Here is a 60,721-nt window from a genome sequence, read left to right on the forward strand (position 1 = left end):
TAAAAAATGTTGGGTTTCCCTGATTGCATCCTTTACTGCTTGGAGAATTTGAAAAGCTGAACTTTCATCTCTGAATTCCTTTCAGTTCTTAGGTTGCTACTCAGAGAAAGGAAAGAAAGTCAGTGGTTACAGCTACAGGGGAAGACGGAGACATGCAAAAAGATCTTGTGGCCGAGGTGCAGGCATTCTGACGGTGGTCCAGAAACGCTTCCTTAAGATGAATTTAATCTGTGTGAAATACCCTGGATCTGGTGCCTGCTTTATCTCTTTAGCTGGCTGTTTTGTTTGTGCACCTGTCTTCCTCTCACCCGTCTGCCTGTCTGCCTGGGTTATAACTGAGTCTCCAGCCTGCCCGTCTCACCGGCTCTCTCGTTTTGGCTGCGCGCCTGCCTCCCTCTGCTCAGCTCGTAGGAAGGCTCACATCTCTGGATTTATGCTGCATGTTGAATAGTAATGGCTCGCCGTGTTGTTTTAGCCCACAGCAATATGTCCAAAAAAAAGACTTCCTGTAGATTTGTTGGCATCCACGTCTCACTTATGTTGTGGAAGACCTAAATGTGTTTGCACAGTCACATTATGACTTCCCTCTTCTTGCTATAAATCTTTAAATTTGAAAGCTAATAGCTTTTTTTGTTAAAAGAAAGTTGTGGTGGGGGTTCAGGTGAGACTAGATCTCCAGGAAGTAAATGTCAGTGTGATATCCTCCGAAATCATGGATGCAACACTTTGTGAGTGAGTGTGTGTGTCCCGTAAATATTTTCCTCAGTAGCTCTCTGTCATGAATGTGTAAAAAGGTCAGAGTATGTTATGCCTCCTTTGCTCAGATGGAGTTAGTTTTCTTCCCAACAATAGCCCGAGGTGCTGCACTGACAGTAGCATCTATGTGTGGTACTAGTTTATTATCTGTATCCAATATTTATCCTGCTCTTTACCACACTGCCTTAGAGCAATGTGTGTGTGTGTGTGTGTGTGTGTGTGTGTGTGTGTGTGTGTGTGTGTGTGTGTCCCTCCATCCGCTCATCCATCCCTCCTTCCAGCCTGGTAAAGATGCTGAGCCTCTGCTGTGTCTATATTTAGCTCCTGGTTCAATCAATGACGGCAGAGCCACAGCGCCATGACTCTGCATGCTGATAGTACTCCTGCCTATCACCACCTCCGCTCACCTCCGAAGAACGAGATGGAGAAAGGCAGCAGGCGGAACGGAGGGAGACAAAAGCAGGAGGATCAGCGAATGAGAGAAAACGATGACAAGAAGATGAGAGCAAAACAGGCAAAAAGACCCCAAAAAACCCACAATCAAAGACAGATGAAGGCCTTCATCCTATCACACGGGAAAGAGTACGAGAAATATGAAGAAAAGGAGGTGACGGCGACATGCGAGGCAGGCAGGTGAAGGAGAGAGATGAAAGGAGAGAGCAGGTGTGGAAGCAAAAAAAAAAGAGGCAGAGGCATCGGGAGATGGAGACAGATGGAGCGAGGAGGGGGAAAAGAGAGAGCTGAAGCGGGAAGAGGAGGTGGGGAGTTCACACGAGCAGAGATGAAGACACACGAATCGAAGGGTGAGAGAGCAGGGGAGAATAGCTGTTGTGTCTGAGGAAGGAGAGAGCGTGGAAGAGGGAGTGAAAAGTAAAGGATAGTTCAATCAAAAATAAAAGTGCATGTACAGGAAGTGGAGGCTACAGGCTTTTCTGTAGCAAACAGAGGAGAGGCGCTCAGTTGATGTGAGTTTGGAGGGAAAATGAAAAGTAGCGAGGCAGGAACAGGTGCAGGAGGGAGAAAGAGGCAGAGGGAGTGTATTGACTCTGCAGAGGCTCCAGTGAGATCTGACAAAGAGAGAAAAGAGAGGAAAATTGAAGGATTTTCAACAGACATCATGCATCATGGACTAGAGAGAGAGAGAGAGTGAGGTCGGCACTGACTCACTGCTCGCTCCTGGTAATACCAAATTCAGAAGCTGTGACCTGATTAGGAATTTTAACTTCACAACACCGCTCTTTTTTTTCATGTTAATTATCTAAAGCTTCACGGCCAAAGCTAGCCACCCAAATCTGTAGAAAGTGTGAGAAACTGGAAGGAAATCAAAGCACTGCAGGTGAGTTCAGCTGAACAGCCTCACAGAACAGGCTCAGTGCAACCCAGCCTGACATCTGTACAGACCATGTGTTGATTCCTTGGACGATCACAGACTGTGTAAATGCTCCAACAGTCGAATGTGTGTGAATAATGCCAGATAAATATTTGCTTTGCTTGTGGGCGCTGAGGCCGGGGGGTAAATTTGCCGGGAAGATTGCGGCGTTTTCTTAACACTTGCTCCAGAACATCTGCTTTTATAGAGGTGCTCATACTTCCTGGTGATCAATCAGTCAAGTGCATTTGGTTATCAGCGCCTGCTGCTATTTATCCTCTTAATTCCAATGGAAGCAGTGAGGTCTTTACAGGACTGTGAAAATGTTTGAATCACACAGTTCCTAACTACCAAGCTTTTGTTTCACCTGGGAACGTAAACAGAATGTCATACATAGATTCCTACGACATTTATCAGCAGGAATCATTTGCTGCACAGGCTGTCCTTCAGTCCTTCAGTATGAGAAGACGATGTCTTTGTGTAAGAGCAAGAACTTCACTGTACAACACTCAAAGTTATTTTAACAGTGGTCACTTTGTCCACAGGAGTATTTTGTGCATATGATCCTGAGCACAAGAATATCATATTTGTGTCCGAGATGACATGTTTTAGAAGTGCCTGCTACTTTCAACCACACTTTAGAATTTAATGTTTCAGGATTAAAAAAGACTTAAAAATGGCTATGAATGAAAATTAAAAGTTGGTGCCAGATTTTTTTTTTTTTGATTATCAAAACACAACAAAACAACAGGCGCACCATAACAAGGCTGTAATAAAAAGAGGAGCTTCAGCAAATATTTTCTGCACGCAGAGACGCTCACACAGTGAAAAACCCACTATGGTTAATGAGAAGAACATGATTCAGGCCTTCAGCGTAAAATAAAACGGTTTCCTGTATGTTGTAGGAATCAAATGTTGTCTCAGGAGCCTGGTTGTCGCTATTGCACATACACACCTAAGAAATGGAAACATGAGCTCCTAATCTTTACTGTTCTCACACATGCAAACATTATCTCAGTGTCTTTATTGTCTCGCGGGGCATATACAAGGAAAACACATTCAGACAGAATACACACACACACACACACACACACACTCTAGGAAGCTGTGAAGACTGGAGAGTGCCTTGAGCACTTGGAAAGCACTTGCTGTAAATCCACACTATTGTTATGTTTGGCAGTGATCAGTGCTGGGATGGAATTACACGACAACACAGGCAAATCCCAGCAAGTCTCTGCTTTCCTTCTTTTTTTCCTTTATGTAACACAAAAATGCACACAAACACAATGCATAAGCATTCAAATTACACACACACACACACACTGATTTAACCTTCTTAGTGTGTGTGTGTGTGTGTGTGTGTGTGTGTGTGTGTGTGTGTGTGTGTGTGTGTGTGTGTGTGAACATGCAAACATCGTGCTCTGTATCGCTGACACTGGGAGGGTCAGAGTTCAGCACTGCCTCCCTCTTGTGTGTATTAAAGGCTGATATGTAACGAGGAGCTTCTTCACCACTTCCCTTACTTTGCTCGCGGCTTTAACACATCATGCGTGTTTTATTGTGTGCCTTTCAATGTGTGGCTTGTGGTTTTATGTTTCTTTGCCCCCCGCTGCAGTATTTTACGGCCAAACAATTGGACCAATCTGTGTTTAATCTCCGGCACAGGGCGGCCATGGTTCTCTGATACTCTGTTGTTTCAGCTCTCATAAGATGGTTTTCAGACACAGTCTGTAGTTGATCTCAGTGAAAAGCTCTATCAATACTTGCTCAGCGTCAAACGACACACAGACAAAGTTAGCGACTGAGCACTTCCTGCTAACAGAGGATTTCTGTCAGGAGGTAGTGAAGATGAAAACAGGTCTAAAAGCTGGAATTGTTATGGTCCCTGTGTCTGCCCAGCTATGCATCGCCTGAGCGGAGCTCGTTGCGGGCTCCCCGGCCCTGGCCCTCACACCTGTAAGTTATAATGCACCTGTGGTTCATTACCTCACCAGCATCCACTACTTAAGGCAGTGGCTGAGAACATCTCACCTCTGGACTATTGAGTTCCCTCGTTAGTAAAGCCACTCGTTCGCATGTTTCTAGTTTTCTCTTCGTGTTTCACTGGATTAACCTCTTGTTCTTGTGCATAGGTCTCCCGCTCCATGGAGCTCTGGGCGAGCAAAGTGACTTGTGTGTGGCGTTTGTTTTCTGTGAGTGGAGCTGTGTGAAGACCCCTTGTTCCTGTGCCCGCCTCTGGATTCCCCTCTCTCACCTGTACAAGCACCTGGTGTTGTGTGTTAATAAAAGGAACTGAATTGTGCTTTTCAGTCTGCGCTTGAGTCCATCCTGCCTCGTGACAGGAATAGTGGACGTACATTAAACAGATAAATGTGAGTCCAGTCCAAAATACCCACAGTGGCATGTAAAGTCTAAATAAAACAGAATGCAATGATTTACAAATCTCATACACAGTGAGGCACAGAATACATATCAGGTGTTTAGAACTTGATGGAGCCATCATGTTTCAAAAAAGGTTGGCACTATGGCATCAAAAGCCAGGAAACATTTTGCAACTACTTGTGTTAACTGGTAACAGGTCAGTAACATGACTGAATACTTAATATAAAAGAGCACCTCAGAGAGGTAGAGGTTCACCAATCTACATAAAACTTTATCCACAAAGTTGGAAAGAAATGTAAATGAAAACTGTGAAATTGTGAAGCCTTGAATATCTCGTTATCTACAGTAAAAAGCATCAAAATATTCAGAGAATCTGGAGAAACCTCTGTGTACAGGAGTCAGGGCGCTTCACCGTACCATCTACAAATGCACGTGAGAACAGGCCATATGTTAACATGATCCAGAAACACAACTGTTTACTTTGAGTCAAAGCTCATTTTAAATGGGCCGACGCAAAGTGCAAAACTGCTCCGTGGTCATTTTTTGTCATTCTTTTTGGAAAACATGGACATTGTGTCCTCTGGACCAGCGGTCCCCAACCTTTTTTGCACCACGGACCGGTTTATGCCCAACAATTTTTTCATGGACCGGCCTTTAAGGTGTCGCGGATAAATGCAACAATACAAATAAAACTAGTACCGATACCGAAAAAAAGAAAATTTATTCATAACACACGTGAAAAGACCCAGGAAAACCGAGTAAACGATAAAAACGATAACAAAATAACGCTGAAAACCGATAAAAACCCTGAAAACTATACATTTCACACCTGAGCCTCAACTCTCACGGACCGTACCGGTCCGAGGCCCGGGGGTTGGGGGCCACTGCTCTGGACTAAAGAGGAGAGAAAACATCCAGCTTGTTACCAGCGCTCGGTTTAAAAGTCTCTGATGGTACGGGGGTCCATCAGTGCCTGCAGAATTGGCAGTTTGCACATCTGGAAAGGCACCATAACTGGTATATTCAGGTTTTAGTGCAATATACAGGGAGTGCAGAATTATTAGGCAAATGAGTATTTTGTCCACATCATCCTCTTCATGCATGTTGTCTTACTCCAAGCTGTATAGGCTTGAAAGCCTACTACCAATTAAGCATATTAGGTGATGTGCATCTCTGTAATGAGAAGGGGTGTGGTCTAATGACATCAACACCCTATATCAGGTGTGCATAATTATTAGGCAACGTCCTTTCCTTTGGCAAAATGGGTCAAAAGAAGGACTTGACAGGCTCAGAAAAGTCAAAAATAGTGAGATATCTTGCAGAGGGATGCAGCAGTCTCAAAATTGCAAAGCTTCTGAAGCGTGATGATCAAACAATCAGGCGTTTCATTCAAAATAGTCAACAGGGTCGCAAGAAGCGTGTGGAAAAACCAAGGCGCAAAATAACTGCCCATGAACTGAGAAAAGTCAAGTGTGCAGCTGCCAAGATGCCACTTGCCACCAGTTTGGCCATATTTCAGAGCTGCAACATCACTGGAGTGCCCAAAAGCACAAGGTGTGCAATACTCAGAGACATGGCCAAGGTAAGAAAGGCTGAAAGACAACCACCACTGAACAAGACACACAAGCTGAAACGTCAAGACTGGGCCAAGAAATATCTCAAGACTGGTTTTTCTAAGGTTTTATGGACTGATGAAATGAGAGTGAGTCTTGATGGGCCAGATGGATGGGCCCGTGGCTGGATTGGTAAAGGGCAGAGAGCTCCAGTCCGACTCAGACGCCAGCAAGGTGGAGGTGGAGTACTGGTTTGGGCTGGTATCATCAAAGATGAGCTTGTGGGGCCTTTTCGGGTTGAGGATGGAGTCAAGCTCAACTCCCAGTCCTACTGCCAGTTTCTGGAAGACACCTTCTTCAAGCAGTGGTACAGGAAGAAGTCTGCATCCTTCAAGAAAAACATGATTTTCATGCAGGACAATGCTCCATCACACGCGTCCAAGTACTCCACAGCGTGGCTGGCAAGAAAGGGTATAAAAGAAGAAAAACTAATGACATGGCCACCTTGTTCACCTGATCTGGACCCCATTGAGAACCTGTGGTCCATCATCAAATGTGAGATTTACAAGGAGGGGAAACAGTACACCTCTCTGAACAGTGTCTGGGAGGCTGTGGTTGCTGCTGCACGCAATGTTGATGGTGAACAGATCAAAACACTGACAGAATCCATGGATGGCAGGCTTTTGAGTGTCCTTGCAAAGAAAGGTGGCTATATTGGTCGCTGATTTGTTTTTGTTTTGTTTTTGAATGTCAGAAATGTATATTTGTGAATGTGGAGATGTTATATTGGTTTCACTGGTAAAAATAAATGATTGAAATGGGTATATATTTGTTTTTTGTTAAGTTGCCTAATAATTATGCACAGTAATAGTCACCTGCACACAGATATCCCCCTAAAATAACTAAAACTAAAAACAAACTAAAAACTACTTCCAAAAACATTCAGCTTTGATATTAATGAGTTTTTTGGGTTCATTGAGAACATGGTTGTTGTTCAATAATAAAATTATTCCTCAAAAATACAACTTGCCTAATAATTCTGCACTCCCTGTACATCCAGATGAAGTCTTCTTCATTTTACAGCAAGATAGTGCTAAACTGCATCTATTACAGTGGCGTAGCTTCTTGTAGAAGACTGAACTAGGAGGTATATATCTCCCAAATGAGACTGGACTGTTCCCAGATGTTTACTGACTGTTGATGCTACACAGTGGTAAACTGCCATCACATTCACAATTTCATTTCATCGCCTCGCTTTACAACATTTGATATGTTTTCCATGTTCTATCGTGAATAAAATGTGGATTCAAATCACTGCTTTCTGTCTTTATTTCCATTTTACACAGCACAACAACTTTACTGGAATTCGAGTTGTAAGTAAAAATGCATTTCTTTCTTATCAGTTCAGGATATCAAACTAAGTATGATAGAGATTGTAATATTACTGCAAAGTTTGCAGCAGAACGATGCAGTTGAACATGGTTCCGGTACAGAGAGTCAAACTGATCTTATAGCTTTTGTTAATTCCCAGCCCTTGAGACTAGCCGCGTGTTTACATCCACAACACACAAAATGCAATTTTACAGGGTTCAGTCACATAAAGCACAGCAAACCACAGATACAAGCCTAAATAAACAGTAACTGTGGAGAAAAACATGGACGCAGAATAAAATATATACTGAATTGTTTCTCGACTAAACATAGATTGTGATGAAATTCAGAGGCGTCGTGCTTTCCAACCATGAATTATTCTTCAAGGTTAAATGAGCAGTCAGCTGGGTGCTGTCCTAAATAAATGAAAACAAGCAATGCTGACAAGCATTCGGGATCCACGTTGTAAATAAAGCAGCCAATTAATTTGACAGTAAACTGAAAGCCGGTTTTTAGCTCTCTTAAAAAAATGTATAACATGCTCATCTGTGATCGAGGTCATCCATCGAGGTGTGCCTTTGATTAGTCCGCTTGCCATTAGCACCTCTTACAATTAAGGTTGTGATTGGATTTGAATGAGAAAGTTTGATTTAGGGGATGAAGCCATTATCACTGCAATGAATAATATATTCCCTGTGGAGCATTTCTGTGCATGTAGCATCCATCCCCCCCCCCACCCTGCTGGCTCACCTACTCTCTAACGCACGCACACACCCACCAGTTTCCTGTGGGACCTTCATCAGGCTTGTGATCTCCTTTTAGTTTCTCCCCTGATGATCTACATATCTCTAATGACACTACTGTAGTAACAGAAAATCTTTTAAATCTATTGCTCACTAACCGTCCCACCTTTGTTACATTTCAGGGCGTCCGGAAGGGGAAAAAAAGCATCCGGGTCACCGGAAGCAGGAGAACGATGAGAAAAGGACATCTGTAACAATGTGGAGAAGAACAGGTCGATGTGAAAAGACAAGAAAGAGAGGAAATGAGCAAAAAAGTGAGTGACACTTACAAATGGGGGAAGGGAGGAAATTTCTTGCAAGGCCGAGAGGAGGAAAAAAAGTGGCAGTTTTAAGTAAAACATGGATAAAAGTCTGAAAAAACCTAAAAGGATGTGCCCGGTGAGGGATGGATGAACAGGCAGAGAGTGGCAGCGTGGCTGTTTAAAGGTCATGTGTATTACAGAGCCGTGTGCAGAGACACGGGGCTCCATCCTCTCCTCTTTTCTCTTTTTTATCCTTCATCTCCCTCCATCATTTTCTTTCTGCTGCCAGTTTCTCCTTTTGTAATATCTCTGTTCTAGCCCCTCGTCCTCGCTCGCTCGCTCCTGTCTGCCTGCCTACTCTTCACCCTCACACAAACCAGCCCCCCTCCCTCCATCTCCCATTCTTTCTCCCTCTATCTCCCTCCATCAGCTTCAAAGAGCTGTCTCTGTGGCAGACCTCGAGGGCACCTGCCTCTTGAGGTGGAATTAAATCATACGTGTGTGTGTGTGTGTGTGTGTGTGTGTGTGTGTGTGTGTGTGTGTGTGTGTGTGTGTGTGTGTGTGTGTGTGTGTGTGTGTGTGTAGCTAGTGCAGACTCCTCTGAAGTGCACTGAGGCCGCTGGGCAGCAGCGCTGCACCAAACAAGCAAAACTAATAAACAAGCAGGTGAAGCTCGGCCGCGGGGTCACTTCTGCCTCTGGGTTCATTCTCTAAATGAGATTACGTTACAGTTTCGCTGGTAACCCTCAGAGCCCAAATGAAATTTGAGTGCAATAGACATGTGGGTTTGTGCTGCACCGTTGCTCAGTGTGCCAGTCTGCCATTGTACATATGCGTGAATCAGTGTGTGTGTGTGTGTAGGCGTTTTGATGACAGCATTTGGGAAAATGCCACTCTGGAGGTTGGTGCCGGCTTCTCGGTGTCAAAGGATGACATTGGATTAGAGGTTCTGGCCCACACTGTGTGTGAAACGCACACAGGTGTTGGTTCCACAGAGTGTGTGACTGAATCTGACCTTCATTCGGAGAAGAGAAGAGCAACGTGGATAGACTGAGCCGTTTTCTGCAGGCTTACATCACAGGTAATTGACTTTTTGTGTAGTATAGTAGACACATTTAATTAAAGTAGACGCTCAATTCTATTTTATTTATATAGCAATAGATCAAAACAGCGGCATTTATATTGTAAGACAAAGAGCCTACAATAACCCAAATTGTAGAAACTTTACCAAAACAATGTCCTTTAACTGTCACATTAATCCACTGTCTAGTTCCAAAAGCTCACAGGGACTTGGGACTAGAAAAATCCATCATATTGCTCCTGTTTTAGCTTGTCTTTATTGACTCAAAGGCCTGAACGATCAGGCCTCATCATATCTTTCTGACTTATTTGTCATTCCTAGACTTTCTATAAAGTTTCTACAGGTCGTATGGGAGCCTTCAGCTCTCAGGCCACTCTCCTGTGGAACCAGCTCCCAGTTTGGATTCAGGAGACAGCATATTTCCGTTACTGACTACCTCCACCAAGACGGTGGCAGCGTTTTTGGCAGCGTGTGCATGTGTCATCATTCTGTCTATAAACACAATAGCTCAAAACTTTCTGAATCAATTGTGATCAAACTTTGTAGAGGTGTGGAGTGGGGTCAGGTTAACAATAAGCAAAAACCTCGTGACTGAGAAACTATGATTCTCATATGTGCGGTGTGTATTGTCAACATATTGAAAGTATCATATAAAGATTTAAAATATCATCCCACTTTTGAACACCGACTTCTCTTTCAAGATCAACAGACCAATCTGAAGGTCATTGATGATAATTCTACACAGAGCTATTTAAATCTTTCTTACTTCAGTTGTTTGTATCGACAACATATAGGCATACAGGGAACAATAAATAGGGATGTAAGTTACTCTAACCTCTTCAAGCTCAGATAAGGTCAAAATCTCAAAAAAAGTATTTTATCTTTAAAACAATGCATCAATTTCTGCTGCCTTTTTGTCCTGACATCATTTATTTTATTAAGACTTTTTTTTGTACAGAATAGTAACAGGTTATAACTGTTTAAATACATGCACAATGTTCATGAATACTTTTTTATACAAAATATGAAGTGATCTCAAAAACTCTTTACACTTGATATTTATTTCTACACATTTAAATTTTAATAAACAAAGAAATCAGTGCTACACATGTACTAAATCCACACAATTGTTTTAAAGTGATTGTACTCAAAATTATGTTAAGTATATTAAAATTGGTTCAACAGGGTAAATAACAAAAGGCTCCACTTTGTATGTTACGTCCCCACATGAAAGCTAGGCGAAGAGTGTGGGGGACAGTAACAGTTGGATCCAGGTTGAAATGAAAAGAACGCCAGGCAGAGATATTTAACACAAAATATATCTTTATTATAATCAATTAACTCAATATTCATATACACAGTAACAACAAAAAGAGACAGCAACGCTACTTTAATGATAAATCAGACAGGCCAACCCAAAAAGATGGTGACCACTTCAACAAAGAAAACAACATTAAGGCTTCAACAGAAAAAGACAGCAACGCTGCTTTTAGCAATAACCAGGCAGGCCAAACCAAATAATGGAGGCCGCCGTCACTTAGGCAAAACCACTGCTCAGTTAAGAGCTACTCACAAAGAGCCACGCACGGTGGGGCTGGTCACACACACAGCAGGCCTTTTCCACACCTAGACCAGACTCACACACTGACCAGCACAGAGGAACTCCACCAGAAGCCTCTTCCACTGCTCACATCGCAGGCCAATCGCAGGCCAATCGCAGGCCAATCGCAGGCCAATCGCAGGCCAATCGCAGGCCAATCGCAGGCCAATCGCAGGCCAATCGCAGGCCAATCGCTCAAAGCGGCTACACCAGAGAAAGCCACCCTCCCACATCCAGCCCATCCCCAGGTTATATAACCTCAGAGAGGTGATTGCTGACTGGGCCCAGGTGGTAAACGAGGCCAATGAGCAGCAGCTGTGTCCTGGGGAGAGAGAAGAGCAAGAGAGAGACAGAGGGGTGGAGCAAGAGAGGAGGAGGAGGAGAAAAACACCACGCCCACACAAGGGCAGTATCAGGAGGCCCAGCTAGGGCTGTAACACCCCCTCCCATAAATACAAACCAGTGGTTTGTCACAGAACGTCCTACCCAACTTTTAAACATATCACCTACCACGCACCATAATAACGGTTAGGCATACCCTGCCAAATCTGCCAAGACCTTTTTGATGGGTTGAAAACACTGCACGGGGTTGGCTCAAGTCCCTCAACATAGTGTCCCAAGTGACAGCCAGATGTTTTTTGAGCCATCACATATGGAGAACCCAGCGAATAGCTAGAAGGCCTTTCCGAAACACTTTTCAGACGCTTCTTCGCTAGGTCATGGCGACAGGTATGCTGGTTAGCCAGAGGTGCAGGTTTGAATGTTTGTGTCGTACACAATGTGTCACACTGCAGGTCTTCTGGACCTAAAAGACGGTCAACAGGTGGCGGACCACAATTAGTCGATCTCTGACAGTGACCAAATGACACCACCGAGCAATTATGCTCCAACTGTCGCCTAGGACTGGCAACTTTGTCCGTTTGTGAACCACAGTTCACTCTTTTGAAAGCAGATCGATTTTGCTTTGAGTTGTCTTTTGAACAGTGAGCAATCAGGTGGCCAGGTTTGTGGCAGAAGAAACAGAGCTTTGCTCTGGATCTTGAAACCATGCCTGCATTAGCATTGTTAGCTGGCACACTCCTAGCCCTTGAGACCGACTGTTTCTGTTTGTAGGCCTCACAATTTGCAATTAAATGGTCAGGCTTAAAACAGAAAAAACACTTTTGTTTTGCCTTGGAATGGGACACAAGTACCTCACTCTTTGGGTACTGTGCAGCTGGCACATCACTAACCTTCACTGAGGCGACGTGTTGTACTTTGTACATTGTACTTTCACTTTTACTTCAAACTACTTAATAGATGTTTAAAAAGAACCTGGATACAAACCACAATGCCTTTGTTTTAAATCCTGTCGAGAGAGTGAGCTGGCTTGGCGGAGGTTTGCATTCACTGAGTGCTTCTTGTTACTGGTAATTTTAGGTGCTCGTTGGCACACACCTCCACATTCATATGAAGTCTTCATAATGAAAATAATAAAGTCCAAGCACCAGACGTGAGCCGTGAACACAGTACGTACTCAGCATCATCATTAGTCAGCATACTGAGCAATCCAGTGGATACAGAGCAATAGTATGATAAAAGTGTAGTGTTAAAGTGGTGTGGGTTCGGTAAATAATTGCAATACTCACAATGTAACTGTGTTTTGGTCATGAGGCGAGCATGGTTTAGTGCTCCTCTGTTATTTCTGTGCCCAGGTAATGCAGGGAGCTCTTTAAAATTTCATTATGAAAAATTGTATAAGGTACTTTCTGCTGCTCCCCTACTTCCAAAGGTACCACAGCAGCTGGTCCCTCATGTTTAATTTGGTGCAGATTTTATACTTAATGCCCTTCCTGAAGCAACCTTCTTTATGGGGACTTTGAAGCCTGCACGAGGCGTGCATTAGTTCATAACTCCTTGGACTGGGGTTGCGTCTGCCCCTAGGTCTCAAACTGGAAATCTTTTTCATGTAAGGTGAAGGTGCTAACCACTCCATCATGGAGGATCATCATAAGGAATTTGATGCTGTGGGATGCTAAGGATAGTGGGTGCTGGACATGCCTGCGAGTCGTCCATCTAATAAAAGTCATTAGAGAGAAGCAGGAAAATCAGTCTAATAAAGGAAAGAGGTTGGTGCTGAGTCTTGAGTCTTGGATGAAGGCCAGAGACATAATTTAGTTAGTGGTATGTGTGTGTGCATAGGGGTGGGGTTGATACACAGGGGTGTATTGATTGGTGGGTGTGTTTAACAGGGACCTGAAGCACCACAGCACCTCCTCCCCCACTAACACAAACCCCTCTCTGAATGAGACTGTATCTTCAGGTACATTATGTATAAGTGCTACAAGCTGTTGTTGTGCTGCTCATCGATCGCCTCCTTTTCTGAAACCAAAATAAAAAGGACCTGTCTGATAGCGTGTCGGGACACATCAATAGTAAACCCTTCAGGTCAGTATTTCAGAATTCATGAGCACCGATCCTTTAAAAAAGAGAGAAAGAAAATGTGAGAAAACGTGGAGAGCAGCCAGCACAAGAACCATACAGGTTATCCTGGATAAATAAGTCTGCAGATTTCCCATTCAAATTCTGCACAGGTTACAATAGCACTACTGATCAGCCACAACATGGTCTGTGCTCTGACTCCAGCAGGGCCTGCTGTGATTTGACCCGGTGGGTGTGTTCTGTTCTTTCTCCAGGTGTAGCTGCTTCCCTTTTGTACGTCTGACTTGACTCAGCAATAAAGCCAGAGTACTTAATGCCAGAGAGAGGAGCACGCTGGTGCCAGAGAGCCGTTTTGATTTGCACTTTATGAGCTGTGTGTCTTCTGGTGATTTACCCTTCGTAACTTACTCTTTTGTTTGGTGGCCAATTTCTGGACTCTGTTATGTTTGTTTCTCTCTTTTTTTCAAGGTCGTAGCAGAATTCGCATCTTTTACATTTTTATTATTAATAAAACCCTTTACTTGGATTATTTTGCCTTTTAGGTTACTTTCCCACTTCCCCAGTTTAGGCAGGCAACACAGTGACCCAAGGTTTCCCAGCACAGCATTTCAGTGTAAGAAGAATGGGCCTTATTTACTTCACCTTGCCATGTGTGCTGTGGAAAATCAGGGTTTGTAGTCCTGACATTTTAAAATGTATTATGAAGTCCTTTTAAATAAGTAAGAGGCTCTTTTATAATGGAAGTCCCGCTCAGTTCAGCTCTTTGTGTTGCTCCATGTGGATGCTTGAGCGTCGCTGTGCAGCACTGATGGAAGTCCTGCTCTTTCATCTGCTGCAGGGGGAAAGCTGTGAGCTCACCCTAAACTGTACGTTACAAAGGTAACTCTGCTTCTGTGAATCACAGATCTTTCACAAACAGGACAACAAAATCCCACGTGGTAGCCTACAACCGGCCTCTCAAAATCCTTATGCCCTGAAAGATTCACAGAGACCAGTGCGGCTGTTTTGTTCCCTCGCAACTTAACAAGGTTGATGACTCATCCCAGCCAACGATCTTACAAAAACACAATTCCCACTCGCTGATCACCTTGTACTGGCTAATGACAGAACATCCAGAGCTAGCACAGACCCAGAGGCCACGCTGAGCAATTAACCTTAGAAAATGTTTAAGGTGCCTTGAGAAATACTCTGTGAGCTGCATTGACCTAAAGGATGAAAAACAGTTATAAGCTCACATCAGCAGCCTTCAGGTTTCTTTCAGGGACTCCAGTGACCTTCAAGTGGCTTGATCAATGATATAAACACTGCTCCAGTGGTGTCCATCTGAATGAGCCTTTCAGAACAGATAAGAGGTGCTTCATTGCCGAGGAGACTGTTTGAGACGTGTGCTGTTTTTCCCTCCAATGGTTTCCAAACTCACTGGACTGACCTCTTCTGTCATATCAGCCCTTCATCTGTGAGGTGAGGCATCTTTTTGATCACCACATGGACAAACTATGCAACAGAACCGCCAGGCATGAGTAAGGCACTTGTGTTCTAAAGTTAATGGGGGAAGCCTCTGACCCATCTTCAGTCTCCACATACACTCGGAAAAGACAGCTCAGGGGAAGGACCCTGCATGGGGCTCAATGCACCTTTGCTGGCATGAAACTGAGACATTAGGTCATGCTCTGTCTTAGTCCAAAACACAAATGGCCACTTTGACAGTTGCTACGGTCCTTCCGTGTCCTGCCTCTTGTGCTTCTCCTACTATTTGTTTGAAACACAGCTTCCATTAGTTACACAGATGGTGGAAATCCAACTCCAGTGTGCAGGTGTTCTATCAAATGCGGCATTTCCTCTCTTTGAGGCAGACAAAATCTTTATCTGATATACAAAGCAGACCAGGTTTCCCTGAGGTGATGCACACTTGAAAAATTAACTCACAACAGCGGCCAAGCTAAGAACTCCCATCCAGAGCTGTGACCAGGCCACTGAGCACAAATCAGTACCTCCAGGAGGCGCATACAACTATTTGCATCTGCAGTGCCAATTTCACACATGTGGGGCAAAACTGTAATCCTAACAAGGTACTAGCAGCACAGGTGCTGTAGCCAAAGTCAGGAAGGAAAGCTGGCAACAAAAGTAGGCTTCTGCAAGTGTGCAAGTTAATCTTTTAAGTCTTTACTCAATCAATAAGTTATAAAGGGCAGATCTCACTCTAATTAAATTTGTGCACACCATTTAACAAAAGTGTTGATTCAATTATGGTGTGCCTGACAAGTTTGTTCCTATTTTTTAACACATGTAGAGACGTAAACAGACAACCGGGAGTAACATTAAAAATATCTGAATAATGATTCATTCTAGATTTTAAAAAGTGAGGGAGGGTGAACAGATACAAATTTACACCAAAATAAATAAAAAATTAAGATGTTAATAAACATGAACGTATTATTCAGAGCAGATTACGATAAAATAGAAGAAATTAATTTATTTAGGAAATAATAATAATAATAATAATAATAATAATAATAATAATGTTTGTTGTTTGGTTTTATTGCTTTTGCCGCTCTCTAGTGGATTCACTTTAAAACTACATGACCTCCCATAATGCACTTTCTCCTTTTATTCCCATCATTCCTTGCAGCAAACCTTCTGCACCGGTCAAGATGGCGGACAGAGCAGGTACCGTAATGTGCCTTCTCCCAAAAAAATATTGTCCTGTTTTTGTTTTATATGTCATCATCTTGGCATATAACGAGGCTTTTGGGGACTGAGGGGTGTTTTCTATCAGACAAGCCGTGAATTCGTCACTTGAAGGTCTTTTTCGGACTGAAGGCCTCGCTAAACCCTTTGAGTCACGTCAAGGACTTTGCGTGTCATTGGCGGATTTACTGTGAAAATAAATCTGCAGGCCGCTTTTTTACATTTAACTGCACCTTTCAGAGTGACCTACAGCTTGGATGAAGCTCTAATAATCGTGCTGTTGATAAACGTGTCGATTATATAACGGTTTCTTTAGCTAGCTTGCTCGGTAGCACGCAAACACTGTGCGATTAGCACAAACTAGGATGGTCTCTTTGACCAACTTTAATTGTAAAAAAAACATAAAGAAGAACTTGGGTGCTTGGGTGCCTTGTTGTGTGCTTTATGGTGTTTTTGAAAAGCGGTCCAGCAAACTTTCATTCATTATGTCATCACAATCGGCTACACACACCTGGTAAATTTCAAACTAGCTCCTAGCGAGTCGGCTGCTGTGTTTTGAGTGTAATTGAATTACTGCGACGACTGAAAACATGTTAACAAGTTGTTAATTATTTTGCAGAATTAAGAGCTTCGGTTTTTAATTAGTCTCCGTAACTCTTAGCCTGATAATTATTTGAAAGGTTAATAGTTTATTGGATATTTTTTTTTAAAAAAAGTCAGAAAATATGTAGGGAAATTACAATTTTGTATCCTCGGTACACGATGTTGCCACTTTTTGTCTTCTTAGACAAGCGGTTTAAACGTGTTTTTAGATTGCTAATGTTTGTAATTCAGTGGCATGTTTTTATTCTTTGTTGACAGTGTGCATTTTCAGTGATGACGCTCTTTTTACGTGTTTTTAGTTTCCTTAGCTGAGAAGCGGCTGATGGACGTGAAACTCAACGAGCTGGGAGCCTGGCTTGGAGGTCGAGACTTTACTCCCAATGGCATCCTCTCAGCCATTCGCAGGGGTGAGTACATCTTGCTCCGACTACTTCTGGTGGGCAGGAAAAACGTTTTTCTTTTCTTTTTTTTATCTACTGGAACTTGGTTTTTAAACACTGACTGATTATTTATATACATTTTTTTCAGCTTGCACTCTCTTCCTCACCTCTCTTATGCACTGTCGGTTGCTTTGGATCTTTGACCCCCACATATTTAAACCCATCCACATTAACTACTTCAGCTTATTGCATCTTTATGGTTTCACCTGTAACGCATCTGTTATGTAAGGAATGTTATTTATGAGGGGCTCAGCTCTGCCTTTGGCTAGGCGCTTCCTTAGTACAGGGGTCCTGAACCTCTCCAGTGACTTTATCAGAAAATGGATATGTATATAAAAATAAACAGTGGCTTTGTGTGTGAATATTTCAGTTTTTGGCATTGATCAGATGTCCAACTCCAGGCCTCGGGGGGGCCAGTGAGGCTAAATTACCTCCTCAACATGTCTTGAAGCTCTCAAGAGGCCTGCCAATGAACTAATCATTTCATTCAGTGGTGTTGACCCAGGGTGTTATCTAAACTCAGCAGGACACCGGCATGGAGTTCGACACCCCTGATCTAAAACACTCTTTACATTTACCAGCAGTACAATTGTGTCCTTAAACACAGATTCTTAAAAAAATATTTTACGATGTGCATCATAGCTCATGTTTATCGCCTTGATTTTTGCTGAACCTCAGTAAAAATGGTCAGCATGGCTGTGTAGTTTTAACTCCCAGTTGGTATGGATTCCAGATCTAAAAACAAAAAAGTGTGAGGGGAAAATGGAATGATTTCTTCACTTTCACCACCAAGTATTTTTAATCTAAAGCTGGACTTTAGTTAAAATTATGTTGAAAATTGACTGTTTTAAAGTTTTTAGATTTCACTTTGATATATTGTCTGATTGGGGCCCCTTAAGATTGATTTGCACAGAAACCTGGGTTGAAAATTATACCTGCTCTGTCTCAAAGTGGATTTAAAAATGCTAGTTTAACTCCACTTCTCTTTTGTTAGTAATAAGTATAAAATAAAGTGAAAATCCAGAATTGAAGTACAAAATAATCAGAAATGGCCCACTGGAGAGTAAGAATCTACTCATTTAGGCTACTTTACACTTAATCTTAGTATCCTTCTTTACATGAGGCTCGTGCTTTGTGGTCTTTTATTTTTTTGAATCAAATTGCTGAAAAATGTCTCTTGACAGTAAAGGTTGCTGACCCCTGTGCTAGTAGCTTTACTTATACTTGGGACACTAATTTGAGAATCTGGCCTCAGTAGTAATTAAGGTCACAGAATGAGTGCTCCTCTTGCATGTATTGAATACTAAACAGGACACTTGACCATGCTGTTTTCTCTTCTAGGCCATGACAGATACTACAACAAGTACATCAATGTGAAGAAGGGGGGCATCGGTGGTGTAGCTATGCTGCTCGTGGGCTACGTGGCCATCAGCTACTTATGGGAATACGACCACATCAGTAAGAAACACACTCGCTTACAGAGCCTCTTTTCTTTCTTTGCACTCCTGTCACAGTTAACCTCACTGGTTAAAAAAAAAAGCTAATATGTTAAACGACTTCTGCTTCTTTTCTTGTAGAACACGATCGCTGGAGGAAGTACCACTGAGCCCCTTCAGGAACGCGTCAGCTCTTTCTATCCTCGGCTCTGTTCATATGCGATTGTTGTGACCAATAAAAAAATAAGGATAAGGATTTACTGTTGTGAGTGTACTGTGTAAATCTCAGAAGTGGCTATGAGAAGATCAGAAGTGAGGGGTAAAAAAAATTAATAAAATCTGAAACAAGAACATTTATTTGTACAGACAGAATATGTTCAGACTGTCAACAAAGCGTCTCTTCCAGCTGCTCTGCACTACCGTACCTGCCACACACGGCTGCTAAACAGAGGCTGAAATGTCCAGAATGAGACCATTGTAGCTAGTGTGGATTTGGGCACTGAGTACAAGCTAAATTACATTCCTAAGATGTTTATCACATTTGTTCAATTTTTTTTTTTTTTCCACGGTCAGACTTGGAACATAGCAGTTGCAGTCACATGACCTGAGGAACAACAGCACCTGTATTGGTGTTTGCAGCAGTCTGGACCCTGGGAGTGACTCTTCAAAGTCACCTGTACTGTACAAACCCAGCAAATCAGGCCGGATGACCTTTTTTCTTGTCACTTTCATGTGTCCACAGGCCCCCCTCCCACTGTCCGTGTCTGTCGGGCAGCAGTTAGTCTTTAAGAAACACCAGCATGTAGAGCAGTCTTCCCCATTCTCTCTTCTGCTCACATCAGGGGTGGTGCGCTACAGCACTGAGGTGCTCGGCTGAAGGTTACTGACCACTCAGGAAGGCGAGATGGCCTTTAGTGCATTTGTTGGCATAGTGGCCCTTCTCGCCACACTGCAGACAAGAGGAAGACGGAAATGAAGCAATTAACGACATTTACTGCATGTTCCAGTTGTTCCCAGTAGCGAGGAAAAAAAAAAAATCCTCTAATTTTAAAGGAGATTGTTTTAGGGGTGTTTTCCCTTCATTATTTACAGTCATATGTGCTGTGAGATTGGTGGCTCTGTTAAAAGTGTACAAGGTTTAAATAATGATATCAGTGAATGTCCAAGTAAATCCTATAACCCAAAACCCCAGGCTGTTGGAACAGCTGCTCCACCCACATTCATACATGTTCAGCATACAATTTGCAAGAGACAGCCAATCAGAAAAAAGTGGGAAGCAAACTTAAAACTGATGATTCCAGATTGTGTTTGAACTGAGGAGCCAGACTCTTGTGCACATTTTTCATCCCAAAGAGATTTGTGTCACCGCCTTTTGCTTTTAGGCAAATGTGTAAAGTACTACACTGTGGAGAGCCAAGAAATTCAGAAAATTGTTCCCCTTTAAGAAGCTGGATAAATTCACAAGAGCACCAGTGATCCATCTTATTCAAGGCTCACTGCAACCACGCAGAGGAAACCAGTATTATAGGTAAAACCTTACAAGTGCATCTAAACTTGAGAAAAGTCTGGTTTTAATGATCTAAATGTATGGCCGGTGCATGCTTTGGCAATATAACCAACCACAGTTTGATTAATGATTGCAATTACGACCAAAGCGAGAGACTGGCATAGCTTTAATCACACAGATGTACAGCCGACTCACCTTGTAGCAGGTGACTTGGTCCAGCGGACGAGGCCCTCTGTTGGCATTTAGATTGTTCTGCTGAGACACAGTAGTCGTGTTGTTCTGCTGCCGCTGGGCTGGGATGGAGTTGGTGAGCTGGATTAAGGAGAGCGACGAGCGACCAATGGTAGGCACGGGCTGCGGCAGGAGGCAAGCAGAGAGACTGTTTTCACTGTGCACCTCAGCAACAGGAACGAACAGTTAAATAGAAGCACCGAGAGTCATGCTGATTCATCCTGTGAGATGGATCCACGCCGGCATCGGGATGCATCATTCGAGTGTTTGTGTGCATTCTTACCTTTGCCTGGTTCTGGTTTTGCTGTGGGAGAGGAGGCTGTTCAGAAGCGCCCATAGGCAGCTCAAATCGGGGGCTGTGGAGGAACATCAACGTATAATTTACGTTACTGCAGGGTGAAGTCTCAAAAAACTTTTAATCCAGCTATCCATCATTATAAAATCAAACAAAGACCATTTATACTGGAGTGTAATGTAATGAAATTCCTGCACAATTGCTTGGCAGATTTAACCAACTTAATGTGGAGCAGCGGTCCTATCAGGAATCATACCTGTTGTGTAGGAAGTAAATGTAAAAGGACTACTTACTGCATAAATTTACAGGACTTTCCTTCTGGACAGAAGCCCACCAAGTAGTTCACACAGATCACCCTTCTGGTATGTCGGTGTCGGCAGTCAGGACCTGAGGTAAGAAGACGGAGACACAGATGAGGACAAATAATAAGACGTATTATGTTTTTCTCCATTTAAACCACAGAACAGACAGGCTACGTCTATAAGCAGTGGGTTTGTGGTATTAGTACCAGAATTTGACCTTACCGTGTTTGCAGAAGCCTCGGTCATACCAGGGACAGTCTTTGATCTTGGACTCTGGATCTATGTGTAGGAAAGGACACTCCTTGTTGCTGCATTCACCTGTGAGGGTCGCAGAACAAAACATTAATCAGTACGGCATTCATCTGACAAGATCTGTGCAAAGTTTAACCAAATAAATGCACTCATGATGTCAACTCACCGAACTTTGAGTAGAAGTAGCATTCAGGCATCTTGGTCATGTCGTATTCGTGGAGAAACTCGCACTGGTCTCCCTTCTTACACAGACCTCTGAGCCAGTGCTTACACACCACTGTCTTCTCTCCACTGATGTGACGGAACGGACACATCCCACCTGTGAGACACAGTGCGCTTTGTGACCTTCTCCTCATTAAGACACACATGGCTCTCAGTGTCATGCTGATCACTTAAAACACAATTTAGTACTTTAAATTTGGACATTTTGAGATCAGCAGAGACTGGCCTAATGGCAGGGATTGAAATGGTTACAAAAGTGATTAATAAAGATGGGGGGGAAAGGTCATTTCCCTTGAAGCTATTAGAGGAGTAATATAATTCACAACATTATGAAAATGGGCTATTCTTGGAAATCAGTGAGGTGCAGGCTACTGTAGCAGTGCGTAAACAGTATATCTAAGGCTGTATTTAGACATGAGAGGTCGAGCTTGCTTAAAAAAAGGTCAACCAGCACCGATCTGTGCGTTTGAGTGGCGTGAAGTGTCTAAACTTTAACTTTACGGAAGTTAAAGAGTTCATTGTTGGGGCCGTTCACGCTGCAGTGACATCACCACAGAGTTGAGACCATGTTGTGATTTTACCTTTCTGACACGCAGCTCTCATGAAGAACTCACACACAGCAGACCCGGACTCTGCAGAGACACACACGATCACAGGGTCAATGAACATAAGTAGTCAGTGGCGGTCAACTCTCCCCTCGTCACTTTTACCGTTAATTCCGCTTAAGGTTAACCCGCAGCGGGCTTAGTACCAGCTAGCATCCCAGCACTTACTATCCATGCCGGGGAAAGGCAGCGGCTGGGCTCCCAGCTGCTGCTCCACGGCAATCTCCAGGTCAAACTTGATGTGGTCCACGTTGGCCAGTAAATCCTGCATGTCCCCTGCAGTCTATTCACTCCTCCGATCAGATAAATGTCCGTTTCGGTTAAGCTAGCTCGAAGTCTAGCTACTAGCTACCAAGTTCCCTCTCAGCCTGCTAAGGCGGCTAGCCAAGCTAACTGATAAGTTAGCACCAAACTCCAAACTCCGATACCGAGAATACAACAGATGCCGTAGTTTGTAGGTCTAATGTCGGTTTTAAAGACAAGCCATGGACACGACCGGCCCGTAAATGTTTGTATGTCCCCGAACTACTCCTTGTTCTGTGTGGATGATGGGAGGCGCGCAGGCTGACCTCCGACCTGACAAAATCAGACAAGACTAAACGATCGCAGAGCGCTTCGTTAAATCCACAACTCAACAGTAAGTTTCAGTTTTTCCACATGATGAAGAAATGCTGCTTTAGTAAAATCTGTCAGCATTTCTCTTTGGGCTTAAACTGTAAGAAATGAGAAAAATTACAGGAAAAAACCGTGGAGCCAAAACAGAAATTTCTATAGTATAGTATAGTGACAAAACAAATTTCCCACGTGTGGGACTAATAAAGGTTATCTTATCTTATCTTATCTTAGTAGATCATTTGTAATCTGAATGTAAGAGCATTGAAATCAGAAATTACTGTAGTGTAGCATGAATAGCCAGGGGGGAGCTGGAAGGAAAAGATGTAAAACTGATTACATTTGGATTCTGGTGCCCCTTTATGTCTGACACCATTGGTACAAAACATATTTTATATCAGTCTGTGTGGTTCAGAGGCCCGACAAGGTTTTATTCAGCTTCACTGAAGTGTTTTTTTTTCTTTATAAAATCCATCGCTGTTGCTTTCGTGCATTTATTATGATTATTATAGAGCTTCTCAGTGGGAAAGCTGAGGGTACTGGGATGTGTTATTTTGATCTTCAATGATTGATTGATTGAATCTTTATTTTGAACATGTTGAAAAAGTACAACAAAATAGAATTAAAAGAGACAAATGAACAAAGCAAAACAAAAGGAAAACGAGCAACCACAACTCCAATTAACGTTCATGTTCAAAAAGGAGCAGGAAGAAGCATAAGCTTATTTAATCCCACCCCTTTTCCACTATCTAGTATCAATAGACTACAGAAATACCTCCTTGTAATTACATTATATGTTATGTGTAATTTTTTTTTTTTATATATACATATATGTTTCTATCTATCCATACATACGTATATACACACATATACACATCATGTTGAGCAAAACCTGATTTTGGCTCATTTGAACCCAAACACTAATCAACACTTCTCAAACCGAGCTTGTCTGTTGATGGAGTTCAAATTCAACTTTTATTCGCCACATGCAGTGGCAGGTTGCCCTGCAGTGGAATGCAGGGCAACCTGCCCCCCGACTTTACACACACAACACAGACATCACATAGGGATACAAGTCAGAGAACGGTTGCATTACAGAAAAAACAATGAAATATACACTACAATGGGAAAGTACAAGAGGAAAAAAAGAGACCTCTACTCATACTGGGCTATAGGAGGACAGTATGAGAACAGGAAACAAAAAAAACTCCTCAGGACAGAAAGCACATAAATGTCCACAGTACAACATTATAGAGCACGTGACGAGCAACAGGGTTGGGTAGGGGAAAGGAGTAATCCCAGGCAACACAGCAGCCATCCTGCCCCTCGCCATCTCTCCAGTGCGGGTCCAGACCCGCCTCGTGTTCCCAGGAGGCAACAAGCATCGAAGGCATTGGAAGGGGAGGGGGGATGTGTGAGTGCTTATCAGTGTAAGTGTATGTGTGTCCGTGTCCATAGTTCAGCTGAGACAGTTTCCTTCGCCCTACCAGGCTAAGTAAACAGTCTATCAGTCCCTCCAGGGCACTTGGGCTCACCCGAGCCCAGACTTCTCCTTGAGAAAAGGGTGTCAATAGCATTCAGAGACCAGTTGATCAAATCCATAATTCTCTTTTAGGTTTTAGAGAACAGACTGTGAGAGAGTGTTCCAGGGAAAGTAATACACACGAGACAAGACAAGGACACAAGAGGCTAAGCAGGGAAGATAAGGGGAAGGAGGAGAGGAGAAAAGTGCGACTGCAAACAAGATTCTAATCTAAAATAATCAAATGTATAGATTAAGAAAAATTTAAAACCCCCAAACCAGTGATTGTACCAACATTTGTAGTTTTCAGTAGAAACATATCAGATTCTTGTTTCCAATAAAATTGGGACACCACGTAAAATGTAAATAAGGTTGTTTGTTTAATTTAAAATTGGTACAAAAGCAATATATGAAAGGTAGAAAATTAGATATTCTTTTTTTTTTTTAAATTGGATGCCAGCAGCATGCTATGCTGTTTCAGTGTTTTCTAATGTCCTGTATCACCTGATCTTTCAGGATTACTGACCGTTTTTCCTGAAAGAGACTATGTTATAGCATATACAGATTCATACAGCAGTATCCAGTTTGAGTGAAAATCCAAGTCCAGGATATCTCTTCACTGAGAATTGTACTAGGAAGAAAAAATGTCTACTGGAGAAAACTTATTTTCACCCTTTGAAACCAACGTCCAGGTTTCACAGGAACACAGGCTCTGGATATTCGACTCTCTGTGGACTCGTTCTCATCAAGGTGATTTGAATTTTAATGACCCCTTAACTTTTATTCTACCAGAATTTTCATTTGTCCAGTGCTCTTGTAATGACATTCCAGCCAGCATCAGCTGTTTTTCTATTGCTGCTAAATCAAGATTATTAAACCACTGTAAGCTTCCAATATCTACTTTACTTAATCAGAGTCCAGAGCACTGATGTACTTAGACTGGGGGAAAAAATAAAGCAAAACAAAACATAACAGCTGAGGTTTCGTTCATTCTTAGTTTATTCAGAATGTAATTATTTTATTTTCAAAGTTGTACTTACGATACTATATACTGAAAATGTGGTAGTTTGCTACAAAACCTCTGAAGTGTAATCTTAATAAAGATGAAAGTGAGATTTCTGATGAGCTCAAAGCTTAAATATGATTGTAACACCCGACCATGAAGCTAAATGGAAAACACGTAAAAATGGGAAAGGCTCAGTAACAACACAGAATAATTCGATGGTTATTAAATCTGTTTGAACAGAAATCGTGTCTATCCATGCGAACTGTGAGTCGACAGTCAAAATAAAGGAAAAACAAAAACCCAGCATCATATGCCTTCGTACTAATCTTCTTGAATCATCCGTTCAGCTGCATTTAGAGTCTGAACTGCGCTCTACAGCTCGGGTAGACCTGGCATTGGGAATTGTCCGGCGAAAGCCTCCACCTCAACCCTGATCTCCGCTACCCGCTGCTGGAACTTCTCTCCCTGGGATAATGCCTGAACAAACACCTTCAGAGTGGCTTTGGGATCCAGACTTTTCTGCACCTCCACAGTCAGTTCAATGCCTGCGGAAGAATGGAAAGCATGGGTTATTTACATTTTGTTTGTGAGAAATCTTTTTACACCAATTCCTCCTTTAAAGAAATAAATTACCTCTGTGGATGAACTCAGCCACTTTCCTGAAGTCATTCTCCACCAAGCCTCTGGAGGTAAGAGCCGGCGAGCCGAACCTCAGGCCGCTAGGTCGCAAAGCACTTTTATCTCCTACAAAGATGTACGAGAAAAACTAAGAATGGGACTTTGCAGAGACTCCAATCAAGCAAAAATGGGATCTATCTACTTAAAAAAAAAAAAAAAAATCTTATTGTACATCTTTAAATTTCACTTAACTTACATTTTAACTACTGATTTTATCTACTGTTCTGAGTTTATCTACTGTTTTTTTTTAATCAATTTTAAATCATGCTTTATTGTTTTTGTTTTTTAATTTCTGTGTAAAGCACTTTGAATCACCTTGTTGTTGAATTGTGCTATATAAATAAACTTGCCTTATTCCTCTTCTTCTGAGCATGTTTATGACAAAAGAATTTCCCTCAGGATAAATAAAGTTCTTATCCCATCTTAAATATGAAATGTTCCTTACTTGCCATACTCGTGTATGGAAAACTACTTTGCCTTACACACACACACACGCACACACACACTCACTAACTACCTGGACAGGTGTTTTTATTACAAGCAATGGCACATGCTTCCAGGACCTTCTCTGCTCGTCCTCCATCGGTTCCCTTGCTGCGCAGGTCCAGCAGGATCAGATGGTTGTCAGAGCCGCCTGCACATTAAGAGATTACAAAAAGGAACATTAGATGAGCATGAAGCTACAAATCATCCATCCACCTTTTTAACCCCACTGAGATAGTGGAGCGCTACACACTGGGCAGGCTACTCCATCACAGAGAGATGATCAATCATTCAGGCTCACTCAGGCTCAGGATCATCAGTTAAGTCAATGACCATATAAGGCTGATGCTGTAATTCAATTTTAATGAATTGATATTTTCCCCCTTTGCACCTACACGCTGCCGCACTCTCGTCTTCCAATCAAAGCAGTGCAGCAGATCTTTCATTAGGCATTTCAAAAGCTATCGTTTTCTTCTTCTGAAAAAGACTCAAAATCAGTTCTTTTGAGAGCAGATCCAATTTTAGGGAAAAGAAAGTCACATGGTGCAAGATCAGGCAAATACAGAGTGTGGTGTGGACCAAAGAACCTTTCAGAGAGAGCAGTGTGGGTCCTGATGAAAGAGGGAACCATTTTCCAACAGTTGTAGCCTCTTTTTCTTCACCCTTAGATAAAAATGTTCAAGAACCCATTTATAATAGAGTTTTGGTTCAATCCCTTTTGTTAATTCCTCTAGAACCCCGTCCTCTAATCCATAATTATGCTCTTAATGTCAAAGAAAACCGTTAACACAGCCTTGAACTTGAATTCTTTCATCCTTGGCAACCCAGGTGATGTCCAACCTTCTCCAGATATAAATACTCCGGATTTGCTTCAATTTGTTTCACGAGTTTATCCCAACCGTGGGATAAACTTTGCCTAAATGTCCTTCATGTTGTGCAAAGATTTCCCTAAGTCTCTTTGTTGATGGACACATTGCTGCAATCATTCTGACGCCTTCATTTGATTTGTTTTCGAACACTCGTTCTTGGGCATCCATGGTGTTCCCCGTCCTCGGCATCCTCCGAAACATTCACAGGATCTTTACTGCCACGCAAACACACATGAACATGCTGGCCTTCTGAAATTTATAAACAACCCTCTCTTTTGAACTATATATAAGGGAGGCTTTATAAAGCATCGCATGCACCATGTCTCATGTTCACATAGGACATCAATCAAATAAGATTGAGCAGGGATGGATGGTCAAGTTATTGCGGGATTGGAAACTTCAAGCCTCTTTTACTCTGAAGAATGAAAAAATAAAAAGTAAAGGGGCTTAGTTATACTTTTTGCATCCATGTTGATTGCTCTTCTCCCACTCAGTGTATTTTCAGCTGGCTGTCATGGCAATTTTCTCTTCCACTTGTCTATTATGGTGCTCTGCAGTACTTACCGGTGACAATCTTGTAGCCATGGTCAATAAGAGCGCTGGATAGAGCCCTGCAGTTAGCAAGAACCTGCAATTGATAGGCCTTGAACTCTGGTGTCATGGCTTGCTTCAGAGCTACAGCAACACCTGCCATTTGTAGGAAAAGAAACAAACAAAACATGAGCCCAGTGAGAGACATGAAAATTAGTAAAAAGCGAAAGTGGAAGAAAATGATGACCTGCAATGGCGTGGTTGTGCGGTCCTCCCTGCAGTCCGGGAAACACGGCCTGGTTAATCAACGACTCCAAGTTGTACAGAGTCTCTTTTCCTTTGGCATCCACATTCTGCACTCCTGAAGAGATGGAGTGAAGACGAGAAAGAGGAGAAGGTCAAATAAAAATAGTGAATTCACAGATATCAGTGTGGGGAAGAGCAGATTTACAACAAGACAAAGGGAGAAAAAGCTTCAGGTCCGTTTTATACCTTTTCTGTAGAAAATAAGCCCAGCACGGCAGCCACGCAGTGTTTTGTGCGTCGTCGTGGTAACAATGTCACAATGCTCAAAGGGTGAGGGCACCACTCCGGCAGCCACTAATCCACTTATGTGAGCCATGTCTCCCATCAGATAGGCACCGTTCTCATTAGCAATCTGCTTCAAGCGGGCATAGTCAAGGTTGCGAGAATAGCAGCTTGTTCCTGAGAAAGACAAAAAAAAGACAAAGTGTAGAGATTTTCTTTTCTTCCCCCGACAAATACCCTCAGATTTAAAGTTCCCAGTCACTGCTCACTGATGCATAAAAGTAAAAAGATAAAAACATAGGAGGGATGAACTACCTGCGATGATGAGTTTAGGGTGGAAGAGTCGTGCATTTTCCTGCAGCCTGTCGTAGTCGATGTAGCCAGTCTCTGGATGGACCTGGACAGAGAAGCAGCAGACCACATCATAACCAGGAGAATAACCTCCTCCTAAACATCAGCAAGACTAAGGAGCTGATCGTGGACTTCACTACAAAGCAGGCGAGGAATTACAAACCCCTCATCATCAGTGGCACGCCAGTGGAGAGAGTGGACAGTTTCCGATACCTGGGTGTCCACATCACTCAGGACCTGTCATGGTCCTGTCACATCAACACCCTGGTTAAGAAAGCCCGTCAGCGTCTCTTCTTCCTCAGAAGACTTAGAGACTTCCATCTGCCACTGAAGGTGCTCAAGAACTTCTACTCCTGCACCATCGAGAGCGTCCTGACGGCAAACATCTGCACCTGGTTTGGGAACAGCACCAAGCAGGACAGACGAGATCTGCAAAGGGTGGTGCGCTCGGCCGAACGCATCATTCAATCAGAGCTCCCTGACCTGCTGTCCATCTACACCAAGCGGTGCAAGTCCAAAGCTAGGAAGATTATGATGGACCTCTCCCATCGCAACAATGGACTCTTCTCACTGTTGAGGTCTGGGAAGCGCTTCCGCTCCCTTAAGGCCAAAACAGAGAGAATGAGGAGGAGCTTCTTCCCCCAGGCTATTCGGGGCCTGAACCAGGTGTAGGACTGGACTCTCCCACACACGTCACTATAAGACTGGACTCTCACACACGTCACCACACGCACCACCACACATTTCCTATAATCCTATAATTTATAATCCTTATAATCTTTATAATCTCTTCTGCTATTTGCACATTCTTTACTGTAAATTCCTAAGTTAATTTGTAAATTCTGTAGGAAACTGTAAATTGTAAATATTGTAAAACTTTCTTCTGTCATTTAATGGTCGGGCATTGTACAGCTACAAGCATTTCACCTCCATGTCATACTGTGTATGGTTGTGTGTGACAAATAAAATTTGAATTTGAAACCAAAATATAACACCTGCTATACACAAGATGAGGACAACACCACATAGTTGGACTTTGGATAAAACTTGAACCAAAGTGAAATCAGTTGTTTTGATTTTGCCCACATTTACAAACATAGACAGCCACAGCAGATACTGATCAATTTTAATGAATCTGACGATATTATTTTTCAGCATGAATGGCATCACAACCCGTGGGAGATTCAGTCAAACTTCACAGATGTGTAGTTCATTGAGTCTGAAGTACTCACTGGTGTTACAGATGGTGTGCTCCCACCACGAGGTGATTTCTAGTGCTCACTTTTGTTTCCAAAAATCTTATCTTTGACCTTATACACCACCTTAAACAGCAATATCTAGTCAGCCGATCTTATGACTTTAATTGAATGAATTTAAGTATGTAGACATGATCAGCGCGACATGCTGAAGTTCATATTGAGCATTAGAATGGGGACAAAAAGATGTTTTAAGTGACTTTTAATGTGGTATGATTGTTGGTCTGAGTGTTTCAGAAACTGCTGAGTGAGTGGCAGTTCTCTGATGAAAAAGCTCTGTCACTGTCAGAGAAGAATGGCCAAACTGCTTTGACCTGATAGGAAGGGAACAGTAACTCAAATAACCGCCTTGATTCTGTGATTTGTCCCAGCTGTCGTGAGGAAATACCAGAGCACATCGCATCTTTGAGAAATTTGTTCCCAACTCCGACAGAGCCTTTTGGTTCCCGACCATACGTGCACATACATACCTTGTATGGCATGGACTCAAAGAAGATTGAGGTTGCCGAGATTTTTTTCTTCTCAGTCATGAAGCCGTGTGTCAGGTGACCTCCATCTGGAAGATCCAGCCCCATGATCCTGCCGTGGGGCTCCACAACAGCCGTGTAGACGGCGAAGTTTGCAGGTGACCCTTACAGAGAAGCACAAACGGTATGACAGTAAGTGACAGGAGCACGGCAGATGTTGCATGCCAACGGGTGTAGTCAGACTCAGATTTAAATGCATCCATATTTGATACCCGAGTATGGCTGAACGTTGACACCCCATTTCTCCGAGTCCAGACTGTAGGCCTCCAGTGCTCTCTTCTGACAAAGTCTTTCTAGCTCATCGATATGCTCCGTACCACCGTAGTACCTGTACACATGAATCATGCACACCATTACAAATAATGTTCATAATGTTAATGCCACACTAATGAGATTGAGCCAGTTGGGATTTTAACTAGATTGTACCTCTGGCCAGGATAGCCCTCGGAGTATTTGTTGTTCATACAGGAACCCAGCGCTTCAAGAACAGCTCTGCTGGCAAAGTTCTCAGATGCTATCAGCTCCAAACCGTACGTCTGCCTGTGCTTCTCTTTTTTAATAATGGAGAACACCTGAACACACACACACACACACACACACACACACACACACACACACACACACACACACACACCTGTTAGGTGGGAACTCTCAAAGGCCCATTATTAGGTACACGTTTATTAGGTAATTTGATGTTTTACCTCCACTAAACACAAACCTCTGAGTCGTTGACTGCCAGCGGCTCCAGCAGCATCTTGTTGTGCGATTCCCATTCTTCTTTGCTTATATGATGGGCGTTAGATAAAGACATGATTGGTGTTTTTTTCTTGGTCTCATAAAGTGGAAATCTAAAAGATGAGACTTTTACACAGACATAAAAACAAAAACAATATCAATTTGAAAGAAATGAACATCTGTGTGTGATGACACAGCATGCAGACAGCGCTGCTGACAAACTGGCCCTACAGATGCTCCATTATTGCAGCACAAAGCCTCAGACAAAGAGTGAATATGCAGCAGCACACCACCCCTGCTACAGTATTATAGTGATAAGGCTAAACTTTGAACCATAGCACTGCCCAAAAAGGTCACTGAACTACACAATAAGCCGCATCACTGGTTATTTTGTAACCCAGATAACAAGCTCACTGCTCCATGAAATCCACAGCTGCCAGATCTTTATCAGACTGTCTCTCCTCATGATAGTCATGCATCTGTGCAGCGCATGCTTCTCATTACATCTCCTGACTGACCCAGAAAGACAGCAACAGCTGTTCAGTGCACACGCTGGCTAAACCTGAACTGAGAGGACCCCTGAACACATCATCAAGTTTAAAAAACACAAAACGTGAAAACTTCTACCTGCAGAGCTAATCTGCTTTAACGAAGGTTAAAGTGCAAAACACATTTACTTCTCCACATATTTTCTCCCTGCTCGCATTAACATTACCGTCCTCTGTGTGTGAAACTTTAACCAGCTCACCGTCTGTGGAGACTCCCGCGCTGTCAGCCGTACACTGAGCTGAAGTTCGAGCCCCTGAGCGCCAACAGTAATATCTGCTTCACAGCGGAGGGTAAAGTCCGCCAAACTTCCCACCAATCAGCGCATCGCTTCTTCTTCGTTTGCTTTTTATCCTGCGTGCTACATTCTTTACTGCCACCTTGTGCTACGGGCACAGACATGAAGACGACTGTGAGGAAAAATGGAGATCAGCTCACCGGACACATTATTAGGCACACTTATTAGCATGCTCATTAACTAAAAAAAATCTAATCAGCCAATCACATGACAGCTCATCTCCATCTCTAGATCAGGTTCAAAGTAACCATCAGCACGGAGAAGAAAGGTGATTTAAATGTCTATTCTGAGGATTTGCTGTGATATTCCCACACAAACATATGTAGTTTACAGAGAATGATCTGAAAAGGGGAAAATATCCAGTGAGCAGCAGTTCAGCTAACCCCCTTCCACCGTAGGAATCTTACAGTGGACTGAAAGCAGGAGACATTGCATTGGAAAACTTTGCAAAGAATTTTATTTCTTGTAAATGTAGTCAATAATAGGAGGGGTTGTGGGTTGTTGTTGTTTTTTTACTTACCTCACATTGGCCATGTTTAGTAGCTGCTTTTCTGGATTTTTAATGTACAATTTTATATTCAGTTAAAACAAACATTACTTTTGTCCTTGTGCCTTACTCCTCAGTCCCTCACATAGACCGGTGTCTGTGGAAGAATCCCAGCAGATCAGCAGTTTCTGAAATATTCAGGCCAGCATGTTTGGCACCAACAATGATGCCACATTGAGTCACTTAAGTCACCTTTCTATCCCATTTTGATGTAATTCAAAATCAACAAATCAGTGCATTCCCAAAAGCACTGATTTGCTGCCAAGTGATTGGCTGATTAGATAGTTGAAGTTAATGAGCACCTAAAAAGATGTACCCAATGAAGTGGCCAGTGAGAGTATATCTATGCATACCATGATGAAGAACAGCTGTAAAATAGCACTTCTCATATCTAACTTTGGACTGTTGGTGCCACCACAAACACACGTCTAACAGAAATCACATTAATTGCATATTAAATCGTCCACAGTTAAGATCAAAGGATAGATAAATGTGATTAATAGCTTCAGTCATTTCAGTTCATTATAAATGTATAACTCCCAAAGAAATAAATTATATTTTCATTGATGCATCTTCTCATGTGTATTTAAACGCAATTCTGTATTTTTCTACAGTTTTGCATCTGTGGTTTGACTGAAGCTTGTAAAATGTTATTTGACTTTTGTGCGTCTTTATCAGTCTCTCACATCATTGTGGTGGAATTTGTGTGGGCCCACTTTTTAACTCGTGAATGACCTTTCTTACTGCAGCATGACAGACTTCAAATTGTTTAGAAATGACCTTATAATGCTCCCAGATTAATGTACAACAACAATTCCTCCTCTGAGATCAGTGCTGAGGTCTTTCCTATTTGTGTTAACATACACACAGCCCAGCAAACTGACAAAACCTCTGTTTTTATGGAGGTGGCCACACTGACTGATGATCAGTTTATCAAGTTCATTTGATTAGCAGAACTTGCCGCTACTTACTGTTTCTAACAGAATTAAGAGGGTAAGGGTGGACTTAGTTTTTCATGTGAGTCAAATTTAGGTTGATAGGATGAATGGTTTCTTTATCTGAGACTATTTGTGTGCAAGTTAATTTATTGTAATAAACATAATTTGATAGCAACAAAGTGTTGGAGTAAAACTTTAATTTATAATACATGCACTGAACCCATCGTGCCATGAGCTTTTTCATGTCATTGAATGAGTGTGGCATCTGGGACACCGGTCAAATCTTGATTTAAATGCTCCTAATTATTGGGTTGCAGGTAATGCTTCCATGCATTATACCAATGACTACCACAAAGCCATATTTTACTCATTTTAATTTATCAGTTACATTAACTGATAACTATTTGGTTTTTTAAATCTACCTAACGAATGCTGTCTAAACCTGCAGTGAATCGGCAGACTCCATAAAGTAAATATCAGCTGACTTCCATATCAGCGGACCCAGATGTGGACTCTTGCACCTGAAGTTACAAAAGTCTCCTCTACACCAGGACATTCCGGTAAAGAAGCAAATAAATGAACAGACACATTTCACTGGTTCATCTTATTAATCTGAAATATTTTCATGAGTCAGTTATATACAATGTAAGTCCCCCCCCCCCCAAAAAAAAAAAAACCCAAACAAAAAAAGAGTGGCAAAGCTCAGTTAGGAAAGTTGAAATTGTACAATGATGAGTTTACCATGTTCAATATCGAGGGGTTCATCCCAATGTACGTGAATTTGATTTCAATTGTAGCTTTACTTCCTGGAAGGAACGAGGCCGTTATTCCCACGCCAAAATATACATAACCCCTCTTCACTGGTGTCTCCTCCGACGGTCACGCGTTACAGTAAATATCAAATACTCTTCATAGATCTTCCTTTAAAAATAGTCAAAGATATATTGCCTCAGTCCATGCGCAAGTGAAAACGCTTCGGATACTGTGCATCATTTGAGAGATAGGGAGTTTATTCCTCTAGCTGCTGCTGCCGCCACCGCCGCCGCTTCTTTTGCTGCAAAGAGAAAATTCAAGATGAAAACAGCCAGTTGTTGTAGTGGACCTAGGCTTGATTAACTACTAATCCACGACTACTGCAAATGCTGGGATTGTGTCAATACATTTCTGGAATCAGACTAGACATCATTACATGCTTAATAGACCATCTCAGAGCAGGAAATTAGTCACATGAATCACAATTTTTTTCGAGTGGACTAAGCAGGATTAAGTACTTTGTCAGCTTTCTTAATTTAATTCTGAACTTCAGTGTGCATGACTCAAGTCACAGCCTGACCTGACTATCAGAAATGTATCTACACATGGCAACAACTGGGTATTATTGTCAAAGGTCTGTTTGACAGCAATAAGTGAGTATATTGTTAGCACAAGGATGCGACAAAATGTAATAAGCTTCAACTGTGTTTTGTGTTCTGCCAGTGTAAACAAGTGCTGGGTTTTTTTGTTGTTTTTTTTACTCAGAGGAGACTTCTTTCACACAGAAATACATGCACTCACTGTACAGGACAAGAGAGATTTATCAACACTAACAAGTTTATTAAAGTACACCTAATATGCTCTTTCTGACTTTTGTATCAACTGTGGACACTCATGTTATCAAGGTCAACGGTACAAAAAAAAAAAGTTCAGGGTTCAAACTGCTCCAAACACTCAGTGTCAGACAGGTGTTTTTTTTCTACTGCAGAGATCCTGAACATAGTCATTTCAGGAAGATGGCTCTGGCGTGAACACAGAAGCCTCGCCCACCTGATGTTTCAAGCCTGCTGGTTGGGCGGGACAGCCAATCAAGAGAAAGGTTTGTCTTAAAGGAGGAGACACTAAAACAGCCTATTGCAGACAAAGGACATACCAAAATGCTCAACCAAAGACTAGTATGAGAAATATGGATTATTTTTGAAATGGGAATCATTCAAAGCTATTCTAAAGGAGTGGAACTGAAAACAAGCGTAACAGATCAATGCCGGGAGATACAAGTATGGCAAACATCAATTACAATACTGCCATAACTGTGACAATCTGGCTTTGTAACACCAATAATAACACTTTGACCATTGCTGCAACTCCTCAGGAAAAGTGCAGAGTAATCGTGCTTGCCCTCCACTTGGTATAAGACACAAGAAAAACAAATATGAGCTAATGGGAAAGAAGTGGGACATCTAGCACTTGCAAAATAAGGCAGGGGCACTAATTCAGGTTTTGTACGGTGTAACAGGACAGTGATTTGTCCCTCAACTAAGTCTTATCACCACTTTAAACTGTAAGACATATATTGTTATGTTGTATGACTGCCATTGAGTATTGCATTAGAAAAACAAGGTTTTAGGTAAATTATTTTAATTGATTTAGTAAACATAAAAAACACTTTATTGTAAGAGCCTCTCCTTGCTGAAAGTCAGTGAGGAAAGTAACTTATTTATTACTAACTGAAAACTGGAGATAAGATGAGTAAAAACATCATAAAACAAGTTCGGAGGTAACAGAAAGTGGACTGGTACTCCTATAGCACCTTTCCATTTTTAAACAGCCGTCTACAATCACACACAATAAATTAGTGCTTTTATCTAACCCTAAGCACCTTTTAATATGTAATATTGTAAACTAAACCTGTTACAATAATAAATATATAATACATACTGTATACTATTAAAAATAGTATGTATTTTCACTCCTCCAGCTGCCCTTAAGATATCATCGAAAAGAATGCTGAACACTAAAAAAAGTAATAGGGTGTAAGGTGTGCCAATAACAGTGCAGTTTTTCTGAAAATAAATGTAAAGAATTCACTTTCATTGCCAGTTTTCCTCACAGGAAACTCAACATTTACCACCTGGTGTTTAATTCAGTCTGTGCTGTTAAATAACCACTTATGAAATGCCTGCACAGCTGAGGTACTTACCTTTTTTCTCCTCTTCTTTCTTTCTTGCCGCATCCTCTCTCTGTTTTCTAATGATGGCGAGGCGAGCGAGGTCAGCTTTGGCCTGGTCTGTCTTGCCGGCCAAGTGCATCTTCATGTAACGCTCCTTGGCCTTCTGCTTCTCGATCTCTTCTCTGTGCAGAAGAACATGTTTCAAGGTTAGAGGAATGACAGGAGTTCAGTTTTCCTGTAATGTTCTACACACAAAAAGCCTTTATGACACATAGTCACCTCAGATTAGATTTGTGTGTACCAAGCAGCTTTTTCTCAAACTGTTAACAATTTGCGCTTCAGGTTCATAATCCACAATAGTCCAAATCTCATAAGCTCATTGAAAAGGTTTCATTTAATACTATACTTTCGAGTAAAGTCCCCTATTGGTACTAATACAAGGTGACAGGCTGATGACACACACCTCTCTCTCCTTGACAATTGCCGGGGCTCTTCCAGCTCAATCTGCGTCACCTTCTTGGACTTCTGAGCCACTCTGTTGGGGTTCTCAATTTCTATCAATCCCTCGACACCGGCTCTCCTCCTCTGCAGACAAACACCAACATCTCATACAGTGCAAGCCAAACACTAACCACATATTGAGATCATAAGAAGTGCTTTAAGTGTGCACATTAAATAACACATTGGCCTTTATGTACATGATGGAAAAGCTGTGGCAGTACCTGGGAATCTTCATCATCGCTGTCCTCTGATCCAGAACCTGGTAGCTTCTCCTCTGCTGTGTCATTCTGAGCTGCACCTTCCTGCTCCTGCTCTTCTTGCTCTTGCTACAATACATAAATGACTGTTATTTTTTACATAATACATAATAAAGATGTTTAACTAATCATCTAATCGCTGAGATACTTTAAGAAAAAGAAGTGCAATTTCAACAATACATCTCAATTTCTCTACATGATATATTTTTGTAAAATGGCATAACCCCCTCCCTTTTTTTGGTAGCTCATTAAATAAAAAGGTTCTATAGCAGATGGTGAAAACTGTAACTTTTCAGTCATTTACTTGTTTAGCTGTTACTTAATCACTTTGGTTCAGTATGAGTTGTTATGGGGGGGGGGGGGGGGACTGGCTTTTCTTTTTCAATAAGAAAACCTATGAAAAAAGTGGGTCGGACTGGATTCTTTGCTGGACCGATTCTAGCCCCCTTGCCTTATGTTCGACATCTCTGACGTAACAAGGATAACTTTCAATCAGGAGTGTCTAACAAAAATGTATCCGGCTATGTTTTATTCTTTTCAGCTGTTTTCGCGTTGCATTGTGGGAAGTGTAGTCTCCAGCCGGTCTACTTGTGTGGGACATGACTGAGTGTACACTCCACCAACCTTTCTCCTCTCCTTTTCTGCCTTCATCTGGGCATCTATCTCTTCGGGGCTGGTGTACGTCCGCATCCGACCCTTGTGGCCACCTTTCTTACCTGGAAGGACGACGAAAAACACAGATGTGATCGCATTTTGTACAGAGCACGAAAGAAAGAGCGGACAGACAGGCATCAGATGAATCTGAGCAGTTTATAGACATGCTGGCACAGGCCTGCTTAATGCTGAAACATCATTCAGAGCGTAGTTATGCGAGTTAGAATGCCGCCCCAGCGGTACATGTCCATCGGGTGGCTAACAGCGGACAAACAAACATACAAAAATGATTTCAGTCCATTCAAACAACTTTTAGAGTCACTCTCACCTCCTTTTGGCATTTTAACAAACGAAGTCTTTACTATAAAGTCCCTAACCAGTGAACACTGACAGAAAACATAAATGTGACGGCAGCGACACAAACTGACAGCTGGCTAAACTCACAGTTGCAATAAGGAGCAGTATATTTTGCGTTGTCCAAGGATATGCCGGTTCATAAATAGTGAACACACGGGGTTTTTTTGGTAAGCCCGTATGCCGCTGTGAACCACACATAAAATATTCCAAGAAACGTGTTAGTTATTTTTCCAAATAACATTGGCTATCGTAGTGTAGAAATCTAAATAATGCCCTTAAATGTAAGGCAATTTGTAAGACTGCTAAAGTGATGCAATAGACCAGGCCCGACAGTAAAACATACTTAACCGTACGAAATAAGTATTTTAGGGGAACTTGCATAGTTTATTAGGCTGAGACAAGTTTTAAGAAGTTACTTAACGCCTTTATAAAGAGGTTATCTTAAGTTTCGCGCAATGACGTCGTTCGAGAGACGGAAGGCCTTTTAATCACCCCCCGCATGTGACGTCATATATACGCGCCTGAGAGGGGCTCGTAAGACAAACAGGAAAATACTTACAGCGTTTTGTTGCATTTTTAGCTAAACAGAGACAAAATGCCAAAAGTAAAGAGGAGTCGAAAGCCTCCCCCAGACGGCTGGGAGCTCATTGAGCCCACTTTGGACGAGCTGGATCAGAAAATGAGAGAAGGTAGGCCAGGGAAGTTTCTCGGGGTGATCGGCCGTGGGGCTGTATGCGCAAAGTGAGTCCTGTGTATGACACTGTGAAGCAGCATGGTCTCCCCACACTGATGGATTCGGGTTATTCAGTTTCAGTACATGTTTATATTTGAAACACAAGTTGGCTCTCACCTGAGTTATGTGATGTACCCACAGTAAAAAAAATTGGGGTGAGGTGGGGTGGGGGCGCGGGCAGTGGTTTTCCTGGATTTCCTGTTCACATCAGCTACATCCGGTAACTGGGAAGAAATGGGAAGCTCACCTGGCCCATCATATTTCTGCTTACAGGTGCCAAAATCCTGTGCGGGTTCACCACATTAATACATTGCATTGTATCAGTTCCCCAAGGCAGGTAGTCCTTGTGATGTCATGCTCCTGGTATCAAAGCTAACCATCCTGAATCTTGTTCTGTGTTCTAGCTGAAACTGAGCCGCACGAGGGGAAGCGAAAGGTGGAGTCCCTCTGGCCCATTTTCAGGCTGCATCATCAGCGGAGTCGATACATCTATGACCTATTCTACAAAAGGAAAGCCATCAGTAGAGGTGGGCACAGCCAGCTGAAGTGTTTCCATTACACAGGTTGTGTTTAGGGCAGCTATGGACCACTGCTAGCACTTTCATCTCCTTGGAGGACCACTTTAGTCTTCAAGTATTACAAAAAAACCCTAACAAACAAACAAGAAAACGCCCACAAAATACTTTAAAAAATGTAGTTTTGTTGTTGTTTTTTTAAAATTTCAGATATTGTATAACAAAACAAAACTGCACAAGTAAACACAATTTTTTTCTAACTTCCAAATGAAGCCTTTTATTAAACTACCAAATAAAAAAATTGGCACTCTTTCTGGCCAGACACGTGACAGCACTTCTGCTAATATTTTGTTTGTATTTAACACAATAAAATATAGACATAAGTGTACACAATAGTTTTTGAGTGCTAGTGAAAATGGTTTTCTTTACAAATAATTCTCTCACTGAAACACTCACAGCCAATCCCTCAACATGTTTATACTCTGCTCATTTTGCCTTCGTATTAAATAATTTTTTGCTTTTTAAAGAACTTGTTTTAACATTGCACTCAACAACAAACAAATCCTCCCTAACAAAAAAGGAATTTCAAGGGCCAAATTGCATTATATTTCTTCACGTCAATATACAGGCTGAAAGTGGCCCCTGGGCTGTGAGTCTGAGATCCCTGGTCTAGGTATACGCATTCATAGTGCACTTACTCGGACTATACATGTGGAAAATGCATCTATGAAAAGCCATCAGTGTCTTCATTTGGTCCGGAGACTCGTGGCATTGGTGGCTGGGAAGAAACTCTTATGTCATGGCATCAGCAGCTTGTTTTGAAATGCAGTAAAGGCTAAAGCTGAAAATGTTTTTAAATAACATTAAAACGTTAGGGGGAAAAAAACACTGAAACAATAACCCTCTCTCCCCGAGGTAATTTGTACATTGACGAACTCTGGTAGGAGGTACAGGATTCCCTCATGTAAGCCTAACCACTATACTCATTTGTTCTTCTGTTAGTTAAACCGATTAATGAACATGACAGAGAAGTGTTTTTTGAGGTGAATATTTCAAATGATAATTATTAATTGTTATTCATTTATTCATTCAAGTGTGTATGCCTGCTTAGGGTGTTTGTCTTGATTTGTGTTGATGTCTAATTATTGATGCAACAGTTTCCTGATCCAGGACGAGTTTCTTCTATGGGAGATGGTAAAGGTATCTTATCTTAACATTTCCTGTTCTGGAATGTACAAGATATCAAACCTGTACTGTGTTTCTTCCTTGCAGAGCTATACGAGTACTGTATAAAGGAAGGCTACGCAGACAAGAACCTCATTGCCAAGTGGAAGAAGCAGGGCTATGAGAACCTGTGCTGCCTGCGTTGCATCCAAACACGAGACACCAACTTTGGAACCAACTGCATCTGCAGAGTCCCCAAGAGCAAGCTGGAAGTTGTAAGTCTGGCAGTATTTTAGCATTTCTTGCTAGAATCATCTTTTCAAACAGTTTCCAAGGAAACAACAGATTGAGCTTGTTTCTGTTTAGACAGAATTTGTGTGTTTGTATGAAGAAAACACAAAAAGGAAACAGAAAAGGAGACTAGAAAGCTGAAAACGTGACTGTCAAATTGAAGAAAATATGAGCTTATTTTCTTGATCAGGCAAACACGTTCAATGTACAGTAGCTTGCAAAAGTATTCAGCCCCTTGACCTTTTCCACATTTTGTCACATTACAGCCACAAACATGAATCAATTTTATTGGAATTCTATGTGAAATAGAATAGATCTGGACTTTGACTGGGCCATTCTAACACATGGATATGTTTTGTTTTAAACCATTCCATTGCTGCCCTGGCTTTATGTTTAGGGTCGTTGTCCTGCTGGAAGGTGAACCTCTGCCCCAGTCTCAAGTCTTTTGCAGACTCCAAGAGGTTTTCTTCCAGGATTGCCCTGTATTTGGCTCCATCCATCTTCCCATCAACTCTGACCAGCTTCCCTGTCCCTGCTGAAGAGAAGCACCCCCAGAGCATGATGCTGCCACCACCATATTTGACAGTGGGGATGGTGTGTTCAGAGTGATGTGCAGTGTTAGTTTTCCGCCACACTTAGCGTTTTGCTTTTTGGCCAAAAGGTTCCATTTTGGTCTCATCTGACCAGAGCCCCTTCTTCCACATGTTTGCTGTGTCCCCCACATGGCTTGTGGCAAACTGCAAACGGGACTTCTTATGGTTTTCTGTTAACAATGGCTTTCTTCTTGCCACTCTTCCATAAAGGCCAACTTTGTGCAATGCACAACTAATAGTTGTCCTATGGACAGATTCCCCCACCTGAGCTGTAGATCTCTGCAGCTCGTCCAGAGTCACCATGGGCCTCTTGGCTGCATTTCTGATCAGCGCTCTCCTTGTTCGGCCTGTGAGTTTAGGTGGACGGCCTTGTCTTGGTAGGTTTACAGTTGTGCCATACTCCTTCCATTTCTGAATGATCGCTTGAACAGTGCTCCGTGGGATATTCAAGGCTTGGGAAATCTTTTTGTAGCCTAAGCCTGCTTTAAATTTCTCAATAACTTTATCCCTGACCTGTCTGGTGTCTAAATCCAATCGGGAATCTGTGGCAAGATCTGAAAACTGCTGTTCACAAACGCTGTCCATCTAATCTGACTGAGCTGGAGCTATTTTGCAAAGAAGAATGGGCAAGGATTTCAGTCTCTAGATGTGCAAAGCTGGTAGAGACATACCCTAAAAGACTGGCAGCTGTAATTGCAGCAAAAGGTGGTTCTACAAAATATTGACTCAGGGGGCTGAATAATTACGCACACCCCACTTTGCAGTTATTTATTTGTAAAAAATGTTTGGAATCATGTATGATTTTTGTTCTACTTCTCACGTGTACACCACTTTGTGTTGGTATTTCACATAGAATTCCAATAAAATTGATTCATGCTTGTGGCTGTAATGTGACAAAATGTGGGAAAGTTCAAGGGGGCCGAATACTTTTGCAAGCCACTGTATATAAAATAGCCAGTATGAAAAGATGCTGAAAGGATGATCCTCTCGTTTTTCTTTCATTTGTGACAGAAAGAAGTAGCTTATGATCTGTTTCTATTAAACGTTTTTGCTTAGTTTTACAGAAAATTACACAAAAAACAAGTTATGGGAATATATTGTGCAAGATGTTTGAACCAATATAAAAGCCCAGATAAATATCCTACTTGACTCCATCTTTTTTTGTGAGGTGTAGTCTTTATGTAAATCTTTAAAATAAAAAAAGATATGTCAGGAGACTTGATGATGTTTATGTATTTTAATAAGCAAGAATTTGGAGTTATAAATACCTGTCTGACCTCTGCTGTGTCTTTTTTCCCTGCAGGGAAGGATCATTGAATGCACCCACTGTGGATGTAGAGGATGTTCTGGCTAACCCTTACTTGTATTTTTGGACTTATGATTTTTCTGTCAGAACCTTGAAGCAACATTATCTTTTTGGAGTCGCCTTCATGTAAAATAATCTGTCATTTTCCCATCCATCACCCTGAGTTGCCATTATAGGGGAGAAAAACAGTGGAAAAATGATAATACACCAAGAGGGGCTGTGTTGAGTATATAAATTTTCTGTTGCGTTGTTTTTTTTGTTTTTGTCTTTTTTTAAATATCTCGCTAAAGCTTGCAACTCTAAAAGAACCAAATTAAGACCGGTCATTCCAGCAAGACACAGCCACTGTGGCGGTCATTTCTAATGTGCTTGTTTCATTTAAAGCGCAGTGTTTAAATTTAAAGAGTCATCACTGTTATAGTGCAGTTTTAAATAAAGTGTTTCAGATTGTCTTGCTGTCTTGTTTTGCTTTTTTGTTGTTGTTGGAGGGGGAGTTGTGTGGGGGGTTTTTTTGTTGTTGTTTTTTTCAATCAAATAGACTCTAGACTTTAACAGTCTTCATCTGAAGTTCTGATTCTGTTTGTCGTGTTAAAATAAATCACTGAAAGGCTGAAGGTTTCAAAGATTCGTGTGTAATCATAAAAAAAAGATTTGGATACTTGAGGATGGGTACTTTGCATTTGCATGTTCTAAGTATAAAATATTGATGTAATATTTTGTATGTGTTTAATCGCTACAATGGCGCAAACCTCCACAAGCATGTAACTTTAAAAGTTATGGAAGTGAAGATTTGCAAATTAAATCAAGACCTCAGTTATATCAGTGAACTTTTAATAATTCAAAATGCCAGGCTGTGTCTCGACTTCAGATTAATAATCTATAGCAAACATATTATGATTATGCATTATATACACCCACATACACATGAACAACAATAACTGTGGTCCAGTAATGAAGTCACTATTAGGGCGTCATATAGTGGGCACATTATAGTGGAAATATAGCTCATGTAACATATGACACAATCTTACACAATCTTTTTCATCTTATCAGAGGTCCCTCATGTACGGAGATCATTTATGTATAAAAAATATTTACTCCAACAGTGACACAGAAATTACAGAAAAAAAACTGCTGAGAATTCAGGATCACAAGTGGCTCATAAAATTAATCATTTTTAAATGTCACAGCTTTCTTACTTACTTTTTTTTTTAAATGCATTTTTAAACTGAATTACAAATGCAAAACTTTTCACTTGCAATACCAGATACACCCACCAGGGGGAGGTGTACCTTCTTTTGTCCATATATCTTTATGGACAACAATTTGTCCATTAAAATGAGGTAAGTAAGTTGATGTTTTATATAATAGTGGTGCCACATTTTACTTGCTTTATTCATTTTGATGTTTGAAAACAGGGTTAAAATAAGTGTATTTGTAGATTTGATCTAATGTATTTGTCTGTTTGACTCCTGGCTTATTAAAAGAGCCAAGTTAATGTTCCTGTATTCTTACAGCCCACTTAAAAATAAATAAATAAATCCAGTTGTAGTCCTACCTTTTCATGAAGGAGCTCTTGCACAAGGAAAGACCTAATTTTGAGATTTAGGCATAATTTTCCTGTACACAGACATAAACAGATACACTGGTAGCACAATACAGGAAGAAATGCAAGATTCCAACAGAAGCCTACAGTACTGTGCAAAAATCTTGAGCCACCCCACATTTGTTTTTATTTAGAATAACTTTATTATCCACAATTTATTATCAATGGACAATTCTCTTTGGTTCACCAAGTTATAAATCAAGTGACTTCATATCAACCCACATATACATGCTGTCATTACAAAACTTCAATACAATGATAACATATCAGAGCATCTAATTATTCAGTATACTAATTGCTCTGAGCACAAATGTATGTTTGGCTGTTTCAGTAAATAACTGCATCCATTTCCAATTTTTCTAGAAAATTCCAAAGAAATAAGGAGTGACTGACACTATAACATTTTGTAACTTGGGTTTTTCCTGTTGAATTTAAAGATGGATATTACATGCAGACTTTAACAAAGGAAACACAAAGCAGTGACTCAATGCCATCTTTATAATTTTGCTCTTTACATTGCAAAGATCAAAAAGTTTTGAACTTGGTGATTAAAAAACTGCAGATGATTTCCACTGTTTTCTTTAACAAAATCAAGTTTAATGAGAGGAGAATCGGCATTATGAAATAACATCAGTTCATGTTCAATTTCACGAACAAAAGAAAGTGATTTCAGAAGCACAAGTGTGACCACACAGAGCACACCTGAGCACAAAACAGACATGCTACCACACAATGCCTTCATAAGCAATATCATCTGATTTGCTGCTAAAACTCTACAGACATCTATGAAAAGTCAAGTCATCAGTGAAAGTGAAGAAATGTAGTTTTAAAAAGCAAAATCACAGATAATATTTATCCATACTTTATAATATTGATAGATCTTAATTTTCAGGTGTTTTCATTTGGTAGTTTTTAACCATCAGAATAAAACACAAATGTATGGACAGTGCGGTGACCCTCCTCGGCTTGTATTTGTAGGTCACATAACTATTGGGCGGAGGTGAAGAAGTCTAGCTGCCTAGTTGTCGTCAAGGGGCAACTGTGGCTTTGAGGACATAAGGAGCTGGCCTGACTCTAATGCATACTAACTCATCCAAGCATGCATCACACAGCTGATTCACTCACTTTCCTTGTTGTGCTTAATGCTTCACATCCTTGTGTGGACTCACACTTCAAAGAAAAGCTAGAGCAGGGTGCTTTTATTTTAGATGAGCTTTAGATCATTTGAACAAGACTAAATGTTAAGAAAATTGATTGATTGATTGATTGATTGATTGATTGATTGATTGATTGATTGATTGATTGATTGATTGATTGATTGATTGATTGATTGATTGATTGGTAATTTATTTCAACATGTGAACAATATACAAGTACATTTAGAAAAGAAATAAGAGAGAAAAAAATACTATACAAATTACATACAAAAAAACATTCTGATTAATTTACATGTTGAAAGGGAGTGGGAAGAAGTATACACTTATTTAATCCCACCCCTGTCCCATAAATTATCAGTGAATATTTAGTCAGCTTCCTTACTGATATAATTTGTAATAAAAATAGTGAACAGATTTCTGATATACTATACTATAATATCACATCATGAATTTTTTGTTTGTTTGTTTGTTTCTAAATAGAGACATTCACTTAATTTAAATATTTTCCTTTTCTTTATAGATCGAGAAGATCATATTTTTATAACTCTTTTTGAACAGTTTTATGTTTGGACATTGCTTTAATTCCATATTCAGTTTGTTCCATAGTTTCACTCCATGAACAGAAACACAAAAGCCTTTTCTTGTAGTACGTACCTTCATTGTTTTGAAGTTACAAAAACCCCTTAAATTATAACTTCCTTCTTTCAAAAAAAACATACTCTGAATATTACCTGGCAGTTCTTTATTTTTTGCTTTGAATAGAATTTGTGCTGTTTGGAATTTCACTATATCGTCAATTTTCAATATTTCAGACTGCAAAAATAGTGAGTTTGTATGTTCCCTATAACCTGCATTGTGGATGATTCGAATTGCTTTCTTTTGAAGAGTAAAAAGTGAATGTAATGTGGTTTTATAGTTATTGCCCCAGACCTCTGCACAATAGCTTAAGTATGGTGAAACCAGTGAACAGTAGAGAATATGAAGTGATGTTCTGTCGAATACCTGTTTTGCCTTGTTTAGTACTGCAATGCTTCGTGATACTTTGGAATGAATATATCTTACGTGAGCTCTCCAGTTAAGTTTTTCATCTATTATTACCCCCAGAAATTTATTTTCACTGACTCTTTCAATATCAACACCATTTATTTGAATCTTTGCATTTGTATTTAAACTACTATTTCCAAATAACATCAGTTTAGATTTATTCAAATTTAATGATAATTTGTTTTTATCAAGCCAGAACTTCACTTTACTTATTTCATTAGTCATATCCTCCAATAAATTCTGCAGATCATCACCAGAGCAAAAAATGTTTGTATCGTCAGCAAAGAGAACCCTTTTTAATACTTTGGACACTTTACAGATGTCGTTAATGTACAAGTTGAAGAATTTTGGACCCAAAACTGACCCTTGGGGTACACCACAAGCAATGTCCATACATAAGGAGCAACCACCATTTATTTTCACAAACTGCTTTCTGTCACTTAAATAACTCCGGACCCAATCTAAAACTACCCCTCTGACACCATAACGTTCCAGTTTTCTTATTAATATATCATGATCTATAGTGTCAAATGCCTTTGTCAAGTCTATGAATAACCCAGCCACATATTGCTTTTTGTCTATGGAATTTGTGATGTATTCTATTGAATCTAATAGTGCCGATGATGTTGATCTGCTTGATCTGAATCCGTACTGACTCTCAGTGAGTAGTTTATGTTTATCTATAAATTTTTCCAGTCTGTTTTTAAACAGTTTTTCAAGAACTTTTGAGAATTGAGGTAGTAAAGAGACAGGCCTGTACAATAGACAAACGAGCCCCTTTTTACTGTAAAAACCAAGCAGCAAGTTAACGGCTCTCATTTAGACAGGCAGCATTCAGCATGTCACTTTTATATCACTCCTTCTTTTATTCATATGCATCTAAAAGTGAGTATCAGTGAGTGGTATTACAAGTTGCGGATCAACGGTGTGTTCACACCGAACGCGGTGGACGCGAATAGAGCGTCAGGTTTACATGTAATGTCAATGGAAAGGCGCGATGACGCGCGACTGCGGGTCCTGCGTATGGCAAGCCGTTAGAGCCATAAATCGCCACTTTCCTAACCCGTTTGGTTAAGAAATGGCGTAAAAAACGCCGTTTAATTATTCAAAACGCCGAAAAAAGCGGCGTTCTGTTCCGACAAACGCCGCTTTTTCCGCCACTCGGATGGTGCCCTGAACGCACCATCCGAGTGACGTAAAAAGCGGCGTTCAAAGACAGACGGAAACGCCGTTTTTTACGTTACTCGGCACAAAACGCCGTTTTTATGCATCTTTGAACGGCGTTTTTTACGGCGTTCTCTGCCAGCTGTAACGGCGTTTAAAACGGCGTTTTATTGAAATTATGCAGGGCACTCCCCATGGTTCCCTCATCCAATTACTTTCAACTCATTTCACCCAATCAAAGAAGAGGAAGTGCAGACCACACTAATGCATCACCTTGCTGCTAAGTGATTGCCTATTCAGTACCAGTGCTTGTCACAGTATTCACTTGTATTATAATCCCACTATGCATTTTGATGTGTTTAAGGCATGATCGAGCAAACAAACGACAGAATACTTTTTCTGAAACCTTAACTGTGTTACCTGTTATGGCAGCTAACAGGTAATGAGCAGAGCTAGCTCTGCTCATTTCTGAGCTTCTTTCTTATTTTCCTCTTTACTTCTCTTAACCTTTAACTTATGTTTTAGCAATCAGATCCTGCCATCTTGCATTACCGCTTCGTGCTAGTTATGTTGACTTTTCTCTTCTTTTGTCTCCACTTTTTTCACCCGTGTTTGGACACTCGGCGCATGGCTCCTTTGTTTACATTAGGGATCAGCTGTTAGCGCTGCGCCCTGCAGCTGCGCTACCGGCAGACAGACCCTACATCCCCAGTGAGGGAAGAAACGGGGGTGATGTCTCCCGAGGACACCTCACACACCATCTCTCCTTCCTGTAATCACTTTAAATGTGAGATCGCTCCCTGTCCTCCCGTACTGGTGATGGTGAAGCCAAGGAGAGAAGGCCCAAGTAATAAACACCCGTTTCAAAAAACCGACCTGTGTCTGTGTTGTTGTGAATTTTGTCATGGAAATCAGTGCATTTCCTGAAAGAAATCTCTCCTTCCGGGTCATCCGTGGATCGAGTTTCCTTCGAGACGTGGGCAGCGATAAGCAGAGTTTTGTATAAGATTAATTATTCAAAGTAAGCTCAGGTATGCCGTTCAGCGGGTTAGTTACAGCGCCGGGAGTAGCCTGGGAGAACAAAATGATACAGAGACTGCTTTCCCAAAATCAACTCAAAGTTTATTCTTCTGTGCAGGGTTTTTATAGGCAGAAGGGTTCGTGTGTCAACAAGTTTCAAGTTACAAGTTACAACCATATAAGGAAGTTCCCCCTAGCTCTGAAAGGGGCCTTCTATAATCTCAACATACTTTTGACAGGTCCATTAAACACTAGACAGTTAGAATCCTTTAGTGATATAAGTTTGCACATGGTAGAATACTGCATGTAGTTATTTGCATTAGGAAATGTTTAACCATATATACCTAGAGGCACATAATCAATGGTGTGTGATCTTTAGCAGGCTGCAAACTTGATGTGCACTCGAGGAATGCACTGTCCCACTATACCACAGCAGGATCAACGCAGCTATGCCTGTTCCAGTTTAAGTGCCTTCTTTACATATAGATGAACTGTTGGATTTTCCAGACCAGCAGGCCAAAGGAAGTTGCCCGTGGGGTCGCAGCAAGAGGAGATGAAGTTCAAACAAAGGGCATTGCAGAAACAGGGTCCTTTGTATAATATCATCAAAAAAGGTATTCAGTACATGCTCCCAAAATACTAAAATATCTAACATTTCCTGTATCCTTTGGGGCAACAGACCTGAGTCACACTTTTAGAGAAGTACCTGGTGAGGTGGATTGAGAGGAATATCCATGATGCATGGCAGTTTGTTCACTCACTTCCTCTCCACCACAGCTTCCAAAGTGCAGCCAATCACAGAGCTTGCTCTCCTGATCCAAGAAGAACACATCAAAGTGCGCTGCACAAGCTTGCTCACAAAAAATAGCCTGCCCATACACTGCTTGTGTACAGCTTCTGTTTTGATCTTCCAGTTCAGCAAATGTATATATGTGGGTGTCCAGGTATTTGTGCTCCTCCACCACATCATATCAGTGGGTTCAGTATCTTATACTTTTGTCAAGATAATGCACACTGCAGCCGACAGTTATCAGAAAGAAGCCATTACCAAGTTACATGGATTCTTTTTTTTTTTTATAACTTCATGTCATATAAACTAGTTATGTTATGTGCAACACTGTCATGTGCCACTCTGGTTTTATGTTTCAAATTCGTGTAAGACATCCACAGTACTCTGATGACATTGACAAGGACATCTCCAGTTTACATGGGAAACTATTATTTCAGGTTCTTGAGATTACTTATTTACGTCACTTTTGAGAAAACGTACATACAGGTCTGATTCAAAACTGTATATCTATTTTTTTAATGCATGTTGAAAGGGCAAAAATATTCATGAGATACTGTTAACATTATTAAATGTGAAGGCTATTATACAGTGGTATTACTTTAAACTGAGTAAAACGGTATTTTGATAAAAGTTAAGGTCTCCGTTTGTTTCAGAAAGAGCATACTGTCATTTACTTGCTTTTATTATTTATTTATATGCCCTCCGCGGACCATCTCTGCACTGCGTGGGTGATTAGTGGCTCCCTGCACAGTAAGGGCTGCACACACAGGGACAAGACGCACTCGGTTACGATCGGATCTTCCCTGGGCAGGGGGAGGTGATGAACTGTATGCCACTTTTTCATTGGCATACATTAAGTACAATGTTTTATTGCCTACGGTGGGGCAGGTCACATACTGGGTGAAGGTGGGCAGTGTGGAGTCCAGCGAGACATGATTAAAGTCCCCTGATATTAGAAGAAGAGCTCTCGGAGATTGCGTTTGCAGTCTGCGGACCACAGAGAGTCACAGGCTGCCTCCACGGATGCTAACCGCTAATAGCGCAATGTCTGTGTTGCAGAGTTGTTCTTTCACAGCGATGTGCACCGAGATACCACAACCGTCTTTAACAAACACTGCCAGCCCCCCTCCTTTCCTCTCACCGCTGTCTCTCGTCTTGTCCGCCCGCAGCAGCTGGAAGCCGGGCAGCCTACTCACAGAGGGAGTACCGGGATACTGCCACTGTGACCGGGTTAGCGTCATTAGCTCCTCAATCATATCAGGGAGCGATCTCACATTTAAAGTGATTACAGGAAGGAGAGATGGTGTGTGAGGTGTCCTCGGGAGACATCACCCCCGTTTCTTCCCTCACTGGGGATGTAGGGTCTGTCTGCCGGTAGCGCAGCTGCAGGGCGCAGCGCTAACAGCTGATCCCTAATGTAAACAAAGGAGCCATGCGCCGAGTGTCCAAACACGGGTGAAAAAAGTGGAGACAAAAGAAGAGAAAAGTCAACATAACTAGCACGAAGCGGTAATGCAAGATGGCAGGATCTGATTGCTAAAACATAAGTTAAAGGTTAAGAGAAGTAAAGAGGAAAATAAGAAAGAAGCTCAGAAATGAGCAGAGCTAGCTCTGCTCATTACCTGTTAGCTGCCATAACAGGTAACACAGTTAAGGTTTCAGAAAAAGTATTCTGTCGTTTGTTTGCTCGATCATGCCTTAAACACATCAAAATGCATAGTGGGATTATAATACAAGTGAATACTGTGACAAGCACTGGTACTGAATAGGCAATCACTTAGCAGCAAGGTGAATCGGTGATGCATTAGTGTGGTCTGCACTTCCTCTTCTTTGATTGGGTGAAATGAGTTGAAAGTAATTGGATGAGGGAACCATGGGGAGTGCCCTGCATAATTTCAATAAAACGCCGTTTTAAACGCCGTTACAGCTGGCAGAGAACGCCGTAAAAAACGCCGTTCAAAGATGCATAAAAACGGCGTTTTGTGCCGAGTAACGTAAAAAACGGCGTTTCCGTCTGTCTTTGAACGCCGCTTTTTACGTCACTCGGATGGTGCGTTCAGGGCACCATCCGAGTGGCGGAAAAAGCGGCGTTTGTCGGAACAGAACGCCGCTTTTTTCGGCGTTTTGAATAATTAAACGGCGTTTTTTACGCCATTTCTTAACCAAACGGGTTAGGAAAGTGGCGATTTATGGCTCTAACGGCTTGCCATACCTGCGAAAATTCGGAAGCAGATTTGCATCGCGAAAACGCCAAAACGCGTGAAACGCGCGTCAGTGTAGCGCGTCTGGCGCGTTTGACGCGCGAATAAAACCACGCGCGTGAGTTTTTGTGTTGCATTTTGTGCATACACGCGTTTCGCGTCTACTGCTCGAGTTGGAAAAATCTGAACTTCAGCGTCAAATCGCACCGCGACAACCAATCAGGAGCCTGGTGACGTGGCTGTTACCTAGGTCAAAGGGGCAGGTCCAGCCAAAGCCTTTCATACTTCAATGGAGGGGAAGGCTAATCAATGCTGTAGCAAACAACTCGGAGCTGTACGACACCAGCTGCTTTCAGTACCGAGACAGGAATATAAAGGACCGAGCTTGGAGGAAGATATGTGAAGAGATCGGGCAACCTGGTAAGTTCATTCATTTCTCTTAAGTTTTCTCTAAAGTTTTCACTGACCCGGGGAAGCCGCACAAAAGCTAGCAAGCCACCGCTATTTTCCCACTGACGTACAAATACCGTTCTGCTTTTATGCATGTTGTCATTTAGGAATATATTTTATTGTTTATTAATAAACAGCACACAGTGGTCCCGCTGTTCATCCGTCACTGCTTTGCTTTTTCGCTGATTTTTTATTGCACCGTACAGCATTGCATTCTGCAGCCTGATTGACAAATCTGCTCCGTGCCGTGTCTCCTGCGCTTGCCAAATTTATCACGTTTGGTTTTGATAACCATCACGTCCAATAGAAAAAACAGCACAAAAACACCCATAACTATGAGCCTCATTCGGAAATAGACACCTGCACCGCGAGAGAAAAAGGCGCATGAAAGTGGCAGGCAGATGAAGACAAACCGCGGCATAATAATACTTTTACGTTTTGCAATCTACAAAGGTTTGCACTTTGAGAATCAATTGTGAGAACTGTGACCAATGTTCATGTGTGTGGGGAAAACAGTGTATAAAGTGCGTGACCAGGGGCTAGTTATTCTGAGAACCCCTGCTGCAATAAATGAGGGACCAAGATAATAATAATGAATAATGTATTGATCCCCGAGGGAAAATCCCTCTCTGCATTTAACCCATTCACTCAGAGAAGGAGTGGGAAGCCACTGGGCACCCAAAGAGCAGTGCGTAGAGACAGCACCTTGCTCAGGGGTACCTCGGGGGAGCCGTTCAGTGGATTCGAACCCCCAACCTTCCAATCATAGGACCACCACTGTACCTACTGAGCTATCCTTGCCCATAACTCTAGAGTATTCACATTTCTCTGTGTAAAGGCGGCTGATCTGACAGTGTCCACGACTCATAAATAATTTCTAAAACTCATCAATAGCCTGAGATGTCTTCAGAAAAATAAAACATCTCCATCTCTACAAACTACAAAGAAACGCTGCAGTAAAAATGAAAGAAAACCATCAGCATGGCTCCTCAGGCTCACAGTCTATGATGGGGCAGGCAATTAATTCTCCCAAGGGCCCACATAAGAAACTGGGACTGGGAAGTTCTGGCAGATCACGGTCACATATTCTAGTCTTGTATCTCTATTCAAACTTTTTGGAATGAAGTTTAAGTAATAAGTTACTTAAGTGGCAGGTAATTTCAGACTGACATAAGTCATTTCAGTCTGCATGCATCAAAACCCTTCAGATTCATACAATTTTGTTTTTAACGTTTTCTGTAATAATTATTTTATTATTTGATTTTGATCATTTAGTTGATAATTATCCCATGATCTCTTGGGAGTGAGGCTCACCTCGTGCTCTGACATCTCCACACCTGTCTGCGTGGCCAGGTCCCAGTGGCTCTTCTGGCTGAAGTTGAGGGCCAGGCTTGGGTCCGGGTGGATGTCCACCAGCAGCTCAGCAGGCGAATCTGAAAACAGACACTGACGGCCAAACTCGCAGCGGTGCTTGGAGTAAGCATAAGTGTTTTCCATGCTGCCATGAAAACACAGAAGAGCCTGCTCTGTACTTGATTCTCTTAAGTACAGAGGTGGGAAGTGACGCAATACAAATATTTTGTTACTGCTGCATTATGTGGTGTGAAATTGTGCCTATAAATCAATTTCCAGTAGACAAAAACCTGTTGATGAAAGTCAGAGAAAGTGGTTGGCAATCTATGAGATTCAAAGTCAAAGCGTACTTAAAAGTCTATTCCTCCAGAATTTAAAAATATTACATGAGGCATAATGAACCAGAATGACTGTTTGCTATAAGGAAAGGACTTTACCCATTTAAGCTTTAAAACACCATGACACCAAAATAACTTGTTAGTTGTATAAAGTGCTTTGAGTGCTCAGATACAGTAAAAAACAAAAAGCGCTATATGAGAACTGGACAATTTACCATAGATGAGCCCAGACAAACAGCACATCCTTGTCTTATCCCCTTTTTGATTTCAAATATCGGACATGCTCCATGACATAAAGCTACTGAGCTGTTGATAGTTATATAGCATCCCAATTACCTGGTTTTAAGGAATGTGTGAATAAATCACTGTCGTCAAGCAGATGAGAGGCTTTTTATTAATCTGTACGGATCAGGTAATACCGCTCTTCTTCTCAGCTTCTGTCCCCACACACCTAACTTCCTTTCAGAATTCCTCCACCAATCACAGAACGCTACCAGGTGCTACTCCGTACATGAATAGGTGTATTTTTTTCCATTACTGACTTTGTTTGCCATATCTGTGCATCCTTCAAGTTTCCAAAAGCAGCTGTTAGATCAGCTTAGTACAATTCAATATGAGTCCTTAACTACTGCACTGCTGGTTCACAGAATGCAGGTGGTCGCCCTCTGGTGGACTATGTGGTAACTGCATCTTGTAATTAGATTAACAAGAAAGACGCAAAGGAATAAAGCCATGAGGTTTAAAATGTTGATGTTAATCTTCCTTTTCTGACTTGTTTTTGATCCTGAACTTATATCTCATCTTAGCTGAAAAGAACTAAAATGGACCAGTGCCTGTGACATGCAAGAAGTAAAGCTGTTACTGGAGAATCATCCTTAACAAGAAAATCATCAGTGGAACAAAAAGAAAACAGACAGAAGCAAATCCTTCATCTTTATCTGCTGTGATGATCAATATCTGAGCTACACAAACATAACAGCCACACAAGTAGGATGTTTGGGTGCTTTTTATTTAAAAACTGCGATACAAATTTTTCATGTCATGAATTTGATCTTTTCTATTAATTCAGTAGTCAAAACATAATAATGATTAAACACATGGTAAAATATAATCAGCATTTTGATTGTAGCATTGCAATTAAGTATGTATAAGTAGTATAGTAGCATAGTATAAGTATGTCATTAGCAGTGTTGGGAAGGTTACTTTTAAAATGTATTCCACTACAGATTACAGAATACATGCCCCAAAATGTATTCTGTAACGTATTCCGTTACGCTACTCAATGACAGTAACGTATTCTGAATACTTTGGATTACTTAATATATTATCATGCTTTTTACAACTACGTGAATGTACTATTGCTGTGTGATTTATTACTGTTACTGAAGGTCCGAACCGTAGTAAAGGGACCTCTGACTAATACGTCGGGTTCCGTGTAGGGCTGTAGCTGAAAAATAGCTTTACTTTGTTGTCTGGGTCAAGTTTGCTAGCGAGAGACAGAGAGAGGCGTTGAAAGGCTGCTCCAACGGAACTTATTGTTTCGGAGGAAAACACGCACACGTTGTACAGTCGAGTCTTAATAGCTTACTTACAACTGGGCTCGTCAGGCTCTCTTCTTGGCTGCAGTGGTTATTATTATATTTACATGCTTCCAGCTCAATGGTAAATGGTAAATGGCCTGTATTTATATAGCGCTTTACTAGTCCCTAAGGACCCCAAAGCGCTTTACATATCCAGTCATCCACCCATTCACGCACACATTCACACACTGGTGATGGCAAGCTACATTGTAGCCACAGCCACCCTGGGGCGCACTGACAGAGGCGAGGCTGCCGGACACTGGCGCCACCGGGCCCTCTGACCACCACCAGTAGGCAACGGGTGAAGTGTCTTGCCCAAGGACACAACAACCGAGACTGTCCAAGCCGGGGCTCGAACCGGCAACCTTCCGATTACAAGGCGAACTCCCAACTCTTGAGCCACGATCGCCCCAATGACAACTCTACTTTTCCACTCGCCTTTTTCTCCCTCCTCGCGCTCACAGACACATAACACATAACCACGGTTGCCATGCTACCGCCTGGACCAACAGAGCATAGCTGTCAAACAAAACCCAAACAGTCCTGACCCGACTCAATATTAAACAGGAAAGTACCGCCGTGTAATCATTTATTTCAACAAAGTAACTGTATTCTAAATACCACCTTTTTAAACGGTAACTGTAACGGAATACAGTTACTCATATTTTGTATTTTAAATACGTAACGGTGGTACATCTATTCCGTTACTCCCCAAATCTGGTCATTAGCATTATCAGCTTTAACAGCACCAACATAATTCTGAAAGTCACCATTTTTATTGCTTGGAATCTTTTTAAAGTCATGTTTACAAATACAGACAAACTCTCCACAAACAAACTTACTCAACAAAAAAACCAACAACAAAGTAAGGCAAAAATAAAAAGAGAATCTGATCAAGAATGTGTTCAAGTTAAAATACAATCACAGCAGTTTAACAGCTTTGAGCGGCTTCTGGCTCATACAAATTGAGCAGCTGAGCTGTAAGAACGAAAAGCAGCTGATTTTGTCTCCACCTTTTAAAGCTTTTTAAATTATGTACAGTCTGGTTCTCTTGGATGAAGACTCATAAGCTGCCTTTGAGTGTTACAGGTTCACGTTCTGCTGATTTTAAGGCACTGTGTGGTGAATCCACAGCCCAAAGTCTCTCATGGTTTACTGTTTTCTGTCTGTGGTTTGAGTCCCTGAGCTTTTGGAGTTTAACACTTGGAGATGATCACAAACCAGGTGAGACCCACAGTAGTTCACTGTGAGAGTGTCCATTGCTGCTTTACTGACTGACCCCAACCGGTCGCAGCAGATGGCCCCGCCCCTCCCTCAGCCTGGTTCTGCTGGAGGTTTCTTCCTGTTAAAAGAGAGTTTTTCCTTCCCACTGTCGCCAAAGTGCTTGCTCATAGGGGGTCATATTGTAGGATCTACTGTACAATATAAAGCGCCTTGAGGCGACTGTTGTTGTGATTTGGCGCTATATAAATAAAATTGAATTGAATTGCATGTTAAGCCCATCACCCACCCACTGACCTGCCCCTGGTGCTGATGGGACACAGCATTAGTGATCATACAGCAGGACGATAAGATGGTCAGAGTGTGGAGACAATCGCTCAGCACTAACATCACCTTAAATGTCTTCTTGTACCTCTGCGGCAAATAGATAACTCAGAGTTTTTTGGGGGTTTTTTAAAGAATCACTCCTTCTCTTTTTAGCTTGACAAATTAGATAAATATGCCTAGAAATACCTGCTGTAAAAAAAAGAACTGCAGCCAATCCAGAGCATTATGATGATTAAACCAAAAGATTCATCCATAAAATACTGAGAATTTTACACCTCACACATACTGTATGTCAAAATTAATGCTGAATATGAAATCCATCATTATTCTCACCTCTCTGCCATCTTCTAATGTACTTTATAACTACAAACAGAACTGCAGTACTCAGAGCTCCACCACAAAATGCTGCTACAACCACAGCCACTCCACAGCAGGACTTCAGCTCAGCTGTTTTCTCTGAAACACGTTAAACAAAAAGTTAATACAGCACAGAACAGTAGACAGAACTACTGTTAAACAGCGTCTATTTAAAACCTGAAAATTCCACCAAGAATGAGAACAGAAGAAGAAATCTTACCACAGTGAGGCACGTAGATCTCATCATCAGTCACATGGCTGATCTCCTGCTGTGTGGCTACACAGCGGAAGACGTTGGTGTCTGTCTTGGTCACAGCGATGAGGAGGGTGACGTAGTAGCGGTCTCCTCTGTACGACACCTGCGGCTCCTCAGCGGGAAGCTACAGCTGCAGCACAAGGTCACGGAGACTAATATACTGTTATATTATATACTCTGTAATGTTATTGTTATTGAAAATGACATTTTCCTTAAATTAATCACCATAAAAAACTATCCAAAGTAAATTAAACAACAGTACTACAGTACAGAGAGTGCAGAATTATTAGGCAAGTTGTATTTTTGAGGAATAATTTTATTATTGAACAACAACCATGTTCTCAATGAACCCAAAACACTTATTAATATCAAAGCTGAATGTTTTTGGAAGTAGTTTTTAGTTTGTTTTTAGTTTTAGCTATTTTAGGGGGATATCTGTGTGTGCAGGTGATTATTACTATGCATAATTATTAGGCAACTTAACAAAAAACAAATATATACCCATTTCAATTATTTATTTTTACCAGTGAAACCAATATAACATCTCCACATTCACAAATATACATTTCTGACATTCAAAAACAAAACAAAAACAAATCAGCGACCAATATAGCCACCTTTCTTTGCAAGGACACTCAAAAGCCTGCCATCCATGGATTCTGTCAGTGTTTTGATCTGTTCACCATCAACATTGCGTGCAGCAGCAACCACAGCCTCCCAGACACTGTTCAGAGAGGTGTACTGTTTCCCCTCCTTGTAAATCTCACATTTGATGATGGACCACAGGTTCTCAATGGGGTTCAGATCAGGTGAACAAGGTGGCCATGTCATTAGTTTTTCTTCTTTTATACCCTTTCTTGCCAGCCACGCTGTGGAGTACTTGGACGCGTGTGATGGAGCATTGTCCTGCATGGAAATCATGTTTTTCTTGAAGGATGCAGACTTCTTCCTGTACCACTGCTTGAAGAAGGTGTCTTCCAGAAACTGGCAGTAGGACTGGGAGTTGAGCTTGACTCCATCCTCAACCCGAAAAGGCCCCACAAGCTCATCTTTGATGATACCAGCCCAAACCAGTACTCCACCTCCACCTTGCTGGCGTCTGAGTCGGACTGGAGCTCTCTGCCCTTTACCAATCCAGCCACGGGCCCATCCATCTGGCCCATCAAGACTCACTCTCATTTCATCAGTCCATAAAACCTTAGAAAAACCAGTCTTGAGATATTTCTTGGCCCAGTCTTGACGTTTCAGCTTGTGTGTCTTGTTCAGTGGTGGTCGTCTTTCAGCCTTTCTTACCTTGGCCATGTCTCTGAGTATTGCACACCTTGTGCTTTTGGGCACTCCAGTGATGTTGCAGCTCTGAAATATGGCCAAACTGGTGGCAAGTGGCATCTTGGCAGCTGCACGCTTGACTTTTCTCAGTTCATGGGCAGTTATTTTGCGCCTTGGTTTTTCCACACGCTTCTTGCGACCCTGTTGACTATTTTGAATGAAACGCTTGATTGTTCGATGATCACGCTTCAGAAGCTTTGCAATTTTGAGACTGCTGCATCCCTCTGCAAGATATCTCACTATTTTTGACTTTTCTGAGCCTGTCAAGTCCTTCTTTTGACCCATTTTGCCAAAGGAAAGGACGTTGCCTAATAATTATGCACACCTGATATAGGGTGTTGATGTCATTAGACCACACCCCTTCTCATTACAGACATGCACATCACCTAATATGCTTAATTGGTAGTAGGCTTTCGAGCCTATACAGCTTGGAGTAAGACAACATGCATGAAGAGGATGATGTGGACAAAATACTCATTTGCCTAATAATTCTGCACTCCCTGTATACTGCAGTTACAGTACTGTTACAGGTGAGTGTTATCACATGACCGTAACCCACAGTGTCTCAGACTAAAGACAGATCTGGAGAAATCAACAGGCTGACGATGTCACTGATGTTTACATCTGCACTGTGTGCTACAACTCTGCACCCAGAGGCTGTGCACCATTCACTCATTTACACACAGAACTCTGAATAAAGCTTCAAATTCATGTGTCACAGAGAGACAAGGCCACACAACAACCTGTTCAGATTCTTCATGTTGCTGCTAACTGTGAGCTGTTCTGATTTGCAGATCTCACAAATCCATATTTCATTCCCAGCAGAACCCAGATTTGATCATTTTGAATTTGATGGCAGTTCCAGAAAATCTGAAGAAATCTCTGTGGGCAAGGGACTTCAATATTGTCCAGTCACAGGCCTCTTATACTGTACTTCCCCAAGATCATGCTAAACTGCACACTGGATCTATTAAAAGAAACATGGCTTCATAGTGGCAGAGTCTGAATACTGAACTTGGCAACATGTGGTGCAGATGTTTCACCATCATGCCTGTCACAAAGTCCAGCACATGCTCTCCTCAGCTCCCAGATGTTTATGGACCGCTGTTAAAAGAAGAGAGAATGCTGCACAAGGTGAACCTGACGCTGTACTTCCATTTTGGAGACATGTTGCTGCCATCAAATTAAAAAAGACCCCTTTTTCTTTTCCTAAAATATAATTTTTTGTCAGTTTAAACATCTGATATATTTTCTATGTTCTATTCTGAATGAAATATCATTTAATGAGACCTGAAAGTCGTGGTATTTTACTTTTATTCACATTTTACACACATTGGGGTTATAGATCAAAAACAGGGTTCAACACTGTTTCTCCTGATCTGTGCTTAAATGCAGAGCATCACAGACTCTGATTTACTGAACTGTTTATGCTGTTCAGTATCAACATTTCTCAAATGATGCTCAGGCCTGCAGAGCTGCAGCACACGTCGCGGATATTAATGACATCATCACTCACCTGTGACGTCACCTGATCGGTCCTTAAAGACACGTTCTGAAAGGCAACAACAACACGTTTTCACTCTGCATCATCAGCTTATCTCCTGCTGTTTGCTTCGTGGTTACATCTGTACAATCTAACAGTGAGAGC

The 60,721-nt window shown here is 41.6% G+C and overlaps 5 protein-coding genes across 5 annotated transcripts; 2 read left to right on the forward strand and 3 right to left on the reverse strand.

Annotated features, from left to right (window-relative positions):
- Positions 1 to 16,135: 16,135 nt before the first annotated feature.
- Positions 16,136 to 19,098, forward strand: atp5mf (ATP synthase membrane subunit f). The gene is made up of 4 exons (XM_004560734.3): positions 16,136 to 16,245; positions 17,169 to 17,276; positions 18,651 to 18,767; positions 18,887 to 19,098. The coding sequence occupies exons 1-4, from the start codon at positions 16,158 to 16,160 to the stop codon at positions 18,913 to 18,915; spliced, it is 342 nt and encodes a 113-aa protein (XP_004560791.2). The 5' UTR covers positions 16,136 to 16,157; the 3' UTR covers positions 18,916 to 19,098.
- On the reverse strand, positions 19,084 to 22,760 carry cpsf4 (cleavage and polyadenylation specific factor 4). The gene is made up of 8 exons (XM_004560733.4): positions 22,328 to 22,760; positions 22,136 to 22,186; positions 21,499 to 21,651; positions 21,303 to 21,398; positions 21,072 to 21,165; positions 20,767 to 20,839; positions 20,448 to 20,606; positions 19,084 to 19,694 (listed from the first exon to the last, which is right to left on the reverse strand). The coding sequence occupies exons 1-8, from the start codon at positions 22,428 to 22,430 to the stop codon at positions 19,626 to 19,628; spliced, it is 798 nt and encodes a 265-aa protein (XP_004560790.1). The 5' UTR covers positions 22,431 to 22,760; the 3' UTR covers positions 19,084 to 19,625.
- A 2,514-nt stretch (positions 22,761 to 25,274) lies between these two features.
- On the reverse strand, positions 25,275 to 32,162 carry shmt1 (serine hydroxymethyltransferase 1 (soluble)). The gene is made up of 12 exons (XM_004560732.6): positions 32,006 to 32,162; positions 31,241 to 31,383; positions 30,949 to 31,094; positions 30,735 to 30,850; positions 30,466 to 30,626; positions 28,704 to 28,785; positions 28,353 to 28,565; positions 28,108 to 28,221; positions 27,894 to 28,016; positions 26,495 to 26,611; positions 25,933 to 26,043; positions 25,275 to 25,844 (listed from the first exon to the last, which is right to left on the reverse strand). The coding sequence occupies exons 2-12, from the start codon at positions 31,331 to 31,333 to the stop codon at positions 25,672 to 25,674; spliced, it is 1,449 nt and encodes a 482-aa protein (XP_004560789.3). The 5' UTR covers positions 31,334 to 31,383; positions 32,006 to 32,162; the 3' UTR covers positions 25,275 to 25,671.
- Positions 32,163 to 33,768: 1,606 nt separating this feature from the next.
- Positions 33,769 to 38,404, reverse strand: pdap1b (pdgfa associated protein 1b). The gene is made up of 6 exons (XM_004560731.3): positions 38,250 to 38,404; positions 37,892 to 37,983; positions 37,232 to 37,336; positions 36,973 to 37,094; positions 36,540 to 36,691; positions 33,769 to 34,640 (listed from the first exon to the last, which is right to left on the reverse strand). The coding sequence occupies exons 1-6, from the start codon at positions 38,260 to 38,262 to the stop codon at positions 34,576 to 34,578; spliced, it is 549 nt and encodes a 182-aa protein (XP_004560788.1). The 5' UTR covers positions 38,263 to 38,404; the 3' UTR covers positions 33,769 to 34,575.
- A 217-nt stretch (positions 38,405 to 38,621) lies between these two features.
- Positions 38,622 to 43,330, forward strand: bud31 (BUD31 spliceosome associated protein). Its single transcript, XM_004560730.6, has 4 exons — positions 38,622 to 38,967; positions 39,416 to 39,538; positions 40,799 to 40,965; positions 42,878 to 43,330. The coding sequence occupies exons 1-4, from the start codon at positions 38,874 to 38,876 to the stop codon at positions 42,926 to 42,928; spliced, it is 435 nt and encodes a 144-aa protein (XP_004560787.1). The 5' UTR covers positions 38,622 to 38,873; the 3' UTR covers positions 42,929 to 43,330.
- The last annotated feature ends 17,391 nt before the right edge of the window (positions 43,331 to 60,721 follow it).

Source organism: Maylandia zebra, linkage group LG4 (genome assembly GCF_041146795.1).
Source record: "Maylandia zebra isolate NMK-2024a linkage group LG4, Mzebra_GT3a, whole genome shotgun sequence".
Lineage (NCBI taxonomy): Eukaryota > Metazoa > Chordata > Actinopteri > Cichliformes > Cichlidae > Maylandia > Maylandia zebra.

What these genes read in the sequence shown, in the direction of transcription:
- atp5mf (XM_004560734.3), top strand. Translation starts at nt 16,158, where the DNA reads ATGACCTCCCATAATGCACTTTCTCCTTTTATTCCCATCATTCCTTGC. An exon ending in CCTCTCAGCCATTCGCAGGG is followed by an intron (nt 17,277 to 18,650) that starts GTGAGTACATCT and finishes TTTCTCTTCTAG; the next exon opens with GCCATGACAGATACTACAAC. An exon ending in ATGGGAATACGACCACATCA is followed by an intron (nt 18,768 to 18,886) that starts GTAAGAAACACA and finishes CTTTTCTTGTAG; the next exon opens with AACACGATCGCTGGAGGAAG.
- cpsf4 (XM_004560733.4), bottom strand. Translation starts at nt 22,430, where the DNA reads ATGCAGGATTTACTGGCCAACGTGGACCACATCAAGTTTGACCTGGAG. An exon ending in AAGTCCTGTAAATTTATGCA is followed by an intron (nt 20,840 to 21,071) that starts GTAAGTAGTCCT and finishes GTTCCTCCACAG; the next exon opens with CCCCCGATTTGAGCTGCCTA. An exon ending in ACCAAGTCACCTGCTACAAG is followed by an intron (nt 19,695 to 20,447) that starts GTGAGTCGGCTG and finishes TCTTGTCTGCAG; the next exon opens with TGTGGCGAGAAGGGCCACTA.
- shmt1 (XM_004560732.6), bottom strand. Translation starts at nt 31,333, where the DNA reads ATGTCTTTATCTAACGCCCATCATATAAGCAAAGAAGAATGGGAATCG. An exon ending in TGGCAGTCAACGACTCAGAG is followed by an intron (nt 31,095 to 31,240) that starts GTTTGTGTTTAG and finishes GTGTGTGTTCAG; the next exon opens with GTGTTCTCCATTATTAAAAA. An exon ending in GCTTATTTTCTACAGAAAAG is followed by an intron (nt 28,222 to 28,352) that starts GTATAAAACGGA and finishes CCATCTCTTCAG; the next exon opens with GAGTGCAGAATGTGGATGCC.
- pdap1b (XM_004560731.3), bottom strand. An exon ending in GCGATGATGAAGATTCCCAG is followed by an intron (nt 37,095 to 37,231) that starts GTACTGCCACAG and finishes GTTTGTCTGCAG; the next exon opens with AGGAGGAGAGCCGGTGTCGA. An exon ending in GAAAGAAGAGGAGAAAAAAG is followed by an intron (nt 34,641 to 36,539) that starts GTAAGTACCTCA and finishes TTCTCTTTGCAG; the next exon opens with CAAAAGAAGCGGCGGCGGTG.
- bud31 (XM_004560730.6), top strand. Translation starts at nt 38,874, where the DNA reads ATGCCAAAAGTAAAGAGGAGTCGAAAGCCTCCCCCAGACGGCTGGGAG. An exon ending in GGATCAGAAAATGAGAGAAG is followed by an intron (nt 38,968 to 39,415) that starts GTAGGCCAGGGA and finishes TCTGTGTTCTAG; the next exon opens with CTGAAACTGAGCCGCACGAG. An exon ending in CCAAGAGCAAGCTGGAAGTT is followed by an intron (nt 40,966 to 42,877) that starts GTAAGTCTGGCA and finishes TTTTCCCTGCAG; the next exon opens with GGAAGGATCATTGAATGCAC.